Genomic DNA, 72089 nt, shown 5'->3' on the forward strand with positions numbered 1-72089 from the left:
CCACTCCAAGGGAAGGTTACTGCAAAATCCCCATTCCCTCCCCACTCCAAGGGAAGGTTACTGCAAAATCCCCATTCCCTCCCCACTCCAAGGGAAGGTTACTGCAAAATCCCCATTCCCTCTCCACTCCAGGGGAAGAATACTACAAAATCTCCATTCCCTCCGGATCAGCTGGGACTTGGGAGGCAAAGAATAGATGGGGGCGGGGCTAGTCAGAGGTGGTATTTAACCAGTTCTCTGAACTACTCAAAATTTCCGCTACCGGTACTCCAGAACTGGTCAGCTGGATACCACCTCTGCTCCAGATCAGTCAGCAGGACGGGAGGGAGGGAGGCAGGCAGGCAGGCAGGCACAGAAGTGGGTATAACGGTATGCTTTTCCATAGCTTTCTTGGCAATCCCAAAGATGCTTTTCCAAAAGATAACTGGAGTTCCTTTCCCCCCCCCTTAAAAACATTTCGCTTCTCCAAGAAGCTTCTTCAGTTCAGAAGCGAAATATTTCCAAGGAAAAACAAGCCAAAAAAGTCCAGTTGCTTTTTGGAAAAATTCTTTTGGGATGGCCATGACCTGGATGGTGGAGAATCTCCAAAGACAGTTTCCCGAGAAATGTTCACGAGCAGTGCCAAATGTTTTCTCAATGAAACCTTGATTTCTTCCTTGAATGAAAACCACAGGGATGTATTGACCTTACTGATATCTAAAAGTAAAGGTTCCCCTCGCACACATGTGCTAGTCGTTCCTGACTCTAGGGGACGGTGCTCATCTCTGTTTCAAAGCCGAAGAGCTGGCGCTGTCCGAAGACGTCTCTGTGGTCATATGGCCGGCATGACTAAATGCCGAAGGCACACAGAATGCTGTTACCTTTCCATCAAAGGTGGTCCCTATTTTTCTACTTGCATTTTTTACGTGCTTTCGAACTGCTAGGTTGGCAGAAGCTGAGTCAAGTAACAGGAGCTCACTCGGTTACGCAGCACTCAGAATTTGAACCGCCAAACTGCCTTTCTGATCGACGAGCTCAGCATCTGAGCCACTGATGTCCCTTTGCTGATATCTAGGCCTGAGCAAAAAAAAAAAAAAACAGTCAGCAAAGGTACTTTGAAAAGCATCTCATCAGAAACAAAGCGTCTCTCCCTGTCCCTGGGCTGAGGCCCCATATGTGTGCTCAGGCTGCCCCGCTTGCTTCACGAGGGAAGGGCATGTAGATGTGCAAACAGCTGGGGACACCTGGGGACAGCTTGCAAGGCAGGCGTGCAACCCTGGCCAAGAATGTATCTGCTTTAACATGTAGAAAAATAGGAACCACCTTTGGTGGGAAGGTAACAGCGTTCCATGCGCCTTTGGCGTTTAGTCATGCCAGCCACATGATCATGGAGACGTCTTTGGACAGCGCTGGCTCTTTGCGATGAGCATTGCCTTCTAGAGTCGGGAATGAGTAGCACATATGTGCGAGGGAAACCTTTACTGTAGCCTAATATCTAATACATAAAAACAAAGTATTGTGTTTATGAAATGGAGAAATTGGTTCTACAATAATACAAGGCTAAAACAAAAACAAAAAAGAATTAAATGATCATGAGCATCTTTCTGGGGGGAAAATGGGTCTTTTTTTGAAGTCAAAGGGCAGAGGCCTTTCTGAACGGTAGCCAGGAAGAGAAAATCAATAGAAATGTTCTCTTAGAAAGAGATTGAGAGAATAATTCAATGAAACGAATTGCTGGTCAATTTGGAACTGAAACCAGGGATCCCCTTCTGTGCATAAGGTGGAATTCGCTGATGGGATTCACAGCTACAAGATAATTAGTTTAGATGGTGTTAAAAGGGAATTAGGTGAAGCTATGAAAGAGCTGTGAGGTGTGGACGGCTAATAGCTAAATGAAAGTCAAGGTTCAGTAAAGGTAAAAGGTTCCCCTTGCACATATGTACTAGTCGTTCCCAACTCTAGGGGGCAGTGCTCATCTCTGTTTCAAAACTGAAGAGCCAGCGCTGTCCAAAGATATCTGTGTGGTCATGTGGCCAGCATGACTAAACGCTGAAGGTGCACAGAATGCTGTTACCTTCCCACCAAAGGTAGTCCCTATTTTGAATCACTTCCTTCCGTCCAGGCAGAGATATTCATCATTCGGTTCCTTTATCCAAGGCTTGTTGTGTAATCTTGATTTACCCAACACCCCCCCCTTCCACTTCATTCATTCTTTCATCTGTCAGTTTGTTCATTCTGTGCTGGCAGTCGGCAGAGCCTACAATACTGCATTCTAACCACGAGGGAGGGAGGGAGGGAGGGAGGGAGGGAGGGAGGGAGGGAGGAAGGAAGGAAGGAAGGAAGGAAGGAAGGAAGGAAGGGCAATAGCACTTAGACTTATATATTGCTTCCCAGTGCTTTACAGCCCTCTCTAAGCAGTTTACAAAGTCAGCATCTTGCCCTCAATGATCTGGGTGCTCATGTTACCCACCTCGGAAAGATGGAAGGCCGAGTCAACCTTAAACCGGTGAGATGTTAAGAAGATGTTGGATAGCCATTTGTCTGAATTGGTACAGGGTTTCTTGCCTAGGCAGGGGGTTGGACTAGAAGACCTCCAAGGTCCCTTCCAACTCTGCTATTGTATTGTATTGTATTTTTGCACAGATTTGAACTGCCGAATTGCAGAGTGAAATGCCATTTTAACTCTGATCCAGTTACAGTTCATTGGGATAAATCTCATCAAAGCCGTGAAACTTAGCTTTACTCGCAAGAAAATTGTTTGGTTGAAGTGGAATATGCCTTCAAAACAAACCTTTGATAGAGTGGGTTTGATATAAAAGAGCTTTCTCTTCCCTCCCGCACAAGAAACATTTCTGTATTTTTCTTGGTTGACGCCAGATTCTTGTTTTTCAAACTTTGCAGTCGTTCAGTTTCACTTTGATGTGCTGCTGTGCAAGCAAGGTCGTTTTGACATACAGGTCAAGGGTACGCCTTGTTTCACAAACCTGACGGCTCTTTCAAAGTCTTTCTATAGGTTTTTAGTAGACTAACCTGTTGCTCTGATTGCCAGAGAGTCAGAAGAAAGGTTAAAAAGTTCCAGAGATACTGTGAGATGGTTTTGTTTTTCTCCAAAATTCCTTTGGACTCTGTTTCATGTCACCAGTTGTAAAGACTGCTGAAGGTCTTCTTGAGATGTTTGCATGAACAGGCTGAAACTTCCAAGTTAGGGGCTGACAGACAGTAGATTTTGGAATGGGAAGGGTATACAGGTAGCCCTCAACTTACAACAATTCATTTAGTGACAGTTCAAAGTTACAATGGCTTGGAAAAATGTGATTTACTGTTTTTCAGTTACAAACAGGGATGGGTTCCTGCAGGCATTACTATCGGTTTGGAGCCCAAAATTTTTTTCTCCACACACGTGCGCATTTGCACTTAAAAAGGTTTGCACATGTTCACAACATTAAAAAAGGGGGAGGATTGCATTTTTTCAATGAAGATTGTTCTGCGCATGTGCGGAACAGAAAATCAAGATGGCACCGCTGAGGATAGAACTGGTCATGTGTCCGGCTGAGTTACTACCTATTTGGCCGAAGCAGTTCGAACCGGTAGAAGCCCACCTCTTGTTACGACCTTTGCCGCATCCCCCTGATCATGTGATCAAAATTCAGATGCTTGGCAACTGGTTCATATTTATGACTGTTGCTGTATCTGAAGATCACACAATCACCTTTTGTGATCTTCTGGCAAGCAAAGACAATGGGGAAGCCAGATTCACTTAAGAATTGGGTTACTAAATCATCAATTGCAGTGATTCGATTAACAACTGTGACAAGAAATGTCATAAAATGTGGCAAAACTCACCTAACGAATGCCTCACTTAACAACAGAAATTTTGGACTGAGGTGCGATCAAAGTCAAGGACTATCTCTATAAGTGCACTCATATTTAATATTTTTCAAGTAAGAGCTACTCAAACTACCAAAACAAACCTGGCACTTTCTGCCACTAAAGATACCTTATTGCTGTGATGGCGAACCTACGGCACACGTGCCACATGTGGCATGTGGAGCCATTTCTTAGGGCATTCAAGGCGTTGCCCTGTGAGCTCCAGCGCGCCATCTGATTTCTGCCTTCATTTCCGGCTGTTTTTCACCCTCCGGAGGCTGAAAAACAATCCAACACACAAACTGGAAGTTCGGGAACGGACTTCTGGTTTGCATGTTGGGCCATTTTTCTCCCTCTGAAAGCTTCAGGAAGCCTCCTGTAGCTTCCCGAGGGCAAAAAACTGTCCAATACGCAAACTAAAGTTTGGGAATGGATTTCCAGTTTGTGCGTTGGGCTGTTTTTCACCCTCCGGAGGCTTCAGGAGGCTTCCCCGAAGCCTCCAAAGGGCAAAAAATGCTCCAACACACAAACCGGGAGTCAGAAAACAGGCCATTTCTGGCCTCCAGATGGCCTCCGGGGAGGCAGGGAAGGCCATTCTTGCCCTCCCCAGGTTCCTAGAAAGCCATGCACGCATGTGCGGGGCAGAGGGGGGTGTCACATGCTCATGCGTAGAGGGCATGGTGGGGAGCATTGTTATGGGAGTGGGCATGCGAGCACATGAAATAATGCGCATGCTCGTGCTTTTGGCACCCGAAGCAAAAAAGTTTTGCCATCACTGCCTTATTCCTTCCACCCAGGTGTCCATGGAGAGAATAAAAAGTGGAATTGTGATTACAGCCTCCTAATGTAAGAAAACCAACCTCTTTTTTTACAGAGGGGGCTTCCCTTCTGCAGTCACAGCTCCCATTCTTTCATGCCAAGGGTGCAGCAAAATAAGCAGAATCCTAACAAAGAAATAGATGGAGCCGAGGACAAAAATTAACTGACATTTCACATGCATTTCATGAGGAAGGAAAATAAAATTGCAATCGATTTTTTCCAAAATGGCAGGGAAATCTGTAGCCAACCGGCACCGCTATGTGTCTGTTAGGCAAGCATTCAATCCAACAGGTGGAGGAGTCAACAAGTCATTGTTAGGAAGGGTTCATTGATTTAAAAATGTTATGGGACAGGGGAACAAAACCCAGAATGATGTACAAAGAATGTCACCGTATTATAAGTGATAGGAAATGGTTTCCTACAACTTTTTATTTGGTTGCCTCAGTTGTGGTACCTTTGAGACTTGTTGAACATAAAAGTCTAGGCAACACTTCTTGTCTTTCCAAATTTGATTTATTCTGTTGAGGACGTCGTAACGTTTTTTTTGTAATATACGTGCGGATCCAAGCAGTGCGGCTTTTTGCATTTAAAATCACCATCAGCAAATGCAAAAAGCCGCACTGCTTGGAGCCGCACGTATATTACGAAAATACGTTATGACGTCCTAGGCCACTGGGTGGGGCCCGACTAGTAATCAATGCCAAATCCGGCGAAACAACTGGCCGCTGTGATACAATTCTGTTGTTGCGATTTATAATAATAATTGTACATCATATATTTTAAGAAAGTACTTGGTTGATACCTAGGATGCTGGCAGCAACCCATATCAACCATCAGCACCAGTAATGGTGTTTCTGATGCATTTGTGAATGTTGCATTGACTGAGTTTCATGTTTAAGGAATAAAGTATATAATATAATAGTTGTAGTAGTAGTAACATTAGTAACATTAGTAGTAGTAGTAGTAGTAGTAGTAGTAGTAGTAGTAGTAGTAGTAGTAGTAGTAGTACTGGAGCCAAAATCTGAATTCCTGAACACCAGGTTGATCATATCACTCCCACTGTTAGAGAAGAGTGGATAATTCACACATATCTCAATCAAGAACAATACAAGCAATTGTTTTGTTCGCAATTACACAATGGAATTGCCCATAATGAAGGAATTGCATATAGGTAATTCAGTACCCATTTTTCCATCATAATTTTTTTTAAATTAAATGTAATTATTGTGGGTTCAGTCCAGGTACAATAAGAAATCAATGATACCTGGACTTGCATTCTTCCAACTGGCTGTAAGGAATCTACCTGAAGTATAAAATATTTGGAATCTAATGATTTGATTGCTGTAATCATTATTCATCTTCTAGTCTACATTTTTGCTAAAAATTGGGTGGAAAGTAAATCTTGATAATAAATGATTAACAAGAGTAAATAAATGTTGTCCCTGACAACAGAATTTCAAGCTGCAGTTACTGTAAATATTGGATGATGCATAGTTCCCCTTGTTCCTTCAGTGTACTAAAAATATTTTTCTTTTCACTACAACATTTTACTGCTGTAATAGTTTACTTAAAAGAACACTTTTTTAAAAGTTTGCTATGAAATTAGTTGAAACTCTGATAACTCAAAGAACCGCATCTGTGTTAAGTCAAAGTTTCCCTTCTCATAAACCTAGGGTATAAACCTTTAAAAAAACCTTATAAAAGGTAGCTTATACATTTTTGTGCAAAATATGTAACTTCCGAATAAGCAAGGAGCAAATCAGGAAGATGCTTGAGAAAGGGTAAATCTAGTCTTGGGACGTGGGCAAATTTGCATGTATTTCCAAAAATGAGAAATAAAAAGTACATAGAATTCCACCTTTGCGTGCTGCTGATAAATTTACATTTACCAGGAAAGATGTGTTTTGGATTATTGCTTTAAGCTGAATTTCCAAAGTGTAATTTATAGCGTAGTTCTAAAACTTATTTTAAAATGGATAAAGAATAAAAATCAGGAGGAGAAATCCATTTTGGTGGGAAGATAGATCCTAGCTTTGGCGTTCCTTCACATTTTGCATTAGTTGACTGTCCTTCCCCTCAGCCTTCAAAACTAAGCCATTGGATATCAAAGAGTTACTCTCAGCTAAAATATAAGAGTGGTGCAGAAACAACGTAGACATTCAGTTTAAAAAGTCAAGCAAACAGAACTCGGATATCTATTCATCAAATAATTGAAGGAAGTTCATAGAACATACTGTCCTGCTTGGGACAAGGTGGGGTTGGGCATATAAAAAGGGATCTGCCTGAATGAGTTCCAGTTTGTGCCAGGTGGAAGGGATTCCATGAATGATATGCCATAGTTGAAAAAAACAAAACCCTTTCTGATCATAACCCATTTAATTTTACATGGTAAAGGCAATCTCATGAACACCTCGAATGATGCAGGTGGCTTCTACATCCTCAGGTGACAGAATGCAGTTCCTTAGCTTTTGAGAATATGACAGCTTCATCCAACTCATCAATGCCAGGGAGGAAACTCATGGCCTGCCTTTATGCCTTTCCCCTAATCCCAGTTTGAAAAGTGAAGAGGTCAAAGTGGAGATTATCAATCATCCAGGTCATGGCTGTCCCAAAAGACTTTCTTGAAAATGTTTTGTGTCCCATGGCAGATCCGGCACAGGCTTTAGGTACCAAACTTGGCAACCGTTCAATCTTTTCTGTGGAAACTCATTGTTTGTTTGGCAGATGTTTAGTGCTTTCTCCACTTCCTTCAGATTAAATATTCTTTGGAAAGATAATCAGTCGTATCTTCTGGTGGAAATTTACACCAAGACTGTCCACATTCTAGTACAACAAGCTTCTTTTCCTGGGGGTTCTCAGGGGTTCGGGAGAACCTCTAGCTAAGATTCTGTGCAGTTTGGAGAACCCTCAAATCCCACTCCTGGATGGCCCTGCCCACCCCTCCCCTCCCAGGAGTCCCCACGTAGCCTGTTTTGGATGCAGGTAAGTGCAGAGTGTGTGTGGAGGCACGGGGAGAGCAAAAAACAGGCCTACCGGAAGTTCAGGAAGGCTGGAAATGGGCCCGTTTGTGGTCTCCGGAGCCTGGGGAGACCATTTTCACTCTCCTGGAAACTCCAGGAAAGCTTCAGAGCCTGGGGAGGACAAAAATGCCCCCCACCTGCTGTGGTGCAGGAGGTCGACCAGGCCACACCCATCATGGCCATGCCCACCCAGCAACTGGGCAGAGAACCCCTTGCTAAAATTTTTGAAGCCCACCCCTGATACAAACTTACAGCCAGTATAACCAACCATGTTAAGGCCCCATCATTACCCAGTTGAGTATGGAAAAAGCCTGAGCTATTGATATGATCGTGACTAAATAGCCTGAATACCTACAGTCTGTTTTAACCTCTTATCCCAAAGATGTTTTCTCAAAAGGCAACTGAACTTTTCTTGATTGTTCCCTGAAAATGTTTTGCTTCTCATCCAAAAAGCTGCTTCAATTCGGAACAGAGTTGAACAGACTGTAAGTTATTCAGACTATTTAGTCATGATCGTATCAACACTCAAGATTTTTCCATACTCAACTGGGTAATGATGGGGCCTTAACACAGTTATCCGGTGGGTTATACTGGCTGTAAAGTTTGTATGGAGGAAAGCAGAGGTGGTATTCAGCAGGTTTTGAACAGTTCTGGAGAACCGATAGCGGAAATTTTGAGTAGTTTGGAGAACTGGTAAATACCTCCTCTGAATGGCCCCACTCCCATCTATTCCCTGCCTCCTGAGTTCCAGCTGATCGGGAGGGAATGGGAATTTTGCAGTAAGCTTCCCCTGCCACGCCCACCAAGGGCGTCTACAGAACCGATAGTAAAAAAGGTCCATTCCCACGACTGGAGGAGAGGCTTGTTGTACTACAATGTATATAGTCTTGGTGTAAATTTTCATTAGAAGATAGGATTGATTGTCTTTCCAAAGAATATTTAATCTGAAGGAGGTAGAGAAAGGGCTAAACATTGCCAAACAAACAATGAACTTCCACAGAAAAAACTGAACAGTTGGCAGGTTTGGTAGCTAAAGCCTATGCCAGATCTGCCACACTCAGCCCATTAGACATTCACGTTGACTCACAAAATTGGACTGCAGGGGTCTGTTCTAATGCAGGAAACATTTCTTAACAGATGGGCTGCTCACAAATCTTTCAATACCAATCCGATCAAAAACTTCAATGCTGCCAATAGCCAGTACTGCAAATCTCTCAGCATTTTAAATTAGCAACTGTATGGGGTCTTTGGTGCTCTATGAGCTTGGCTGTTTCCTTGTAGACCTTTCATGACCCAGCTAGGTAATATCATCAGTGCTAGAAAGGAATAGGGTTCCAGCACCGATGGTGTTGCCCAGTTGAGTAAAGAAACACCTGCAAGAAAACCACCAAGCTCAGAGAGCACCAAGGTTTCCACAGTTCAACCCCGAGCTATACATATTCCCTTCTATTGGTGTTAGCAACTCTTTTCTGACTTCTAAGCGAAATGTTTGAATGAACAGCTTCAATTGCTCAGCTTTGCTGAAACCAAGTCAGTCCCCTCCATAATTGCAACAGCCCAATCAATAGCCTTGGCTACTGAGTCTATACAATGCTATTTTCTTCTTTCAGTTTGTACAATGTCTATATTCTTCTTCTTATGGTACTGTAGTTCCTAATCCTTGATACGATAGATCAGTGATGGCGAACCTTTTTGGCACAAAGGTTTGCCACAAAGATTGCACGGAAATGTCATACACATACACTCATCAGGGCCGCGCTCCAGAAAAGCTGAACTTCCAGGCTCTAGCACGCAATCTGACAATCAGCTGGCCGGCACGCACGTCAAGCCGGCCTCCTTCAGCAACCAGGAAAGAAACTCACTGGTTGTGAGCCGCCCTGAGTCCCTTTCGGGGAAAAGGGCGGCATACAAATATAATAAATTCAATTCAATTCAAATTCAACTCCATTTCGCAGAATTAAGAGTACTTTTATTGGTTATGAAAAGATAACAGCTAAGCACAGCAAGGTCTGAGGCAAACGCGCGCAAAATCATTCATATAAATATTTGTCCAACCCCCTCCCTCCGGTAACCCCCATCCCATTGTCCAATCTGCAAATCCCTCAGGTGTCATGTGGGTTGCATCTCCAAGAAGCATCATCAGGTTGGTATGCAGGACGGTTGGCCTTGACCAACTCTAAACACCACCCATCACCACGTGCAGTAGATGGCGAGAACAAAACTCTCTCTTAACAAGCTCTCCTGTACAAAATATTCCCCTCTCAAATACCAGGCCCCCTTCCTCATTTCAATGGCAGCCGAAAGTGAATAGCGAAACAGAGGCTGACACGTACACTGCCATCTGGCAATAGATGGTGGAATTAAGGAGAAACTTCCTAACAGTGAGAAAAATTAACTAGTGAAACTGCTTGCCTTCCAAAGTTGTGGGTGCTTCATCACTGGAGCTTTTAAAAAAGAAATTGTATATGGTCTCCTGCTTGAGCAGGGGGTTGGACTAGAATATCTCCCAGGTCCCTCTGAGCTCTATTCCGATTGAGAATTGAATTGATTGAGAATTCTGTTGTCAGCTGGCTATCCAGAGCCCCCCCCCTTTGTTAGTTACCCTTCCACTGTACACCCTGTCCTAGTACACATTTCACCAAAGCCAATATACATGCATACAGAGAAACTGTGCGGGGCTGTTTATCCTAGTAGCATGTGCACGAGAACTGAATGCCCATCCCCCTCTACACCAGCTTACAAAACAAACTTCCTGCTGGCCACACGGGCGAGAGTACACGGGGGCTGGCTGTGGGCCAAGGGAGCATGTTCATTTATGCAACGCAGAATGGAGAGTGATGACTCAGAGAGCCTTTAAGGAACAACTGTTTATCTGAGCCACTCCCGAAGTTACTATATGTAAGTGAGCTCTGCCCAGGACTACAAGGGGTAGTCACAGCATCATCGTAAGACTTTGAAATGTGTAAACAGCTTCAGAGCATCTGGTGGATTGTCTCTCTGAACATTTGGCACATGACGGACTTTCAATGCACGGGCATTCTGTGTCCTTCTTCCACAGGCAAACAGCGTATGGTGCTCTTCGGGAAATGGCCCACAATAAACAGAGTTTGTGTTGACAGTGAGAGACACCGGGATTATGATTTCGCCCAGTTCTTTCGTTTTAATTGTTCTAAATTAGCAACTTTATCTTTGGTTCATTGATCTAGGAAGCTAATCCTGCGGTTTACATTTCAGGTGAACTTTAACGTATCCACGAAGTTTCTGTCATGCTTATCTGACACCTACAATCCCATTACAAAGGGCTGCTATCAAATATAAGGAAGGAAGGGAGTGAAGCAAATATAACCAGCATAACAGGGAGAAAGCTGAGTGAGAACCTTTGCGCCTTAGATTCCCACTTCAGGGGAAAGGAGATTTTTTTTTTTTTTTTTACTGTTCCTCATAGACTCTTTTTTATTACAGTGCCATTGAGGTTGGTCTTCTAGTTTTGCATTACAAGTTTTTTTTTCTATTTGTCTTATTTCAGATTTTGGTTGCATCCTTAATGCCTTAATGCCTTTCCATGCTTGTTCCATAGGACACTGGCACAAAGTTGGGACATTCCCATGATTTCTCAGGTTTTCCTAAATAGATCTCTTGTTCTTTCTAGTCTGTTGTTTTCTATTTGTCTTCACTCTACGTTCCGATGTAACTCTTTATCTCTTTTCACCTGTTGCTGGATTATGTTCTTTAATTTTCCCTGGATCATTCTGGCTTTTGCCAGTTTTTCTCCCCTCCAAGGCCTTTTTATGGCCTTGTTTGATATCCTGTATATTGTTGCCACTGGCACTGTTATATATTTCCTGACTTTCAGTTTTATGCTTTTGATATGGCCAAAAGACTAAATCAGTAAAAATTCTATTCTGTTCCTATTTTAGTCTATTGTAGTCCACCCCCTTTTACAGTCATTTAACTTCTTGCCACAATTCCTTGTGGTCCTGTCCACTAAGTGCAAGAATTCTACATACTTCTAGAATGGATTCTAGGTTGCACCTAATTGGGATCGCGTCTTTTCTAGCCCTTTTCAGTCGGATGTCTATTTCTGTGATTAAGAACTGAAGGACTGAATCAGTCATCACACTGACTGATTGTGCAATTCAGCTGAGAGCTTTTCCATTGTTGCTACACAAGGTGAAATTTATTTGATTTAGAGAGGTCCAGGTGTAGAGCCATTTTTTGTGCTGTTGAAAGGTGTGTCGCATAGCTTACTTTCTATACCGAGGTCTATTTGTCTAATAAGGCTCCTAGTTCAAATTTTCTAATGTTTCGATACAGGGCTCTCTTCAACTTTTGCATTAAAGTTGCCAATTATGAGAACACCTGCCTTAGGTGTTTAATCCATTGTTGGTGAATACACCTTTGTACTCATGAAACTGAATGGCTACTCTTGGATCTTAATGGGAATTATTATGTCACTGACTGGATATATTTTATTACGAATCATGTAGTGGCCTAATGGTGAAGATGCTTGCCTCTCATTCAGAAGATTGTTCAATTCTAAGTAAAGCAGATGTTTCACTTCTAAAGCTCAAAGAAAAAAATATCTGCTGTGAACTCTGTGTGGCCTCAGGAAGGGCACCCAGCTGGTAAATGCTCAGATCCATCTAGTTGCTCCGACTCTACCCTGAATTGAGGGATTACAGGATCGTAAAAAAGGGAGCTTTGGTATATCTTATTACAGTGCAGTGATATGCTTGAGGATGGTAATTGTTCATTTTTTTTTCTGTTTCATTTTTGAAATACAAGTTTGAATTCATTTGAGTGCCATTCTTGTTTGCTTACTTCTAGACTGATGTCCTAATTGGTGTCATATACAAACACTACAGTACAGGTACTCGTTTAACAATCACAATCAGGACCAACTTAGTCATTAAGTGAACCAGTGGCTAAGTGAAACTGTAACTGCTTATCATCTGACTTCAGCTTCCCTATGTTTTACAGAACTGTGAAGGTCACAAATGTGAAGATTGGTTGCGATTACTTTTTCATTGCTGTCCTCATTACAGTTAATAAACCAGGGCTACCTGTAAATGTGTGAATAGAGACCATCTTGTTTTTGTTTCTTCTAATTAGTATACAAGGAGCAAGACCAGATAGATTCTTTTACATCTCTTGCTATTGTCTATGATTTCCACAATGTGGCTTTATGTACTCACATTGGTATATCGTTATTGGAGGTGGCTTCACTTTCAATGGAAATTATTCCATGAACCAAAAAAATACAATTTTAAATTAGATCACCACTTTTTTCCCCCCAAGAGATGGAGAAATTTGGAATGTGCACGAAGCTGTTCTTTCCACACGTCCTAAAGTTAAACCCTCTTCATTTGGGAAAAGGGCTAAACACCTTTTCCAAAATACCTTGCCTAATTAAATAAAATGTATTACTAGGAAATGGATGGATTTTGTACAAGTCAATTGGTTGAATCCTACTTAATATTCTGAATTATAGAAAAGTTCAGTGAATTTACAGACTGTGTAATCCCTGGGTCTGTAAACAGGAAATGCTAATCAAGCAGTTATTTTCCTATAGGTAAAAAAAATTGTCATGGCAATTGTCAAAACAAGTCAATGGACTAAGAAGAAGGAGCAAGTAAACAAATGTTTTCTGGGAATGTTTTTTTCCACATTGCCTTTAACAAAATATTCTGAGTTCAAGAACCTGAATACAGTAAGCCCTAACAACCTTGTGGTAGCAAGAGGAGATTTTAAAAAAGCAACATTATACTTAAAAACGTTTTTTTCATAAACTATCAGGATGTTGTGCTAATTTAATAGTACATTTTCAGAGTATTACTAATATTGGATAGTTTGCTAATATTGAATAGTTTGGAGCCCATCCATTCCATTTTGCCAGTGCAACTACATTACGACTGAAGCAGGGGTGGGTTACTGCCAGTTTTACTACCAGTTTGCAACCCACGCGCTAGCTTTGCTCGTGCGCGCTGTTCAATGTAAATTGTTATTTGCGCATGCGCAGAACAATTAACAGTGAACTGCGCATGTGCAGTCACTAAAAACCAAAATGGCAGCGGCACAGCAACAGCAAGGGAACCAATTTGGGGGTGCGGCAGGCCTGGGTCGCTGCCGATTCTGCAACCCAGGCCTGAATTCCACTATCTGTTCAGCCGAATTGGGCCGAAACAGAAGCAACGCACCTCTGGACTGCAACTGTTTTCACTACAATGTCGTAAGACCTTTGCATGATCTGTTTCTAAATTTGTTTGTAATATAACAAATATATTAAATGTATCCACAGAAAAAAATACACCCACATTTGGGGTGTTTTAAATAATACATTGAAATAAGAAAATTGCAAATCATTACAATTAAATTATGGGAAATTATGACAATTGGGAGAAGTTGTTTGAATGATTTTGCAATGCCTAAACAATTCAGGAATGTACATCCTCCATATCTGGCCAAAGAAAGTACGCTGATTGGGAAATGTGAAATAGAAAGGGTATGCGAGTGGCAAAACAGCATTCCACTGCTCTAATAGTACATCACATCCTTGATGTTTGGTAGACAGATGACTGTTGGCCTTTAAAAAACTTTGATTGCAATCTTACACATTTTTTAATAGGGCAAATCTCCCTGAATTGAATAAAGCTTCATTTCACCTAACTATGCTTAAAATACTGATACAACAGAGTTATACTACATATAGACAATAGTAAGTATGGACTAGAATTGGAATTTAAGTAATGTCTGTCATCTCTTGAGTGTCAAAAGAGTGATTGTCTGGATAAGACTAAACTCCGTAAGAAGCAGTGTTTATGTTCCTGCATGGAGTTCTTCAATGACATTGTGAGAAAGCTAGTAGAAGCAAACTGTACTTCTGCAAAGAATGACTGATTTACATGAGTCCTCAGCTGAATCTCCTGTATCAAAGGATGCCACAATTAACAGCATAACTAGGCTTGCTAGTTCAAACTTTTTAAAAAGGGCTGGAAAGGTACCATGACTGAAAATCCCATAGGAGCCCGAGAAATATCTTGAGATAAGTTCCTTTGGTATAACGTTTTGCTGCCATCTGCAGAGATGCATCTGCTTTCTGGAACTTCATTTTCACTTGTATGGAAGTAGAGGACTAAGGAGAGCATCACCCATATCTGCTCTTTCACTCTCTAAAGCACAAGATCCGTGTTGATGACTGGACTATGAGGAAGGATCTGTCATGTGGATATCACAGAGCCATGTGTAATAGTGTATACTTAAAGAGCTAAACCAGATCAAAGTTGCATTAACTCCACTAAATCATTAAGCAAATCCTGTAATTTGTTGAATGTAAGCTGGAAAGTCAAAAATGGTGCATCCTAAATGACGTTTTCCTTTCTGTGAATGAGGATTAACACACAGTGACCCAAACACTTCAATGCCACACAGAGATAGGACAGCATAGCCAAGAGATGGGGGACAGAGCTTACTATTGTTCTTGGTTTTATTGATATTGTGTCTAACCTGAAGGGAAGTTGTAATTTATAACCGATCCTGAATTTGGACGTTATCATCCACTACAAAGTGGTACATTTTCCTATAGATCTTGAATTTCTCCTCTTTTAAATTTATGGTAAAAAACAATCTCAGGTTAAAAAGGTAAAGCACATATATACTAGTCATTTCCGACTCTAGGGGGCGGTGCTCCTCTCCGTTTCAAAGCTGAAGAGCCAGCGCAGATGGAGAATTATTTGCAACAGGTATGTATATTTCTCTGTGATAATGTGTTAGAAAATAAAAAAAGAGGATTTAGTATTTGTTAATGTTTCTCAAATCTGGAATATGGGATCATCTAATAAAAGCAGAAATTCAAAATGGATTGAAAAGATTGCCTTCTTTGCTTCCTTAACTACCCTAACTGGGAAGGCCTCCCATGTAGCTGGTTTTCAAGGGGACATTTAATGGACACTGGTCACACTGGTGAAATGCATCATATGACTGGCTCCATGTCTTGGTTACAGTTAATTACCCAGTGGGAAACTGGAGATGGGACAGAAGGGTCTTGGATTAAATCTAGATAAAATCTTGATTTCTCACTGATATAATTTTGTAAAATAGTTGTATTTTCCCATCAACTCAAATGCAATGAAAATGACTGTCAGAAGGTGAACACAGAACAGTTGCACAATCTCTAAAGAGGAAGCGTTCTCTTTGGCACAATTCAATGCCTTCCTTACAATGGTCTCAGAACTACAATGGCATTTCTTTCTTTCGGGGGTGGGGGGGGGTGGGGGAGCAGTTGAAACTGTAAATTATGTTTCATTCCATTGCCCATTTTATGCTACTATACTACACTTTTAGAATTGTTAACCTTACATAATTCACTGGTTATCCTGCTAATGTTTTCAATTTTTTTCCCTTATGTACATGTGACCCAATTCTTTTAAACACAGCCAGATTTTACTATCTGTAAAATGATAGTTGATTCCTTGATATGGCTAATTTGTTTTACAATTATTGTTTATCTATATGTAAGTTGTTTATATTATTAAGCTTCACTGTGTACTGGAAAGAAAGAAAGAGCAGGAAAGAAGGAAGGAAGGGAAGCAAAGAAAGCCAGAAAAAAGTGGGAGGGAGGGAAGAGAGGGGGGGAGAAAGAAAGAAAGAAAGAAAGAAAGAAAGAAAGAAAGAAAGAAAGAAAGAAAGAAAGAAAGAAAAGCCAGCCATTTCTGGAATGTGGAATGAGAGGGAAAATACTTCTTGTCATATTTACTCACCAAAGTATAAACTACAGCAGAGAAAATGAACAATGAAAATATAGTGAGTAAAATCATCCAAGAAAATGTTCCAAAAGGTAGCTATAAATTTTCCACATGCAGATAAATATAACAACTAGATACATATAAACAATGTAAAACAAACGTAAACAAACAGAAAATAGGCAGTTAATAGAATAAATCTCTATTTCACTAATGGATCATTGGGTGTATATTCCTGGTGAAACAAAGTATCATCTCCTGTAAACAAAATTAATCTCAGGTCAGGCATATAGTGAGGAGTATCTCAAATATTACAAAAATGTGATTAATCTTTGCTTTTCCGATAATACATAGCCTTGAGTTCCTTTCAATTAGATGCCCAAGTTCTAACAACTTTACTGTCTTTCATCAAAAGAGAATTAATTGGATACTTGCATTCCTCTGATGCTTTACATATCTATCAAAATTATTATTCAACAAGTTGGTTTTTGCAACGTTCTGTCCTTAACTGCTAGTATACAGGTAGATTTTAACCAATTGCATTTTCATTATTTGCTACTCTTTGCTGTGTCACCCAGTTTATGCTCATATTTAAGGGAATACTCATCTTTGTAGTAGTTTTTTTTTTCCAGATACCATCTTATAAAAGTAGTCTGGTGAACAATTTCTATCCTGGCTTTTATCATCCATATTGTTCTTTTTTAAAGAGAACCTTTTAAAATAAATCCTCAAAATCAGAAACACAAGCTCTGCAACTTTCTCAAGTATAATGACCTCAGTTTTACTAGAGTTCAGTGCAATGATTCAACTTTCCATTGTACTTAAATCTCCAGTTTAACATTATGCAAATGTACTGAAGGCAATGGATAATTTAATGACAATCAGGAATAATACTCCTTTCCTAAATAGTCTATTAAATTAGGGTTTGACTGTACAATATTATCCAGAATAAATTATTTTATTTCCTCCATATTTTTCTACTCAGCAAAAGCATTCAAGGCAGCTACCAAAGTATTAAAATGAAGAGAGACTATAAAGTTGAAAAACAAGGATTAAAATTAAAAAAGAGGTACTAAAATCACACAGTAGTGAAAAAAAAAACTATGTAGGAGAGAATGGAGACCTAACACATGCAAGTAGGCCCCCAAAGAGCGAAGTGTATTATATTTATGATGATCAAATTTTCTTGGAAACATTAAAGGAGAAATCTGAAAAAAGGCAAATCTGAAAGAAGTTCATAAGGATCAGTTTTTATTTTTATAATCTTTCTTTACAAAGAAAAATTCAAGAGCAAAAACTATAAAACTTCATAATGTAAATTCTAATAAAATATCTAAAATCCTATAAAATGTGAATTTATTTAAAAAGGACCATCCAGTTTTCATATTTTTCACATGAATGTGACTGTGCCTCACTGGTGAGTACAATTTAAATGACCAAAATAAAGGATAAAGGCGACTTTTTGAAAAATAAAACTAAAGGACAGTTTTCTGAAATAAAGGTCTGTCTCTTATAATAAAGGACGGACAGTCCAGGTGTTTAATACTACAAATATTGTCTTGTTGAAGCCATCAAATGTACCATTTATTCTCCCATGGTTATATCCTGTAATGGGACAAGGAAAAGGAGGTTGGAAGGAGGCCAGGAGAAAAACAGATTGAAAAACATTTATTACATTTATATGCCTCCTGTCTCACAATTAAGCAACTCTGGGTGGCTTACAGTAACCAGAAATAACAATATAATTAGAAAGTTAAAATATAACATTGGGCATTAAAAATTAAAACATCAACATTGCCAGTTAAACTAGCTAAAAAGCATCAATGGAGACTTCATCTGGGAGGGCTTAACAGCAAAAGAAGTTGAGCAGAAGGCTGCTGACTACGGCCACCCAAGATCCTCCTTGTAATTTGCTTTGTATCAACTTGGCCATGGAAGGCTCCTGGGCCATTTCTTCAACTTCCAGCCCTGGAATCTCCAAAAGTTCACTCATCCAAGGTCTAACCCGGGATAACCCAGCTTAGCTTCCAAGGCTAGGACAGCCATCGCCTTTGAGTTGGCCATGTTTGACCTGAAGGCTGGCTCCACTCCTCAGTCCTCTGCAATCAGTGTGTCTGTGTGGGTGGTGTGTGTGTGTTCAGTCCATTCCTTTGCAAACAGTATGTGTGTTTGTTATGAGCCCCACTCCATTTCTCTGCAGTGTTTGTGCCCCGATGTGCCAAGTCCAACTTTACATTCCTCTACAAACTCTCTATGTCCCATACTATACTGTTAGTAAAAGTAAAGGTTCCCCTCACACATCTGTGCTAGCTGTTCCCAACTCTAGGGGGTAGTGCTCATCTGTTTCAGAGCCGAAGAGCCAGCGCTGTCGAAGACGACTCCATGGTCATGTGGCCGGCAGGACTCAACACCAAAGGTGCACGGAACGTTATTATCTTTCCCCCCAAAGGTGGTCCCTATTTTTCTACTTGCATGTTTTATGTACTTTCGAACTGCTAGGTTGGCAGAAGCTGGGACAAGGAACAGGAGCTCACTCTGTTAGGCGGTGCTGGGGATTTGAACCGCCGAACTGCTGACCTTTCTGATCGACAAGCTCAGTGTCTTAGCCACTGAGCCGCCACGTCCATAGGGATTTACTCCTAGGTAAACTTACAAAAGGACAGATCCATTTTATTACAGCCTAGTCTAAACTGGATAGAAATTGCAGTGCAAAGGCATACAGTAGGGATTCGAACCACCAATCTTTCTGATCAGCAAGCTCAGTGTCTTAGCCACTACATCCCTTTCATTAGTGGTAAGCACACCCCAAAATAAGTGTTTTCCATGTGTCCATTTTAATTCAGATGTTCCTTTGAAGAAGTTTCCTTCAGGCTTCTGGTTCAACCAATGTAATACTAGATCCAGACCCAAGGTCTTCTGTAGGGGTGAGGACAGTAGAGGAGTCAAGGCGCTGGCCGCCATTTTGACTTTTTTGACCTGTCTTCCTCAACAGGGCACCTCTGAGGCGCAGCTCTTCGTCAAAGGCCCAGAGAGTCGTCCTCTGCCCAAGAACAGCATCCTCAGGACCACCATCTGCCTCAATTTCAAGGATTTATGACCACTTCCAGGAGCAAGGCAACCCCCAGTCGTCGTCGCCCAAATTTCCTTTTACTTAAGGGTTATCAGGGGAGTAACTGAGAAGCGCGTTTTTATCGCCCTCTCAGAGCGCCGGCGCGTTGGCCCATTCCACACGTTCCCGCTTCCCCGCTACCCTTAGTGCCGCGGGGGGCGTGGCTTGGGCGCGACCGCACGGCACGTGGTCGACAGCCCCGCCCTCCGCGCTTCCCAGCAGGGGCGACGGTTGGTTTTTGTGCCCCTCCCGTCGCTGCCAGCGCCGCCGCCGCCTCCTCCAACGGTCGCCCGCGCGCCGACGGGTTGTTTACTTCGCCGACGGCTCCACCCACTCCTCCTCCCCCCGGCCCTCGCGCCCGGCGATTGGCCCTCGCCGCGGCCAATCCCGACCCTCGAGGCGGGCGCGGGGAGAAGGCGGGGGTGCGTGTGTGAGGCGCCGTTGCTTGAAGGAAAAAAAAGAGTTGTAAAAGGGGGGGGGAGAAGAGAAAAACATTCCACCCTTCTCCGCCAAAATGCCTTCCTGCTCTGCTGATTGGCCAGCCGCGAGGGAATTGTGCCCACCGATTGGTTGCCCGAGCTGCAACTCAATGCGCAGCGGCCGGCCTCTCTGTGTATGTGTATTTTTTTTCTCAGTCACTCATCTTACACGCACGCACAGATCGGCTCCGGCCTCCGCCTGGCGTCTGTTCCACTGTGTGAGATGATGATTGGACGGCGCCCAAGCCCCTCCTTCCGTGCCTCTTGTCTCTCAAAAAAACACACATATACACACACTTCGACGAGGTTCCACTCCCCAGCCCCCCCCAACTATTAATCCCTCTTGCCGCTCATTGGGCCTAACGGCTGCCCGTCATTCTCAAAAAGGTATAAGAACCCACCCGCCAGCCAAGGGCGGGGTCGACTGACGATTGGATTCCCTGAGAAAACTCCGCGCGCTCCCATTGGCTGCCACCCTGCCCTTCTCCTCCAGGCTCGGCCGCGGGAGTCTCCCCGCGCCGCCCCGCCCCGCCTCTGGGCGGGCCCAAGCGCGGCGTCGCCTCGCCTTCCCCCCTTTTTTTCTCCCCGCCCGCGCGGGAGGGGGGTGTGAGTCACGTGATGTTTTCGCCGTGGTGCCGCCGAGCCTGCTCGCTGGTGTGAGGAGAGAAGCGGGAGAGTCGGAGGAGCCCGGTGCGTCCGACCGGCGGCGAAAGGGGTGGAAGCAGCCGCCGCCGCCACCGGCTTGTTCGTTGCCTCGCAGGCCGGGAGCCGCCGGCTGGGCCGACGCCGAGAGCTCGCCGGGCACACATGTCCGGCCGGGCCTGGGAGACCCTTCCCTTGTGAGGGCGGCTGCTTCCCTCGCCCCGCGGAGCGATTTGGACCCTGCCTTGGCCCCTTAAGATGGCGAGCGAAGGGCTGATGCTCGGCCTTGGCGGGGAAGGCGGCTGCCCCGCGCTGGAAAGCAGAGGCGAGGCAGTGGGCACCGCGGCGGCAGCAGCAGCAGCAACGGGAGACGGCGGCGGTTCCAGCGTTGCGTCCAGGTTGGCAGCGCCTGAGGAGGACCAGGAGCCGGCCGAGAGCGCTCCCTGCCCGCCCCCGGCTCAGCCCCCGCATCACCTCATGCTCCTGCTGAGGAAATCCCCCAGCAGCACCCTCTGCCTGGTCCAGGAAGAAGATGTTGCCTTGTTGCCCGGGGACTCCGCAGCGCTGGGACGGGCAGGAGTCCCTGGCACCCCCCTGAGCCGGAGTGGACCTCCAGCAACCTCTGCCCGGGGGTCTGCCCTGACACCCCCAGCCACCATCACCTGGGGGGACGATGTGAGGAAATGTGGCTACCTGAGGAAGCAGAAGCATGGGCACAAGCGGTACTTTGTGTTGCGGGCGGAGAGTCACCTTGGCCCGGCCCGGCTGGAATACTATGACAGTGAGAAGAAGTTCAAGAGTAGCTTGAGAGCAGCGGCAGCAGCAGTGGCTGGAGGGAATGTCGCCCTTTGCTGCCCGTCTCCCAAAAGGGTGATTCCTCTCTACCAGTGCTTCACTGTCAGTCGGAGAGCAGATGCCAAGCACAAACACATCATCGCCCTGTATACCAAGGATGAGTATTTTGCCATGGTGGCTGAGAACGAGCTTGAGCAAGAAGGATGGTACCAGGCCATCAGTGAGCTCATGAGCCAGAGCAAGAGAGGGTTCTTGGAGCAGGAGGACCAGGCCGATCAGCAGCTGGACGACGACGACGAACATTACGGAGCTGCCCTTCGCCCAGGAACTGTGTTCAAAGAAGTTTGGCAAGTCAACGTGAAGCCTAAAGGTTTGGGGCAGACCAAGAATTTGACAGGGGTGTACAGGTTATGCCTTTCCAGCAAGGCCATTCACCTGGTCAAGCTCAATACTGAAGTACCTTCTGTCCACTTACAACTAATGAACATTCGGCGATGTGGACACTCGGAAAACTTTTTCTTCATCGAAGTGGGCAGGTCAGCCTCCATTGGACCAGGTGAGCTATGGATGCAAGTAGATGATTCAGTGGTTGCCCAGAACATGCATGAGACTTTTCTAGAGACCATGAAAGCTCTGAAAGCCTTCTCTGAGTTCAGACCTCGCAGCAAGAGCCAGTCTTCTGGTGGTGGCAGCAGTACTAATCCTATTTCTTTCATAACTACCAGGAGGCATCTTGGTAATCTACCACCTAGCCAGACTGGCCTACAAAGACGGTCCCGAACTGAAAGTGTTACAGGGGGGACTCCTCCCACTACCAAAAGCAGCAGTGCTTATCGCTTCAGAACTTCTAGTGAAGGGGAGGGGACAATGACCAGACCATTTAGATCAGTTACTGGAAGTCTGATTCATTTGAATACTGCAAGGATGAATTTGGGCCGCCAAGAAGGGAGTGGACGATACGTTAGAGCAGCATTTAGCTCTTCTTATCATACCAGGTCTGCCTCTCTACCAGTTTCTCATTTCCCTTCTGCTACTAGTCCTATCAGTGTTTCTTCAGGAAGTGGGCATGGATCAATTACTGATAACTTTGTAAGACCTTCCAGTTCGTCTGTCTGTGGGTCCCCAAGCGATGGAGGTTTCATTTCCTCAGATGAATATGGTTCTAGCCCTGGAGACTTTAGGTACTTTCGTGTGAGAAGTAACACGCCGGATTCCTTGGGCAATACTCCACCAATCAGAGAAGAAAATTGTTTAAATGAATACATGTCCATGAACAAACAGCAAATGGATAATAGTTCAAGAGATGATTACCGGGAGGCTGACAAATGCTTTAGAAAAAGAACATACTCATTAACTAAGCCGGCTTCAGTACCGGGACAGCAGAAAACAACCCAAACTGCTTTAGATGAAGATTCCTCAGGAAGCCATGGACGCCTGTCTTGTTCTGAATCACCAAGGTTCAAAAATAACCATGAACCTGAGTACGAGGAATCAATTCTTGATTCTGTATGTAATCAAAGCAAGAATAAAACCAGAGATGATGGGTACATGCCAATGATGCCAGGAGTTGCATCTTCTCTGGCAAGCAACAGTGACTACTTGCCCATGACTCCTAAAAGCATGTCTGTTCCAAAACAAATTAACAGTTCCTGGTTGTCATCATCTCAGGCTGATTCTAAAGGATACATGATGATGTTTCCCCGAGCTGTCTCTTCGCCTGTACGTAATCCCTTAACTGAGTTTAATTCTAAATCTGGTCATGAAAAGTCAACCAACAATGAGTATATGGATATGTCTCCTGGAAATTCTGCTGCTCCGAAGCAACCCTGTGATCCAGATTATATGCATGCCAACATCGATTCCAAAAATTTTGGCTCATATTTCTCTCTCCCACGAAGCTTTAAGCCTCTAACCGGGGAGCATGATGAATATGTTCCAATGTCATCACCTGGAAAATTATTGTATGTTGGCTCTGAAAATGGGAAAAGCATCAGCAATGAAGTTCTGGCTAATGGCCTTTCCAGATCACCCCATCTGAAAAGTTCAGAAGAAGGCCTTGTGCAGAATAGGGTTACTAGGCCTACAAGACTTCCACTCGGTACTAGAGGTAGTAACACCATACCAAGAATGTACGATCGCACAATTCCACTTGAGCCATCTAGCCCTGGTGAATATATAAATATAGATTTTGGTGAAAAAGCAAGTAACACGCCATATTCTTTATCTGCCGAAGGATCTCCATCATCTCTTGGTTCCAGTAGTGACCATAGGCAGTCGCCACTTTCTGACTATATGAGTGTTGATCTGGATGTCCAGTCCCCCAAAGCTGCTAAAGAACTATCTAACTCTTTGACAGACATTTCAATTTATGCAAATTCGAGTATCCCTAGAAACCTGCCTGATGCTGATTATGCTAGACTTTCATTTGGTACGGCTTGTGTTAGCACAGCATGTGGTAGGATTGATGACTACACCGAGATGACCTTCAACATGGCAGCCACACCACCTGGACCCTTTGCCACTGAAAGCAAAAACGGATTAAAGATTGATAGTCCTCCTTCTATAGTTAACCGACTGTGCATTGTTGACCAATATGCTAGTCACAGGGACTTCCCTGTCTCAAACCCTGATCCTCCTGTAGTACCTAAAGTCATTCGAGCTGACCCACAAGGAAGGAGGAGGCACAGTTCTGAGACCTTTTCTTCTGCAGCCACTGTTACCACTTCTTCCTCTTTCTTTACTGACAGTAGTAAAAGGCACAGCTCGGCCTCTTTCGACAACGTGTGGTTGAAACCTGAGGATCATATTTCAGATGGCCATGAAAGCAAGATGTCCAGAGATACTTCAACTGGATTTCAGAATGGCTTAAATTATATAGCTCTGAATTTACGGGAGAATTCACTAAACTCTGAGGAGAGCCCTAACACACCAAATTGCCACCTCCCAAATGGTACTCTAAACCTGGAAAGTGGAGTATATGTAAGCATAGATTTCAGCAGATCAGACAGTTTGAAATGCAACTCCGCAAGGAAAGGTTTGTAATTTTGGCAAACACCTGCTATAATACTTAATGCATGTAAAGTTTCAGTATATTATTTTGAATTGCAACTTTATAAAATATTATGTCTGTACCTTAATTAACTCCTTTTCATTTCCCGAACCTTTTCCTTGGGATGGCATCACTATATAAGGCACTATCCCCTAAACAGCCCTTCTCTGCTAGACTGCAACACCCACAACCCTCAACCAAGTGCTGTGGGTGTTCAGTTGCAGTCAAGGACAAACTGAAAAGTTGTGAGCAAAAACAACAACATAGACCAAAATGTTAAATCATTACCACTAAATGTAACTCTTTGACATGATATTCTTTTTGTTGAATTATCCTTATTACGCTTGGTAATACAGTAGTCAGTTTTGAAGAATTTGGGTAGGCATAAATCATGCTTGCACTTGTCATTCCCAAGTTTGGGTCAAAAGTTTTACATATTTCAGTATAGTAGCAAAAAAAACAACAATGGTTGTACACGTTCCCAGAACTCTTTGAACCATCTGTTTTAAATCCTAATGTTTCAGGTGCCTGGAATTTATTTTCTGATTCATAGTTTTACAGATTCCTTGCAAAACAATCACAGTTCCTCAGGTCTTGTAGAAGAAATGCTCCAATTTCAGTACAGTTTCCCTTCATTTTGTTTTCATTGTTTTAACTTCAAACTATAGTTTTGTAAAAGTAATTATTATAGTAAATTAAGTTGGATTCTCTTCCCCCAAAGATTTCTGGGAATAGTAGTTTTTGGAAGAGAAAGAAAAATAAAACACACCTCTGTGCTCTATTACATGATTACATGATTCTAATTACTGTTTAAATTAAGGTCACTTAGCAACTAATGATTATTTGCATGTATTTTCTGTACATAGTATTTAAAAATACCAGAATGACTACTGAGTAATACTTTACTATTATTTTTAACAAGAACTCTGACTGTCACTCCATATACAGACATTATAAAAGTGTCCCAGAGTCCAAAATTTTGAATCATGGGTTCTGTGTACACCTTACATTTTGGGGGCAGTTTCTAAAATTGAGTCCTGTGTTTGAACTCCCCTCCTCTGTCTGTGGTAATTAGTTATACCAGCTGAGAGTTGGGGAGAGGGATGAGGTTGTAGTTCAGTGCTTCCTGAAGTCACCAGGTTGGGAAAGTGCTTTATAGCCTATGGAAAAGATTACATAAAAGATGAGTCAATCTGTAAGCAGCGCATTGGGATTTAGAAAAATATGCAGCTTGCCTTGGTGTTCTTTTCTCTTGTTTTGACTTTGGCTAGATTCAAAGCGTTTAAGTGTTCTCCCATAGCTATTGAATTTCAGTCATGCCTGGAATGTCATCTTTTTGTAAATTAAGTGCATTCAGTTTCATTAGAATAAAAACTAGTGAGACCTTGTACTGCTTGGGAGCTGCTTTTAAGAAAAACTCAGTTTATAAGTGCAAAGTGTAATTGTACCTACCAGTATATACATATATGAAGTGAGAAATTGGCTTTCTGTATCTGACTGTAGCAATTTAAAACTACAGATTACATTTTTAGCATGTTACTTACTGTCTTATTGCCTATTGATACCTCAGATGAAAACTTAAGAGAATGATTGCATTTGCCTGTGCTTAATTTATATATCACTGGTACTGAGGTTTACCATGGTAACTGTTAAATATGAAAGAGATGAAAAGTTTGGGAGTGATAACAGTTGCTGAGTTTGGTAGATTTTAAGATTCTGACTGTTGTTTTCTTATTCAAAAGCCATTTGTGTACATGCAGTTTATCCAACCCAGAATTATGAGCACTTAAGCTTATTGACCTAGTGCTCCTTATTTACCATTTCTCCTATGATTAATCGCCATATTTGAATAAAACCTATTCCCAGTAGTAAAAATGTGCTTTCCTACTTGGAAATAGTTCAGGCCCTACAAAAAGTAAAGTTTTCAAGTATCTCTCCTTAATAATTGTACCAAGTGGAACAATGAAATATAATAATGTCAGAGTAGGTGGCTTACGTCTGTCTTGTTGCTATATTCTAGCCAACAACACTTGATTCTAGCATATTGTAGGATCCCAACTTTTGTGGCTACTTGTACTTCATTTTGTTGTGTGAACTTTGAAACAAGAATAAAGTGAATAAACAATGACTAAATTAACCATGGCTCAGTACATGCTGTGAATACAGCCTTTTCCATTTCATCTGTGAGCAAAGAAAGCATGAACATTATTATACACCTATTCAAACTTGCGTAGGCTACTTCAAGGCTGTGTCTGGGACATGTTTGGCTCTAGATTTTGTAGTCTTATTAACAATCTAACATCAGAGGTGTTTTCAGTATTCTGTGATTAAGAGCTAATCATAAGGGTGCAGCTTATGTTTATGATACAAGGTGAATTGCTCATTTACTTTAAGCATATCCACTCAAATTTTGTAACATTGCTTACATGTAAAATGCAACAAATTTCCCAGAAGTATGAATCGGGAACCCTATTCTTTTATTCCAAGGCATCATACTTTATTACTTAGATGGGAAGTCTGAATACAAACATTTCCCTTTAAAACCGTAAAGCAAAACATGAGTTTCAGGCAACTTGTAGAATAACCTATTTTTCTCAGCATGTTTAACATCTGGCTTGATAATGTATACATCTTTTGCTTAAAAAGATTATTGCTTTAACATAATACTGCATATTGTTTCTGCAAATAGAACTTGAAAGGGTCTTCAGGATTATGTACTAATTAACACAAAAAGTTAATGAACTCTGAAAAGTTTTGTTGTGAGAAGTAAGACTCGTCTACCAGAAATTGTGCTGCACTGAAGTTCCCTTTTTTCTTAGGCTCTAAACAAAATATTGCTAGCAGTTATTCTATTACTATGCCCCTCCTCCATGCTTTTTATGAATAGAAAGAGTTGATTCCTCTTGCCAAACAACTGGAAACTAGGGAAGCAGAACATTATATTGTGATAAATTGAAGGTGACATCTTGTGAGCAGGAGTAAACATTAGACTGAAATGAATTGTAACAAAACACCAGTCATTTCTTCTCACAGAAAAGTTAATTCAAGCTGTGGCAGTTTGTAGCAAAGGAGTGGAAACAGGAGTATCCAATTCAACTCTACTGTTTATTCTCCCAAGCTTGTATTTGAAGCTTCTTATGCCAAGTGGTTTTAGGAAGAAATGACAAGTAAAAAGTCAAGAACCTTTCCCCAATTTCTTCTTCCAGAATGCTTTCCCCACTCTAAAGCTGGTTTGCTTTAATACCAGCAAGTTCTGGAGTTTACTACATTAACTCCGAGCTAAAATGACCTGGTTTTATTTTCACATAGTGTAAGGTTTTTTTTTTTTTTTTAAAAAAGCAACTCCTCAATTGTAATGTTTCAGCTTAAGCAATTGGGAGAGGGAGGTTTACACCATCCTCTGCCTAAAAATAATTAAAATATATTATCTGACTTAAAATGGAAGTAATTTGTACAAAAGAAAAAATTAATACAGATTTTGTTACATTTCAAAATAGATATCAAAGCATTGAAAATTTTCGGGAGAAAGAATACTGGCTAATAGTTCTCATAATACACTTTTCAGATGTTTTATAACATTGGAGTTCCAAATTCTGGCACAATTGTTTACTTATGATACACATCTGAGTTTGGTAAATGGTGTATAATCTTCTAAAGTGCAGAGAAAGCCCTTTCGCATACATAAGTCCTCGACTTATGATCACAATTGAACCCAAAATTTCTGTTGCTAAGTGAGATATTTGTTAAGTGAGTTTTGCCCCATTTTACAACTTTTCTTGCTATGGTTATTGAGTGAATGAGTGCAGTTGTTAAGTTGGTAACATAGTTGTTAAATGGATCTGGCTACCCTATTGAGTGCTTGTCAGAAGGTTGCCAAGGGTGAACACATGACCCCAGGACAACCATCATAAATGCAAACCGGTTCTCAACTGTCTGAATTTTGGGGATGCTGCAGTGGTCTAAAATGTGAAAAATGGTCATAAGTCACTTTTTTCAGTGCTGTTGAGTTATTATTAAACAAACTTGTAAGCTGAGGACTACTTGTAGAAGAAACTCACTATTGGAGGGCAATTTAGATTGTAATAAGAATGAAAGAACAAAACAAGTATTGTTGCTTGTAAAAATTACATTGATTGTGATCATGAAAAGAACTTTCTTCTACTCTTGACATTGTCCTGTTTATTTGACCTGAGAAAATTCCATTCCGAAGCACCATCTGTAATAGAAATATTAGCATAATATTTCACAGCCTGTACTCATAGCATGCTAAATCTCTAGTTGGTTACAGGGCTGCACCTGCCATCTACTCCCTTCAGATACTTACCTGGGGCTATGTGTGTCATGCAGACCTACCCAGCCAATTATATTACCAAAATAATCCAGTTTTTCTAATCATGACTTGTTTAGCAAATCATGGTTTAATATGGTCTGAAATGTGTATGTACAGCCTGCTCTTACATGCTCAATTTAATAATACAATTTCTGCATTGTCAGTTCCTATCAGTTCCATAGTCAAAGCATTTTTAAAAAGGCTTTTAACATCAGAAGTGCAAATCATGGTTTAATTTTGTTTGCAGTTCTGATTTGGGGGGGGGTGTGTCAAATCATACAGCTTAAATACGGAACAAATGACAGACAGGAAAATACTTTGTTAAACTGAATTTATAAAAATAATATTGCTTGCTTCCATGCATGTTGTTCATTCCCAGTCTTCTAAACTTGAAAAGATGACATATAGATATTTGACATCATGTGCCTAAAAGATGCAAAGAATTATTTTACCTGCAACCTGAAAACCATTTTAATTGGGGCGGGGGGGGGAAGCACAATAAATGTTAAACTAAAATTTTGATTGAAAATTGCATGTATGGTACATTGAAAGGAAAAGTGTAACTGTTGAAAGCTTGGCTTATATTTCTGTTAAAATTACTAAAACGGCATTTCTTGATTAACATTCTGTTTGGTAAACATTCATTGTATCTTACAATAGTTTAATGAAAGTATTTCAGTTTTAGCATTCTTTAAGCATGTTGTACTCATCCTAATTTATTGATTGTTCAGTGTGCAAGACTGTCTTATCACACATACCAGAATCTGATCAATGTTAGAAGATGTAATAGCTTATACCATTTGCTTGGAATTTATATGATTAGAGATTTTCCTATATAAGAATAGCAAACAAAAACCTCTCTAAATTGTTAACAAATTAAATGTCCTGCTTCACAGTTGAAACGGCATTTTTGTACACTTCTTAAAGTAACTGGAACTTCAGTGCAGTCATAAATGAGCATGAATTTGGAATTTAAGATTCTACCTAAAGGTGACAAAAAGCACTTTACAGATTTCTTCCTAAAACATTTCAGGAAGAGAGATCTGAATAATCGCAGGAGTTTGAGAAAAGAAAATTGCATGAGAAAAAGTGAACAAAAAAGTGACACGTGGCTGCAGTAGTATTGGAATGATGTGTTCTCTTTCAAATATTGTGTAGACAGAAGTGTCTTACTCTGAAGTATTGTTAACATATCTCCCTGAATTTTGGAAAGCAAATGGGAAGAAAAAGTATAAGGTTTAGCAGCTGGTGGATTATCCAATATTGGAATCCTAGCATGCATTACTTATTTATTAAGATTTAGTATCCAGGATTTGGTTTGTTCCCAAATGCATAGTTTGCTCATATTTGGGACACAAGCCAGGTCTGGTTTTGAAGCTGAAAGTTTCTATGAGGTCTAGGGAGAAATGTGAGATTAAAACATGGAGATTTTTGTTTACAGTACATAATACAAAAAGGTTTTGGTTAAAAGTGAGGAAATATCTTTTAAAAACTGCACAATTTACTATGTGCAAAGGGTTGGGGGAGGAAGAAGAGCAGGAGGAGAAATCCTCACCACTGTTTGTCCTAAAGTTATGACTCATCCATACACTGTTTGTATGACCCAGAGAGCTGCCTGCTCGGCCCACCCTGCAAATTGCTGTTTGTTTGTTTTTTAAACTTGGGTCACAGGTAATTGTATTAGGCATCTGAAAGGCAGCCTAATGATTACCTTGGTACTGTACATGTCGAAACAGAAACCTATGGCTTTCTCAGGTGAATTGGCTAAATTGAAGAAGGCAAAACATCAATCATACAACAACTATTGGAATGGCCATCTTTCCCTCTGTGGGCAGCTCCCACTGTTTTGTGATAAGGATTTTTCAGCAACTGAAACTGTAACTAAATGCTGAAAGAAACTTCACTCAGTTTTCTGCCTATTAGACCATTGTTGAACATACAGGAACTGTTTCAGAATGGAATCAGTCCTTCAAATAGATCAAATAGCTGTTTGCATGGCCTCTCATCCTTAGATCAGACAGATATTGGTAGTGACACAATAAAACTTCTAAACTAAAAGAAGTTTTATGAATATATTTATCAGATATATGTGATCTTACATTAATAAAATACTACAATTGTTGGTAGCCAATATATGCATCTGTAAATGTGGGAGACAACCCATTTGAAATGATGAAACATTTTAAAAGGACATGTTTTTGGAACAAATTAAGTCTCCTTTTAGGGTGTCAGTGATAGAGGAATCCCACTGTTGCTTCTATTGTTGTCTACCCATGTGGTTTCCAGTTTGATATTTTTCCCTTTGCAAATCAGATAAACTGCCTCATATTGTCCCTCCTCCCAGGTTACAACCCTGCCCCTGACGTGCTTGTTTTTGTTTTGTTTTTTACATGTAGGAAGTGTTTGATCTTTGGTGTAACATTCAGATATGATCCTAATTTGCTAATAGAATTATTCAACAGGATATTTGTTAACATGTGGTTCAGTCCTTTGAGGCAGGAAAGAATGTGGGTACATAGAGAGCCTGTCGTTAGGGGAGGACCAAATCCAGAGAGAGGAATGTTGTAATCACACTGAACTTACACAGTGGGATAGATGATTGGTTGAAATGCATTCAGTAAGTGGCTTTAGCATAAGTGAAGGGGAGAGCTACTGGTATTTTGCAATGGCTGGAAAAGGGATAATGGCTGGCGTAATTCAAAAAACCTCAAAATTCTCATTTCTGTTCTGCTTTTGGAAGTGGAGTCATTCATTGGGTTTCATTTTTCTCTTCTTTCCAGTAAATTTTGGATGGGTGTGTCACTTATCGCAGATCCCCAATTCTGGAACGATGACAAATCCCATAAATAACAAAGTTTAGGGTAGAGGGCTATATACCTTCATTCGTACAAGCCTCTTCTCTTTTGGATTGTCTGAAGTATAAAAATATGTTAGTTGCTGTGCTTTCATAAAGAATCTTTATGCTGTTATGTTTTTGTCCAGTAGTTCCAAAGAAACATTTGAGGGGAATTTGAATAAGCAGCTGGATGATAAAACTCTTGCTCATCCTTTTTGAAGAAAGTAGGCAGAACTTTGGCATTAGTATCAAAAAGTAAGATTAAAGTAAAATTATGGATTCTTTTTGTGTCTGATTCCTTCAGTTGCAATTTTGCTTCACTATTTTAATTCAAGTAGGTATCAAGAAAATCAGAGTATGTTGTATTAAGTATTCACCTGAATTTTAAGTTACTTCCACACTTCCACAATGTTAATGTGGAAATTTGAAGACCCAGGGCACTTTGGCTTTTTCATTTGCTATTACTTTGTCTATTTTGTGCTTCCACAAATTCTTACTTGAAAGGAAATGGTATTTCTTGCAGATATTCCAATGCATCATTGTTGCCACTTTGTTGTTTGGTCACTATTTCTTCAGATTCTTTACAGAGATGGCATTGCCGTCTTTTGCTATCAATTCTGGCTTTGCATGCATTTGTTCTTATTACTATTACTGTATTTTTCATAGTATAAGACACACCTTTTTCCCTCAAAAAAAGGCTGAAAATACAGCATTTTTGCCTCCCAAAGCTCCGCCCCTTCACCAAAATGGCCACGCATATCCTTATGAAGGCATTCAGAGAGCTTCTGGGGGCTGGGCTGTTTTTTGCTTGTTTTTGCCCCCCTCCAACCCTCCAGGAGCACTCTGCAAGCCCCCCCCAGACTATTAATGCCTCTCCCTCCCTCCCTCCCTCCCTTTAATCTACCTACCTACTCTTTCTACCTGCCTACTGTATTTCTCTTTCTTTCTCTCCCTCCCTCTCTATCCCTCTATCTATCTACCTACTTTTTTTTAATTTGCTTCTTCAAAACCTTGGTGCATCTTATACTCTGAAAAATGCGGTACTTTGCTTTTTACAGTTAAAAGGACAAAGTAATAGATTGTCCATTTTTATCTATTTTGTGAGATTATTTCAAGATGAAGTGTTAATTCTGCAGGAAAATCTTGGGTATCGAAAGAATCTTGATTTATAACCTTGCTTGCTTGCTTTGCTACAAGGGATAGTTGGGACAAGCCCCTCTACCACCAGCAGAGAGCCTAATCCTATTCCTGGGTATAAGTTGTGTAGCAAATAACAGCATTTGGAAACCTTAGGCTTGTGAACAGAGTTGCTTGCTTGAGGGATGCCACATTCCACCCAGGTGGTAGCTTACTTTGCACGCTAAGTTGTTGTACAACAATTCGCTAGGAAAAAATGGGCAAGTTTTTTTCCTCTCTGTTGGTGTTTCTTATCTTTTGTAATATTGTGAAAAAACCATCCAACTTTTAGAAAAGCTGCTGTATGCAAACAGCTTACAGTGACCTGCATGTTCTTTAGTTTATTTTAAAAGTTTCAATTTATTAAACTAATGGATCACTTGGTTTATCTCAGTGTGAAATACTTTGAGCCATCTGAATTTCTTCTGTGTTAAGTGGTGAAATGAAATCTAAAAGAGAAAAAAAACTTTAGGGAACTCCTTTTCATGACATCATTCCTAGTTAATACCAAATTACAATAAGTGTATTTGTAGTTCCTTTATAACAGTGTCAAAAATATTGTTACATCTTTAATATATTACCAAGGAAGGAATCATAGAATGTCTTTTGTGGAGCAGGACCTTATATGTCTACAAAACCTATGACCTGTTGCTTCATGTTTTATAAATATTTACTTATCTAAAAAGAGAGAAACAGATTGACCACGGGCAAGTAAAAAGGCAGTGGGAGCAGGAGTGACTTTCAATTTCCTGCTGGCTTTCCCATTGACTTTGCTTGTGCAAGCATCGAGAATCATAATCACATGAACATAGTTGACTGTGGTGGTGCTGCAGCAACCATAAGTTTACAAAAAGAACTCGCCCATATTCTTGAAATTTCACTTCCATTGGCGTAAGGAGTCGTGGATTTGGGGCACATTCTTTAATTTAGCACATTTGCAGTAGTTCAATTTAAAAAATGTTGCTCTATGGTGCACCCTTTTGGGTAAACGAAGGTTACAAATCGACAACATTGAGAATGTTAATAGGATATTGAGCCACAGTGGTGCAGTGGTTAGAGTGCAGTATTGCAAACTGCTTCTGTTGCCTGCTGGCTGCCTGCAATTTGGCCGTTCAAATCTCAGCAGGCTCAAGGTTGACTCAACCTTCCATTCTTCTGAAGTGGGTAAAATGAGGACCCAAATTGTTGGGGGCAAGAAACTGACTCTGTAAATTCCTTAGAGAGGGCTATAAAGCACTGTAAAGCGGTATATAGGTGTAAGTGCTATTGCTCTATATATTCTAAAGTATATGACAAGATCCCAGTTGATTGGACATAATTCTAGTAAAATAAATGTCATGCCACAGAAGTATCCATATACTCTTATTATCATCATTTACATACATATAGGCTGCCTTAAAGGAAACAAATGCAGGACATCTGTTAAAATACAATCCTCTAGACAACTGAGATTGTACAGATTACATGTAGAAATTCAGAAAAAGAAATTTGGCCAACTTGCATGATAGTTTTGAAGAACATGGTATGGACTGGCTTCAGTGGAATTTTAATGGAGTTTCATAGTCATAAAATGTCTTTTATATGAATGTGCCAACCAGAATTTTAGTTTGCATTCCTGTGGAAACAATGCGAAAGAAGTGTCTCTTTCCCCTTCCATTTCAGTTGCACTAAAATATTTTTGTTCTTTTCCTAGACTGATGGCATTACCATGGAAACCATTGTGAGAAGAGCAGGCTTTCCAGCTGGTATCTCCATAATTGTGTGGTGCTTTTGGAAGCAGAGCCCATCTCCAGCCAACTCTGTTCACTTCCACCAGCACAGACGCGGACATGCATCATTGGAATGAGATTTCATTGAGGGGTGGTTGAGTCTACAGTCGCGCTAATCCAAATGAACTTTTGTCATGGATGAGTTTGGATGAAACAGGTTTCCTCCCCCCCTCTCCCCCACCCCTGCTCCCTGGCTCTCCTAGCACCATCTGTGAGACGATACGAATGCTCAAGTAGAAAAAAACCGATAACTTCCTGCACTACTTCTACATCTCCTGCAGACGTTTTTTTGTTTTTGTTTTTGTTTTGAGAAGTCGCAGTATCAGAGAAGCTTCCTATCATGGGTTTGCTTTTCTTGTACTTGAAGTGATAGCTGAAACAATTTATCATTGGCTTAGAATTATTATTATTATTGTTATTATTTTTGGCAATTATAACCCTATTTTGAGAGGATGGGAAACATACGTCAAGGCGATAATCCTAAGCAAACTTATTTGTAACTCTCATTGAAATCAGTAGATCATAGTTTCAGAGCTAGAGGCCTGCCGCTAGTCTTTTGGATAGTAAAATCCCAACACACCCATGCACACAACACTCCCAGTTCCCCTTAACTAAAAGAGTAGAGTCTGGGAGAACGCTGTTTCCATTGCCTGCCTGTTCTTGCATGCGCCATAGAGATGCTCTTGTTTACCTTATTCCCTGCCTCTAGAGAAGCTACCACCTCTCTTCTCTCATCCCACCTGGACAAAATAGTCCTTTCTTGATTGTTCCCCCAGTGGCCCCTTGGGAAGTGACCTCTGATGGCAGCTGCTGGAAAGCAGGTAAACTAACTGCCAGTTAGTGGGTGGGAGCACCTAGCAAGGTTCCTCTTTTCTTCTGCAAGAGAATGAGGCAAGCAGAGATCACAGTCTGGTACTCGGTTACAAGGGAGGAAGTGAATTTATTGGTACTTAAAGGCCAGCATGCATAGAATGGGGCTGTGAATGAACAGTCCTCTCTCTCATGCTGATTGATCCCCACTAGGTGACGGTGAGATTTCACAGCCACAAAGAGCAATTTGCTATAAACAAGAGAAGTGGTACTCTCTCTTTTTTGTTTGTTTGTTTAATTTCACTTTACGGTACAATAAATTTATGAGTCCTATATACTTTTTTATTATTAAATAAATCTATGTCCTCTTAAATTTAAGAGTGTTCTGATAATATCTGGAATGTAAAAAAATAGAACTGAAGAATTGGTTGTATCTTGATTATAGTTAAAGCATTTTCTTATGTCCCTGTATAGTTACTTCTATGACTTTTAAATTTTGGATAAATGGGGAGTTGATTTTTTTATAAGCTGAAATGGGGGAAAAAATTGCAGACTTTGCAATTGTATATTACCCTTGCGTTACAATGTTAATGTGCTGTAGAGCTTTTATAGAGAGAATCCCTTAATCTTACACTTTGATAAAAGATCCCTTTTATTTGGAGACATTCTTTTATTTTCCCCTAAAGTTAGCAAAAATGTAACTAATACTTTATTATTATTATTATTATTATTAATAACATTATTATGCCTAATGTGGGGAAAAAGAAGACATTTCTTACTAGGGGTGTTATTTAAAATTGGAAATTCGAAATTGTAGTGAAAGCTAGGTACATCAATCCTAGACTTCTGTCCTTAGAGAACGTGACGCTAGGGTCAGTACATTGAGTGTGCATTAATAATTAGAAGCATTGATATTCGAAGGAGTTGAAAGCAGGACACGGATCCTCAGGTGCCACATGGCTGAAATTCCTTTATCTTGAATATTGTACAAATATGAAGTGCTGCCTCATGTTTTGACATCTGATCTTTTTGTAAAGCAAATTAGATCCTTTTCATTTTTGATGTCCATCACCATGTACTGGAATCTTTTTTTGGTTCGATTTAACGTGCTTGTCACCTAACGGTCTAGGGAACTTTTGCCAAATACAGCCGATACCGATGAATTTATGTGGAGTGTGCTGTAATCAGAAAGGAAAAAAAATGTTGCAGAGTTTAAAAGCACAGATGAGTTTTTGAATCTATTAAAGCAGGATTTTCAGGAGTAAAGGTAACCAGTTGCTGCTGACTTTAAAAGTATGAGCACTTTTCTAGACCGCAGTACTATCTTGCCATCTTTTGGTTAGGATTTTGTAAATTGGCAATGCAATAGGCTAGCTCTCACCAAAGGAGCATCCCGACCAATTTGTTTAGTTTGCCTATTCCAGAATCCCCAGCGATACTAGCAGGAATTCTGGGAGTCTGAACATCTCTGGAAGGGTACAAATTTGGAAGAGGCTTCAGAAGGTACTTTTTACCTCTTTTAGTTGAATAAACAAAATTGGGAGTGACAGTTCAGAGAGATGAATTGTGAAAAAGGGTTGATGAAAGCTACATTCTCTACATATGAATTCCCGAGGCGGCCATAGAGCACTGATTTTACAAAATGTTGAATCAATGGGTAACCTCACAACTACTGGTACAAAGATTAACAGGTACAGCATAATAAAATATGCAATCTTTCTTGTCTTAGTTTACAGCAACTAACTTATTCAGTATTGTGCTGGAGGACTATCTCCCACACATATCACTCTGTGTGGGCCACCTTCCAGCCACCCATTTGATGCTGCTGTAGAGTACAGAGAAACCAACAATGGAACAATGTTTGTCCTGTAAATTTTAATTTGATATTGGACAGTTGTCTGTACAAACTAAAAACATATATGGTTGAAATTGTTCATTATATTTGCTATTTCTGCTTCACTGATCTGTTTAAAGGTTTGAGCTGAATGATCTGGCTGTGTCTTCCATTGTAAATATTGTTACATTGTTTTTCATGGTAAAATGCAGCACATTTGCAATTTTGGGAGACTAGCTTGAAGCTCTGTATAGTGTTTATATTTATCAGAATTGGCTTTCCATAGAGCTACTTGCAGTAAATGTGTTCATGTAGCGAGTGGTTGAGTGATTCTTTAGACTCCTGACTTAAAGAGCGACATGCGCCCATGTTTAGTTCATGTTAAGAGTGGATTTAAATCTTCAAAATGCTTCACGTGTACCTCTTCAGCTAAACACAACTGTGGATTGTTTTGAATGCCCCAACGATACTATTTTTTTTATTATTCATTTAAAATGGTAACAAGCACAAGCCCAAGTGTGATTTAAATGAAAGTATGATTTAAGACACTTTTAAAACAAGGGTGTCCACCCTTGGCCAGGTAAAGACTTAGGGACTTCAAATCCCAGAATTCCCTAGGCAGTATGGCTGACTGGGAATTCTGGAGATCAAAGTCCAGAAGTCTTAAAAGCTTCCAACGTTAGACACCCCTGTTTTAAAGGGAGCATGGAGAAAGCTTTTTTAAAGCAAGGGGCCTCATTGTAAATCATTCATAGTCATTCACTTCATTCACAGAAAATGCCGTTCCAGGTGCCTAAAATAATATATGAGCCAGAGGTAATGAGTGGCTTGTGATCAATTCTGAATTTTAGGAAATGCCACCGTTTTCCCGAAATTCTCTCTCCTCAAGTTTCATTGCTCCAACAAGTTCATCCCAGGCCTAAAGAAAACTGGTTCAAAGAAACATCTGAATTAAAATAGATACAAAGGAAAAGCTTACTTCGGGGTGTACTACCACTAATGAAATAATAGCCTATAATCAATCAAATCTTAATCAATAGGGGATACTTGAATATGATGTAGGAATGTTTCACCATTTTATTTGTATTGTATTTGTATTGTATTTATTTGTCTTGTATGCCGCCCACTCCCGAAGGACTCCGGGCGGCTCACAATAGACAAGGAAAGGGGGAAAACTAGACAAAGACAACACTTTAAAAACAAAACCGCAACATTCACAATTTCCGCGGGGCTGGATGTTTCACAGGCCCCCCCAGCCTGCTGGAGCAGCCAGGACTTGGTGGCTTGCGGAAAGCTGGGAGGGTCGTAAGGGTCCGGATCTCGACAGGGAGATCATTCCAGAGGGCTGGAGCTGCAACAGAGAAAGCTCTCCCCCGGGGGGTCCCCAGCCGACATTGGCTGGCGGATGGAATCCGGAGGAGACCTAACCTGTGAGATCTGATCTGTCTATGGGAGGTAATCGGCAGGAGGCGGTCTCTCAGGTACCCAGGTCCGATGCCATGTAGGGCTTTATAGGTAGCGACCAGCACCTTGAAGCGGATCCGGAGACTAATGGGTAGCCAGTGCAGCTCACGGAGGATAGGTGTGACGTGGGTGTACCTGGGTGCACCCACAATCGCTCGCGCGGCTGCCTTCTGGACTAACTGAAGTCTTCGAACACTCTTCAAGGGCAGCCCCATGTAGAGCGCATTACAATAATCCAGTCTTGAGGTCACAAGGGCGTGAGTGACTGAAGGGCCTCCCGATCCAGGTAGGGTCGCAATTGGTGCACCAGGCGAACCTGGGCAAAGGTCCCCCTGGTCACAGCCGACAAATGGTGTTCTAAAGTCAGCTGGGGATCCAGGAGGACTCCCAAGTTGCGAACCCTCTCTGAGGGGTGTATAATTTCACCCCCCAGCCTGAGAGATGGAATAGTTGGCCAATCTTTGGGAGGGAACATCAGAAGCTGGATGATTCAAGCTTTTCATATAGTTTTCATTACTAGGACTGTACATTTGATAGAGGCCACAAGTATCACATTCCCAGAAAACTAAAATGATTAGACTCTCCTAATCGTTAATGTTCTTCAACTGTCTTCTCCAAAGTAGTTCTGGCTATGGTCAAATAGGAACCCTGATTTAACTAATTCAGGAGGTGCTGCCATGTATGTTCCTTTACCTCACGAGTTAGGATTGGAACTGGAGAAAAAAGCTATATGGAAAGAAGAATTGAAATCTGAAGACAATGTTTTAACTATGTGCAATTTGGAAAAACTTTCAGCACCTTTTTGAATAATAGAACTCAACCTTTGAGTTCCTCTGTGTTTCTGAAAATGTCTGCAGCTATTTGGACTCTTGACTTTAGCTCTGATCCTTGGGTTTATGTGTTGGGGTTGGGGAGAGAGAGATACTGTAAATGTTAATGTTACACTCTTCCTCAAGTCCCACAATATTTCCTGGAGCTGTTACAGAACTTTCCTCCCCTTTGAGACATTGGCGTAATCACCGGGACGAACACGATTTCCCCTTTCCCTCTTCCTTTAGCTCTGCTGGACTAAACTTAGCAGGTCTTTAAGCAGAGATCTTTAAGAATCTCTAAGACCTCTGATGCCGGAAGATTGATCCGGACATATTAAGGGCTCATCATGATACCTTGCCTTAATCTCACCACCACGCTAAAGTCAGCCGTGCAGATTGAAAGCTGCAAACCAAACCAAAATGCACCTTACCTGGTTTGGCACATGGCTGAACCCAGATGAAGGCAAAAAGTTGATTCTTTTCTTCCTGGAATAAATTTAATTGATCAAGCAGAATATTCGTAGCTCAGGGTTGAAACGAGGGGTACTTGGTTCTTTCTGAGTTTGATTTGTTTTCTTGAAGGCATTTCATTACCCAAACTAGGTAACATCATCAGCAAGAAGGCGGCTAAGCTGCGAGAGCATCAAGAACTTTTATGTATTTAATGAAATACACCCTCTGCATTTTAACCCAGTTTTTTTTTAGAGCCACTAGAAGTTATTGTCCACCCTCCAAATCTTGAATTTGAGACATTTTCATTCCTGACCTATGTTGAAAAGATAGAACCAATCTACACTTGCTACACTGGCTGGGGAATCCTGGGAGTTGAGGTCCACAAGTCTTAAAGTTTTCCCAAATTTGGACACCTCTGACCTAGGATATTAATCAAACACAGTGATTCGTATTACACTGTATGTATTTGCATGTCATTCTATACAGTTAGCTTTTGAAGTGCTCCTGGAATTAAAATAAGGATATATTTACAGGGCTTTTTTCTTTCTAATTGGACTTTGTTTTCTCTGGAGGAAGCAGGCAAACATTTCTCTTTCTCCCAGAGATTAAAATCGTAACCCACAGCAAAATCACTCCGTGTACTGCATGCTTTCCAGATGAAACGGCCCATGTAGCCAACTCCCCTTTCTCCCGGCCTCATGTTATAGCAGACAGCATATGCTAGGAAGAGGGGGGGCGGGGGAAGAGAGGCACTCCTGCTACATAGCAGAAAGTCATGAGAGCAGTAAATAAACAAGAGTTGGATAATGGTTGCAAACTTTTTTTCTTTTTTTGAGCAAAATTACTGCTGAAGGGCCTCTGCTTTTGATTCCCTGAACTTGAAAACGATGGTCAACACTTCTGTTTCAGTGGCCTTGGTGAGTTTCTGGTCACTTACGAGGCCCCTCTTCAGAGCAGAGGGACAACTTCTCTAAGAGAACCAGCTGTTTGAAAGACCGCTTTAGAGTTTTCTTTTGCACACACCTCCTCCCCCTAAATACTAACAGGACTAAGAATTGGGTGCTTGGAAAAGAGAATGAAAAAAAAATAGAATTGGACTTTAAAAAAAAAACCCTGCTCTAACCTAGAACCTTGCCTTTCCAATTTCTTAGGAAATTTCCCTTGTCGGATTTTCATTAAGATTATGTACAAGTCCGTCTTTCCAATTTCTTTGGAATTTTTTCCCCATGGGATGACTGCCATGAATGGACAGATAAATTAAAAGAGACAGGAAGTCATAGTTTCGTAAAGAGAATAGGGCTGATGGTGTGTTTTCCTTTTAAAAATGCATTTCTTGTTCCATAGCTTTGGCTGCCCACACACCTCCAAATCGGAAAATGCTCCAAAGGAAGAATTCTTTCTAGATGTACTTGATGCTTCTCTTAGAAGCCTAGTTGTTTCTTCCTCAGAATCATCTGCACTTCATCCTCAGACTAATAATTAGCTGGTTTTTTTTTGGGGGGGGGGGATAAAGTACTAATAAATTTCTAAGTCAGGGTAACAATTGGAAGGGACCTTGGAGGTCTTCTAGTCCAACCCCCTGTAGGAAGCCCTCTACCGTTTAAGCAAAATCTCTTCTTGAAAGCCTCCACTGATGGAGCACCCACAACTTCTGAAGGCAACCTGATTTACTGGTTAATTGCTCTCACTGTTAGGAAATTTCTCCTTAGTTCTAGATTGCTTCCCTGGATTAATTTCCATCTCTTGCTTTTTGTCTTGCCTTCTGGTGTTTTGGAAAATAGGCTGAACCCCTCTTCTTTGTGGCAGCCCCTCAAATATTGGAACACAGATGATATCACCCACTAGTTTTTTAACAGATTAACAGAATTGGAAAGGATCTTGTAGGCCATCTAGTCCAACCCCCCCTGCCCAAGCAGGAGACCCCACACCATTTCTAACAGATGGCAGCCAAGTCTCTTCTTGAAAGCTTCCAGGGATGAAGCCCCCACAACTTCTGAAGACAAGCTGTTCCATTGGTTGATTGCTCTCACTGTCAGAAAATTTCTCCTTATTTCCAGGTCGAATCTCTTTCTTCAGTTTTCATCCATTGTTCTTTGGCCTTCAGGTGCTTTGGAAAATAGGTTGTCCCCCTTCCTCTCTGTGGCAGCCCCTCAAATATTGGAACACTGCTATCATAGTCCTTCTTTTCATTAGACTAGCCATGCTCAGTTCCTGCAACCAACCGTTCGTCGTATGTTTTAGCCTCCAGTCCCCATATCATCTTGGTTGCTCCTCTCTGCGCTCTTTCTAGAGTGTCAACGTCTTTTTTATAGTGTAGGGACCAAATTTGGATGCAACATTCTAGGTGTGGTCTAGTTCTTTTCACTAGACTAGACAAACCCAATTACTGCAACTATTTTTCGTATGTTTAGGCTCCAGCCCTCTAATCATCTTCGTTGCTTTTTTCTGCACTTTTTCCAGAGTCTCTACATCTACCATTAATTGCCTTTCTGGTCCAGCAGAGAAGAGTGAACTTATACAAGAGACTTCACAATGAAACAGCTTTAGGAATCAAATTAAGCTGTGGTCATCCAGTGAGAAATGGAAAGCAAACATGGAATTCAACACCCTTCAGAATGTTAAAAAATAAAAAACCTCTACTATACTGCAGGGCAATCTTGATGGCAAAGGTGTATCCCATAGAAAGCTGTTTTGAGATGCTTTGAAGAAATGCTGGCATGCCATAAAAATGAGGGTTCAGGAGCAATGCTGAACATGCTCATCATTTCCCCCATCAGAGACAACAATACTGATACCACAGAACCCAATTCGGGTTCTAGACAGCCCAATCAAAGGACAAAAACAATTATTAGTTTTGGTTCAGCAGACATCAGCAAAGGATGGAGGAAGACTTTAAGACTTCTATGAATAGTGATTGATAACCACAGATTGCCAGATCCCAAGAACATATGTCAAGATCACATCCATGTTCTTTAAATGCTCTCCTTATGCCTCCACCCATTCCCATCTCTTCACCCTACAGGCTAAAATAGAGATGAACCACCGAGGGAGCAAAGCAGTGGTGGGATTCAAATTTTTTTACTACCATTTCTATGGGTGTGGCAGGGGAAGGATACTGCAAAATCCCCATTCCCTCCCCACTCCACTAACCTGCTTTCCAGCTCCGTTCTCCTGTTCCGGGCAACAAAAGATCAGATGGGAAGCAGCAGGGGCATGGCCAGCCTATTTGCCGGTTCTCCGAACTACTCAAAAGTTCCGCTACCCATTCTCCAAAACCTGTCAGAACTGGCTGAATAGCCACCTCTGGAGCAACATAATTTTTCATCCAACAGAGCAGAATGACAGATTGTACATTCACCATCTTGGAAGTGAGATGGTAATTCTAGACCAATGATCAAATTAGGCCAATGGGGGCTCAGAGGGCTGTGGTTTCCCTGTTCAAAAGTTGGGCCATTTCTCTCCTGAGACTTTAACTTGTCTAATATTTACAGACTTTATTTTTTCCAGATGAGTAAGTCTATTTTTTTTCATCCCCCTTGTGAGGCCATTTTGGATGGGCTTGCTGATCTGTAGCTGCTTAAAATGCCAGCTCTTTCTCCTTTCCTGTCATGTCTGCATTGATGGGCGAACCACTTGCACTCTTGAACAGTGACAGATTTATGAATTTTAACTACGGAACTCACTTTCTTATTATCTGCAGCCACAGCTTATTTTTCAACTGAGTTGGCAGAACAGCCTCTCTTACGTTTTATTTTTCTCGGGGAAAAAGCAGTATTATGTTTATAAGCCTGCTTTCTTTTTCAATTTAATGATGACATTGTATTACCAACCTTCCCTTGCACACATGTGTGGGGATCTACTCAATTTTTCAACTTGGTTAGACTTCACTTAGAATATTTAATCAATACAATAGCAGAGTTGAAAAGGACCTTGGAGGTTTTCTAGTCCAACCCGTGCCTAGGCAGGAAATCCTACATCACTTCAGACAAATGGTTATCCAACATCTTCTTAAATACGTCCAATGTTGGAGTATTCACAACTTCTGGAGGCAAGTTGTTCCACTGATTAATTGTTCTAACTCTCAGGAAATTTCTCCTTAGTTCTAAGTGGCTTCTCTCCTTAATTAGTTTCCACCCATTGCTTCTTGTTCTACACTTGGGTGCCCTGGAGAATAGTTTGACTCCCTCTTCTTTGTGGCAACCCCTGAGATATTGGAACACTGCTATCATGTCTCCCCTAGTCCTTCTTTTCATCAGCCAGGACTCATTTATTTCATAAGTCACAATGTTGACAAATTTTGTTGACATTTTTCAAAGAGTTTGGTCATATGTGGATGTTGGATTAAGAGAAATTATTCTCTTTGGCACGACAGAAGGGGTAGAAGCACTGAAGGATAATGGAGAAAAATGGGAGAACATTGGAATATCTAGAAGAACTATAAATAATCATTGGGTGCAAGTCAAGATATGCTTCATCCCTAATTCATCCACTGATGAGCTATATTGTCCTCTCTTTTTTTTAAAAAGGTTTTTATTCATAAACATTTTTGAGAAACAGTGCGTTGACAGAGTATGTCCTTTGAAAGTAGAAGAAAAAAAGAAAACCCCAAAAAGAAATTGATAGTAAACATGAACATACTTAAAAATAATAATATGAAAGAAGGACGAGGGAAGACATGATAGCAGTATTCCAGTATTGGAGGGGCTGCCACAAAGAGGAGGTGATCAACTCATTTCCCAAAGCACCAGACAAGAAACAATGGATGGAAACTAATCAAGGAGATAAGCAATCTGGAGTTAAGGCGAAACTTCCTAACAGTGAGCAGTATTAAACAGAGGAACAACTTGCCTTCAGATGTTGTGGTGGCTCCATCACTGAATGTTTTAAAGGAGAGATTGGACAGTCACTTGTCTGAAATCGTTTAGTGTCTCCTGCTTGAGCAGGGCGCTGGACTAGAAGACCTCCAAAGTCCCTTCCAGCTCTATTCTGATTCTGGTTCTGACTTCAACTCTCAGAATACCTGAGGTATTCTGGGAATTGAAGTCCAATGGCCAAGGTTGGAGACCAGTGGTAGATTCCTACTGATTGGGACTGGTTCGGCCGAACTGGTAGTAGTTTGGCATTGTGGGTCGCTGGAACTGACAGCGACTCAGGCCTGCCACGCCCCCGAACTGGCTGTAGGTGCTGCCATCTTGGTTTTTGCTTCTGCACATGAGCAGAGCATTTTTATTGCATTGTGCATGCGTGCGCAAAGCACATCAAGCATGGGGGCCTCACAGACATGAGTGAACCGGCAGTAATGACTGCTGGAACCCACCCCTGTTGGAGACCCCTAGCTTAAAGAAAGCAACTTTCTTGCAGACTTAGTTGTGAAGATAAGAATCTGCAGAGTTCTCAGTACAGTCTGCAGAGTTTGCTCCTGCCAGAACAGGAGAGCAAATGCCTTAAATATGCCTGTGAAAACGACTACAATTCATTGAACAGACACAAAAGGCTATGCCTGAGGGCCAAGTTATAAGTGCAATGTCTCCTTTCCAAGTAAGTCTAGTGGAACAACTCCTTGTTTATAAGCTGTTGTACGTCACTCTTTGGATCCTACTTTAAATCAGTGTCCAGTTCCATTTAAGCATCTTAACTTTGCAAGATTTATTAAGTATAGAAAGTGGAAAGAGGGGGACATAACTAAGGCAGAATATCAGCAAATAGCCCAAGCCTGTAAAGATGAAGTAAGGAAAGCTACGGCTCACAATGAAGACAGACTTGCCACAAAAGTAAAAATAATAAAAAAAGCTTTTTCCAATACGTTAAAAACAAGAAAAAGATTAAGGAAACAATTGATCCATTGCTGGGAGAAAGTGGCAAGAAGGTGATAAGCAACAGGGAGAAAGCAGAGCTATTTAACTCATTTTTTGCATCTGTCTTTACATAAAGGGATAAAACAGTCCAACCTATCAAAAACAGCACCACAAAAATGAGATTAGGAACACAAATTGAAATAGGGAAGAAAATGGTAAGTGAGCACCTGTTTACCCTAGACGAGTTCAAATCACCAGGACCGGATAGATTACACCCCAGGGTTCTGAAGGAACTGGCAGATGAGATCTCAGAACCACTGACCTATATCTTTCAGAGATCCTGGAGCACCGGGGAACTGCCAGAAGACTGGAAAAGAGCTGATGTGGTTCCCATCTTCAAAAAAGGAAAAAATAAAATAGATCCAGGAAACTGTAGACCTATTAGCCTGACCTCAATACCAGGAAAGATTCTGGAACAGATAATCAAGCAACGAATTAGCGAACACCTAGAAGTAAACAAAGTAATAGCCATTTTGTCACTTTGTCAAAGAATGCAATAAGATTAGTCTGACACGATCTGTTTTTGACAAACAGATCATGCCAGACTAAACTTATTGCATTCTTTGACAAAGTGACAAAATTAGTGGACCAGAGGAATGCCATCGATATAGTTTACTTGGACTTCTTCATCAATGATTTGGATGAGGGAATAAATGGGGAACTCATCAAATTTGCAGATGACACCAAGCTGGCAGGAATAGCCAACACTCCAGAAGACAGGCTTAAGATACAGAAGGATCTTGACAAACTTGAACATTGGGCACTATCTAATAAAATGAAATTCAATGGTGAAAAGAGTAAGGTTCTACATTTAGGCAAGAAAAACGAAATGCACAGGTACAGTATAGGTCAGTGATGGGCAACCTTTTTGGCGTGGTGTGTCAAAAATCGGCAAAAAATCGAGCATAACTCACGTTGTGTGTCACTTCGACAAAAACATAATTTTGTGCAATTTATAGTTTAAACTACAAAAATGTATAATTGCAATATATAATTGTATTTAATAAACCAAAATCATATTATTTAACATACCTGCTTAGTAACTTCTTTGTTCATCAGTCAATTTCATATGTTGCCCTTGATATTATTGAACTTGTTTGGGGTGCCGTGAACCAGGGCTGTGGAGTCGGCTGCTTCCAGCTCCACGTCCTCATCAACATGCCGCTCCAGCCCGCCCCTGCTATGAATATTCCTAGTAACGCGAGGACGAAGAATATGAATGTTCATAGCGGGGGCGGGCCGGAGCAGCATGTTGATGAGGACGTGGAGCTGGAAGCAGCAGACTCCGCAGCCCTGCCGTGAACTGAGATAAGTGAGGGGGAGGGCGAATTCTTTAACTAACCAGGAGTAGACTCTCTGTGCCGGCCTGACTGGAGAGAGGCGCGCACTGTTCCCGTGCTCCTCTCCTGTGGGTCCTCCCTCGCCGCGCTGATGACGTGTGTGCGCACGGCACGCATGCCTTACCAGCAGCCCCTGCGCTCAGAAAGGGGCGGTGGCGATATAGTAAGTGAGTGTGGGCGGGGGAGATCACACGTCCCGCCCCCCCCCCGTTCCTCCAGCACAGATTCTTTCATCCTCGGCGGCCGTGCAGGAGCCGAGGATGAATCGCATGAAATCCTGTGCGTGTCACCCCAAATGGCTACGCGTGTCAGCACTGACACGCGTGTCATAGGTTCGCCATCACTGGTATAGGTAGTACCTTGCTCATTAGTAGTAACTGTGAGACGGATCTTGGAGTCCTAGTGGACAACCATTTAAATATGAGCCAGCCATGTGCAGCAGCTGCCAAAAAAGCCAACACAGTTCGAGGCTACATAAACAGAGGGATAGAATCAAGATCACGTGAAGTGTTAATACCACTTTATAATGCCTTGGTAAGGCCACACTTGGAATACTGCATTCAGTTTTGGTTGCCACGATGTAAAAAAGATGTGGAGACTCTAGAAAGAGTGCAGAGAAGAACAACAAAGATGATTAGGGGATTGGAGACTAAAACATATGAAGAACGGTTGCAGGAACTGGGTATGAAAAGTTTAAGGAAAAGAAGGACTAGGGGAGACATGATAGCAGTGTTCCAATATCTCAGGGGTTGCCACAAAGAAGAGGGAGTCAAACTATTCTCCAAGGAACCTGAGGGTAGAACAAGAAGCAATGGATGGAAATTAATCAAGGAGAGAAGCAACTTAGAACTGAGGAGAAATTTTCTGACAGTGAGAACAATTAATCAGTGGAACAGTTTGCCTCCAGAAGTTGTGAATGCCCCAACACTGGAAGTATTTAAGAAGATGTTGGATTAATAAAGGAGAATATTTGCAGTTCAGGGTTGACATGAGGGCTCCTTGGGGCTCTCTGAGGTGGTTTGTTTTCTTGCAGATGTTTCATTACCCAAACTAGGTAACATTAGTAAGGAGTGCTGATTGCTGTTCATATTCTAGTGCAGTGGTTACCAACTCGTGGTCTCTGGACCACTGGTGGTCTGTGAGAAAATTTTGGTGGTCCGCAGAAAAAAATATTTGCATTTTTTATATTGCAGTAAATCCGGGGTCCTTAAACTACGGCCCCTGGGCTGGATACGTGCAATGACTGTTTGTGTTTCTGCAGAGAGTCTCCCCCTTCGGGGTCTTTTTGTGCAGGTCGGAGGGGGGCAGAAATTCCGACTTGGGGTCTGCTTCAGCCTCCTGGTGTGGGGCTTTGGGCGAAGGCTGGAGGGAAGCACCACTGGTGGTGAAGAGCCAGAGTCGTTCCAGTGGGACTGCATCATGGCCTGGAACTGGCTGACCATCTCAGCCCACTGAGCCTCCAGATGCCAGTACCTGGCCTTGCACTCCCGCAGGTCTTCCCTCTGCTTGGAAAGCCTATGCTGGTAGTCCTCAGTGAGGTGCTTCTGCTGAGCCTCCTCCTCAGTCAGATCCAATTTGAACTGAGCTGTTTTGCCAACTCTTTTTCATGGTGGCTGCTTAGTTCCAGCAACTGCTTCCTGTTAGGGCCCTAAGGAGCCTGGCCAGGCAGGTGAGGAGTGGCTGGTAGGGGAGGGGCGAGTAGAGGCTGGCAAGGCGCCCCTCGACTTGAGTGACATAGAGTTGGCCACGTCTACCCAGTCACATGACCACCTAGCCACACCTACCCAACCAGTCATTAGGCAAATCATATTAGTGGTCCACAGAGTTTAAAATTATGAATTTAGTGGTCTCTGAGGTCCGAAAGGTTGGGACCCCTTGAATTAGAGAGATTATCATCCAGCGCCAAAAAAGGAGCAAAAAACCCCAATCACCTTTCCACCAGCACCTAGATCCACATAGATTAACTCCAAGGTTAACACCTAGCCAACAATCGAGTAAACAATACCCAAATCAAGAACCAACAGCAAACAGCCCAGCCAAAGAATCTCCAAGACTCCCCTCCCACACACACACAGAGACAGGCAAGCCACCAGAATATAAACTGGCAGCAAACAGCACTCCTTACCAGGGCCTTCTCTGTGGCTGCCCCGGCCCTTTGGAACGAACTCCCCGTGGAGATTCGAACCCTCACCACCCTCCAGGCCTTCCGCAAAGCCCTTAAAACCTGGCTGTTCTGACAGGCCTGGGGCTAATGAGCTTTTGGTATGGTATGGTTGTTGTGTGTTTTAAATTGTGGTATTGTTTTGTTCGTGTTCTTTTTTTTCCTTATTTGTACCCCCCCCCCCTTGACTTGGATTGTGAGCCGCCCTGAGTCCCCTTCGGGGAAAAGGGCGGCATAGAAATATAATAAATTCAATTCACTGATGATGTTACCTAGTTTTGGTAATGAAACATCTGCAAGAAAACAAGCAAGCTCAGAGAGCACCAAGGAGATCTCATATTATTGGTACTGCTTGTGTTAATTTATATATTCACACACATCAGTGGTGGGTTGCAGGTGATATGGGTGTACCGGAGCCTACCCAGAGCACCAGATACCGTTCTAGTACGGTGCTCTGGAGGGCCCACCCGTCCGCCCCAGCTCCTTACCGGTCTTTTTAAGTCTTTGGCGCTTTTGCGCATGACACGTACAGCGCTTGTGTGACGCTCCGCTGAGCAGCCGGAGGCTTGCGGAGATGCTAAGACACATGCACGCATGCTGTGTGCGACGATGTGGACACCGCCAGGCCCATTCCAGCCGTACTGGTTGGAACGGGATCCAGAACCCACCACAGACTCATATATATGCCTATAGGGCAATCTGAGTGTCATTTGTATTACATTTGTTCCCATGTCATAGCACACCTTTTTCCTTTGTAATGCAAAGAGAAAGAAATGATAAGTGGGACTGATTTAAAGCCACTAAATTCAGTTTTTAATATAATCAGATGCCAAGATTCTTGCAGGTCAAATGGATGGATCATAAAATCCTCTTGAACATCATGGTCCTAAAATATAAACATTTCACTTCTATTAAAAACATATCACATTATCTCCGTGTCAGTTATACCTTGATTGCTTCATCAATATTTTGATAGTCCCCCTCTTTTTTTTCTTTTAAAAAGGGTACACTATTCGGAATATAATTAAAACATAACTAGAATTCCATTACGGTATCCAGTATGTTAATATACAGGATCTTTCATTCCAGTATCTAATCTCTTTTATAAACAGATGCATGAGCCAAATTAATTAAGTCATAACTGTATTTTGTAAAAGGAACAACCTGACCTTGCTGTAAATTATTACACAAGACAGAATTTTATTTTTTCCAGTTTAAAACATGATTTTCATTTTGGAGAGAGAAGTGGGAGAGGGAAAGCTTAAAATGGACCAAGAATGCTAATTATTAAACATTATATAGTGTCTTTCAAGCGCACCTACTGCACTTGCTTGCAGAAGAATTTACAACCACAACGGCGTTAAGCAAGGTGCCTGTTAAGTGAATTTTGCCCCATTCTACAACCTTTTTTGCCACGGTTGTTAAGCGAATCACTGCAGTTGTTAGGTGAATCATGTGGTCGTTAAGTGAACCTGGCTTCCCTTATTGACTTTGCTTGTTGGAAGCCAGATGGGAAGGTCACAAAGGGTGATCAATGACTTCAGGATAGTACATGCCAGTTGCCAAGTGCCCAAATTTTGATTACATGACCACAGGGATATTGCAGCGATCGTAAGTCACTTTTTTTTAGTGCCATTGCAGTGCTCAAATGGTCACTAAACGATAGTTGTAAGTCAAGTGTTGTTGGACATATAGTGTCCAAGGCTACTTGTCAAAGACCATCAAATAAATCTCTACTAGAAGTAAGAGTCAAATATGAGCCAGCTGTGTGCTACAGCTGCCAAAAAAGCCAATGCATTCCTAGGCTGCATTACCAGAGGGATAAAACCAAGATCACACAAAGTGCTGCCTTACGTTGCCTTGGTAAAACCACATTTGGAATATTTTATCCAGTTTTGGTTGCCATGAAATAAAAAAAAAGACGTTGAGACTCTATAAAGAATATAGAAAAGAGCAAAAAGATGCTATGGGGACTGGAGGCTAGAACATATGAAGAACGGTTGCTGGAATTGGCTATGTCTAGTTTAATGACACAGTGACGCAGTGGATATGGTGGCTCAGTGGTTAGATGTTGAGCTTGTCGATCAGAAAGTTGGCAGTTCAGCGGTTCGAATCCCTAGCTCTGTGTAACGGAGTGAGCTCCTGTTACTTATCCCAGCTACTGCCAACCTAGCAGTTTGAAAGCACGTAAAAAATGCAAGTAGAATAATAGAGACCACCTTTGGTGGGAAGGGAACAGCGTTCCATGTGCCTTTGGCGTGTAGTCAAGCTGGCCACATGACCACAGAGACGTCTTTGGACAGTGCTGGCTCTTTGGCTTTCAAACGGAGATGAGCACCGCCCCCTAGAGCTGACTAGCACGCATGTGCAGGGGAACCTTTCCCTTTAGTTTAATGATAAGACGGACTAAGGGTGACATGATAACATTTTTCTAATATCTAAGAGGTTGCCATAAAGAAGAGGGAGTCAACCTATTCTCCAAAGCACCTGAAGACAGGACAAGAAGCAATGGGTGGAAACTAATCAAGGAGAGAAGCAACTTTAAGGAGAAATGTCCTGACAATTAGCACAATTAATCTGTGGAATGATTTACCTCCAGAAGTTGTGGGTGCTCCAACACTGGAAGTTTTTAACAAGAGATTGGCCCAACCATTTGTCTGAAATGGTGTAGGGTTTCCTGCCTGAGCAAGGGGTTGGACTAGAAGACTTCCAAAATCCCTTCCAACTCGGGTTATTCTGCTAAATGGAAGGTGATGAACTCCCCCCATTTTGCAATAACAGAATGAAATGAAAGAAGCCCTCCTTAAAATACTTGATGTTTTTTCCTTTTTTTAAAAAAAAAACTGTTTTGATTTGGTGTACACATTTGTACACGTTTTGTTTGTGATTTTTTAAAATGTCGGAATTCCACAGCCTGAACTTTTGCAGTGCAATAATGGGTCGGGGAGGGAAGAGAGAGATCTTCCACCCAACAGCAGGAAAAAAATATCCTGAATTTTAGAACCCATTTTTTTTCCAAGGAGGAGCTCCTCTCAAAAGCAAGATCCCTTATAGCTCATGTGGTTTGGTGACTCATGCAAGGAGAATGCCTACTAGGAAATTCCATACACTTTAAATAACAAAGTGGATCTGTGCATGCAAGCATCAGTGTGCGATGCAGCACTAGGAAGGGGAGTGGGGGGGATGTGAGAGGAGAGAGAGAATCACCCTTTAAATCTGAACCTGGTTCTACCTTGGGTATTTCATACTAGTAGCTCAGCTCACCCAGAAGTGGGGCAAGGTGAAAAAGTTGGAGATTTGGCCATGTGTTCAAAGTGGGGATTTCTCTACCATCCCCCTGCCATCTCCAAGCCCACTTAAGAAATGGGAGTGTCCTCCCCCCCTTCAGATCTGGAAAGGTAAAAACAGTTTTTGTTTTTGGGGGAGAAATCTTTGATTTTTAAAGAATCTTCCCCTCCCCTTTTGTAAAAGAATGAGAGAGTTACTCCAGTGGTGAAATTCTATTTTTTTTTTACTACCAGTTCTGTGGGTGTGGCTTGGTGGGCATGGCAGGGAAAGGATATTGCAAAATCTTCATTCCCTCCCAATCAACTGGGATTTGGGAGGCAGAGAATAGATGGAGGCGGGGCCAGCCAGAGGTGGTATTTGCTGGTTCTCCAAGCTACTCAAAATTTCCACTACCAGTTCTCCAGAACTTGTCCAGAACCTGCAAGTGGTCATGTGACTGGGTGGGCATGGCCTTGCCAGCCTCTATTCGCCCCTCCCCTCCCAGCCACTCCTTGCCTCCCCGCCCGGGTTCCTTAGGGCCCCAATAGGAAGCAGTTTTTGGAGCTAAACACCAACCATGAGAAAATGTTGGCAAAACACTTCAGTTCAAATTGGATCTGACCGAGAAGGAGGCACAGCAGAAGCACCTCACTGAGGACTACGAACATAGGCTTTCCAAGCAAAGGGAAGACCTGCGGGAGTGTAAGGCCAGGTACCGGCGCCTGGAGGCTCAGCGGGCTGAGATGGTCAGCCAGTTCCAGGCCATGATGCAGTCCCACTGGAACGAGGCCCTCCGGCTCTTTGCCACTGGTGGCGCTTTCCAAATTTCTTTCAGAATTTCTGCCCCACTCCGACCCGCACAAAAAGGCCCTGAAGGGGGAGACTCTCTGCAGCAACACAAATGTTCATTGCACACATCCAGCCCACAGGCCGTAGTTTGAGGACCCCTGATTTACTGCAATATAAAAAATACAAATAATTTTTCTGCGGACCACCAGTTGGTGACCATTGTTCTAGTCTAACTTCCTGCTCAATCAGGAGACCATATATGCAATGGCTGTCCAGTTTCCCCTCAAAAGCCCTCAGTAATGGAGCAACCCACAACTTCGGGTGGCAAACCATTTCATCCCTTTCCTGGGTTTGCATAATTCATCGAGCCATCAACCAATGAAAGGTGGATCCCATACTGAGCCATCCAAAAACCAAACAACCCCCCAACTGACCAAGTTTAATACTAACCGAGCTAAGTACATTTTGTAAAGGCAGCCAGCTGGGTCCCCTATGGCTTAATATTGTGCCATTTTGTTTATTTTCTGAAATTTGGTTGGTTATTTTGTTACGAGAAAGAAACATTGAGGTGAATGCTAGGAAAACAGTTTCTAACACTAAGAGTGTTATAGGACTGGATAGTACAACCAACAAAGAAAAGGAATGAGAGCTTCTCCCCTCCCCAATTTTAAGGCCCCCAGAGTCATTGATAGAGATGGGCAGCTCTAGAAATGGATGGATGGATGGATGGATGGATGGAAGGATGGAAGGAGTGTTCAAACCCAGGCTAACAGTTATGGGTTCCACCACAAAACCATGTTCGACTAAAGCGTGCTCGACAAAACCCCGTCGCTGACATCATCAACAGGGCGACAACAGCGCGGAGACAGAAGCACGCTGTAAACGCTAAACCTAAAATTAACCCCTAAACCTAAACCTAACCCTCCTAAACCTAATCCTAACCCTAACCCTAACCCTTAACCTAACCCTAACCCTAAACCTAACCCTAACCCTAACCCTAAACCTAACCCTAAACCTAACCCTTACCTTAAGTTGAATCGGCTTGCTTTCAAAGCGCTATTTAAAGTGCCTTTCTTTCTCCGTGCTCGCTGTTCTCGCCCTGTTGATGACGTCAGTGACGCAGTTTAATCGGGCGCGGCTTAGTCGAGCGCGGTTTTGTCGTGCAGTTATGAGCCTAGGTGGCTTTAAGAAGGATTCATGGTTGAACTAAGAGGTCAGATTTATTTTATTTATTTAGTTTGTTGAACATGCGCAAGATAACAGGTATAAGTTTAAAGATGGACATGAGCAAGGAAATGAGTACAAATAAATGGGGGCAGTAGGACAGGGGTGTTAGGCACCCTGGTGGGCTTATGCACGCCCCCTCTTAGGAATGGGATGAGATTTATGACCTCTATGGTTCCCCTCCAGTTCTAGGGTTCCATGAATGCCAACAGTTCCTAGGTGAAAAGGAAGCAAATAATATCTGTTATAAATAAAACCAAATATTAATACCAACAGTTACTTTTGGAATTCCACTTCACCAAGTTTAAGTCTGATGGGTAGAAATGACAACAACAACAACAATAATAGGATTAGTGTCGCTTTAAGAGATCCAACCAATTTTGAAGCTGCTCCTTTTTGGTGGGGGGGAAAGGAAATCTAAATCCATTCAATGGCTCAGCAATCCTGCCATTCCCTGAAGTCAAAACAAACGATGAAGCAACAGAAACTAAAGTCGGTAACCACCATTGTCTTTGCATTCTACGATAGGGCTGGGCAGATTTCCAGATCCCGAGAGAGAATGTGATTATTACAGAACTTGCAATCTGTGTTAGAACCTTCTACACAAGAGATGCACTAGGGCAGTGATGGCAAATCTTTTTTCCCTTGGGTGCCAAAAGCCCTTGTGTGCATGTGCGTGCCCACATCTGTAATTAAATGCCCCCTGCATTGTGCCCAACTGTGCATGCACATGTGATCCCCCCACTGCCCTCCGGGCATCTGCGCATAGCTTTCTTGGAGCCTAGGGAGGGTGAAAATGGCCTCCCCCACCCCCGCAGGCCCTCAGGAGGCAGGAAACAGCACGTTTCCTTACTTCTGGTGGGCCCGGTTTTCACCCTCCCCCAGGCTCCAGGGGCTTTCTTGCCCTCTGGGGAAGGCAAAAACGCCCCCCCCCCGGAGGCCTTCTGGAGGCCAGAAAAGGCCCATCTCCCAACTTCCTGTTGGCCTGTTGGGGCCATTTTTTTGCCTTCCTGAGCCTCCGGAGGCTTTCCTGAAGCATGGGGAGGGCGAAAAATAAGCTGGCCGGTGTACACATGCGCATCGGAACTGACAGCTAGCTTGCCACCAAATATGGCTCCGCATGCCAGCTGTGGCACATGTGCCATAGGTTTGTCATCACAGCACTAGGGTTTAAAGGGTGACTGCAGGCAGCTCGCTGGTAAGCATTGGGGTGTTGCGTACATCTACACCTCCAGAAATCAATGCTTATTTTTTACATCTTCCTTCGTTTCAGCAGGATACTTCAGGAATCCCCAAGCAATCTTTAAACCAGTGATGGCGAACCTTTTAGGTACCGAGTGCCCAAAAGTGCACGTGCATGCCCAAACTGCAAGCCACATGTGTGTACGCCCCACACATGTGCGTACACCCTGCCCAAACTGCAAGATGTGGGCACATGCATGTGCGCTCCCCACGTATGTGCAGCAGAGACCTGAAACAGAGCTGGGGCAACGGCACACATGCCCACCAAGAGGGCTCTGCATGCCACCTCTGGCACATGAGCCACAAGTTCACCACCTCTGGTTTCAACCCTCTAGTGAAAAAAGAAACAGGTGGACATGATCACAGTCTTTCAATACTCGAAGTGCTGCCACAAGGAAGAGGAAGCCAACTGGTTTACCAAAGCTCCTGTAGGCAGGAGAAGAAAGAAGGGGTGGAAACTAACCAAGGCAACTAACCAACCTAGAACTGAGGAGAAAATTCCTGACAGGGAGAACAATTAATCCGTGCAACAAATTGCCTTCGGAATTTAAGGCTGCCCCCTCACTGAAGGCTTTTAGGAAGAGACTGAATAAGCCATTTGTCAGAAATAGTAGAGGTCTCCTGTGAGAGCAGGAGGTTGGACTAGACCTCCAAAGTCCCTTCCATCTCTGTGACTGTTACCGAAGTCACTTCCACTGATTGACAAAACCCCTCCGGCTCATTTTTTCCATCTTTGCTCCAACAAGGCAGAACTATGCTCGTGGACATGCTGCCATCTTGTGGAGAAATAAAGTCATCTTAGTTTGATACTTTGCTCCTTCTGGTCTGTTTCTTTTTCCTGATATTTTATTTTATTTTATTATTATTTTATTATTTTATTTTATTTTATTTTATTTTATTTTATTTTATTTTATTTTATTTTATTTTATTTTATTTTATTTTATTTTATTTTATTTTATTTTATTATTTTATTTTATTTTATTTTATTATTTTATTTTATTTTATTTTATTTTATTTTATTATTTTATTATTTTATTATTTTATTATTTTATTATTTTATTATTTTATTTTATTTTATTATTATTTTATTTTCTTTTATTTTATTAATTTATTTTATTTTATTAATTTATTTTATTAATTTATTTTATTTTATTTTATTAATTTATTTTATTAATTTATTTTATTAATTTATTTTATTAATTTATTTTATTAATTTATTTTATTTTATTATTTTATTTTATTATTTTATTATTTTATTATTTTATTATTTTATTTTATTATTTTATTATTTTATTATTTTATTATTTTATTATTTTATTATTTTATTTTATTTTATTTTATTATTTTATTTTATTTTATTTTATTATTTTATTTTATTATTTTATTTTATTTTATTTTATTTTATTATTTTATTTTATTATTTTACTTTATTTTATTTATATTATTATTTTACTATTATATTATATTATTATATTAATTATATTATATTAATTATATTATATTAATTATATTATATTAATTATATTATATTAATTATATTATATTAATTATATTATATTAATTATATTATATTAATTATATTATAATAATTATATTATTATATTATATTTATTATATTTTATTATTTTATTTTATTTTATTTGTTAATTATTTTATTTTATTCATTTGTACTCTGCCTTTATTATTTTTCAAACAACCCAAGGTGGCAAACATATCCAATACATCTTTCTCCTCCTATTTTCCCCACATTGAGAATTGTGTGAAATGATTTGGGCTAAGAGAGAGGGACTGGCCCAAGGTCACCCAGTTGGTTTTCATGGCTAAGGTGGGACCAGAACTCACCATCTCCTGATGATTGGCCCAAAATCACCCAACTGGCTTTCATGGCTAAAGCATGACTACAACTCATCATCTTCCGCATTCTAGCTGCCTTAACCACTAAACCAAATTGGCTTTTTGCAGTACTTTTGGTGTTTGCATAATTTTTATGGGTCTGAAATTCCATCTGTTCTTTCCAACTAGCCCTTTAGTCTTGTGTGTACAGAGGTAGTATTATAGCAGGTGACAGCAGTTAGCAAGCTTGCAATGGTAGGTGAGAATGGAGGTTCAGAAAAGACCCACCCTAATTTCTTGAGCTGTAAAGGGGAGAGAAGTACTTGCACTTTAGAAAGACTGATGTTAACCTTACAAAAGGGATGCGGTGGCTCAGTGGCTAAGATGCTGAGCTTGTTGATCAGAAAGGTCTGCAGTTCTATGGTTTGAATCCCTAGCACCACATAATGGAGTAAGTTTCTGCCAACCTATCCCAGCTTCTGCCACCCTAGCAGTTCTAAAGCATGTAAAAAATGCAAGTAGACAAATAGGAGCCATCTTTGGTGGGAAGATAACAACGTTCCGTGTGCCTTCGGTGTTGAGTCATGCCGGCCACATGACCATGGAGATCTTTGGATAGTGCTGGCTCTTTGGCTTTGAAATGGAGATGAGCACCGCCCCCTAGTGTCGGGAATGACTAGCACATAAGTGCAAGGAGAATCTTTACCTTTACCTTAACCTTACAAGATAAATCAGACAGCAAACAGGACCAGATGAGTTAATTCTACTTTATTGTAAAGCTAATTTAAAAAAAAATCAAGTTTGAAAGTACTCCCTCCACCCCTTCAAAACACAAGAACCTAGGGAGGGTCTCCTCTGAAGCTCCTCCCCCATCCACATTCCTGCGGTGGGCTAAGTTGCCTTTTTGTAGATGACCAGGTTGAACCGTAGGGAGAGGTCAAATGCATCATCAGCCTCTAGTCCCTTTGCACCCACGAGAGATCTAAGTCCAACCCACTTTGAATTCTTTTGGTCTTTATTTATCACCAATTTTCTTCAACCATTAGTAGCTCAGATTCTTGTAGAGAGCTCAAACTTGCAACAAACCTTTGTATTCATTTGACCTGCCTGGAATTCCTGTGATAGGAGTCAGGATAATTTCCCTGCTCCAGGTTCATTTCTTCAAATAAAACAAGCAATGTTTCTTACCATACTTCACAATTGCTTCCTTAACTCATATTGCTGGCTACAATCTGTCTAAAAAAAGGAAAGCTTATAGCCTCACCCAGTTTTATAAAGCACTAGACAGCCTGTACCCTGCTCTGCCCTTAACCAAACAGTGAAGCAATATGACTGCAGGTGGGCAAAAAATCAGTGGGAGCAAGAAGAAAGTTCTGATTTCCTGCTGGCTTCCCCATTGACACTTTATGGGAAGCTGGCAGGGATCATTGGAAATGATCACATTACCAGGGTTGATTGTGGCGGCATGGCAGCCCAGCAGGCTAAGCGCTTAAGTGCCACAATTTTGTCAAATTTCAATCCCATGAGTCATGGATTCCAGATTTGGATGCATTCTGTCAGTTAGACCATTTGAGGTACATTGATTCAAAAATGATTACCCTAAGATGCAGTGTCTCGCCCGACTGAAGGTGACAGTCAAACAGATATGAGAGTTTTAGTAGCATAGGTAGTCCTCAACTTATGACCACAATTGAGCCCTAAATTTAGCGTCAGACCTGCAAGCCATCTTTTCTTGTTGGACTGCCACACTTTTTATCGTGGGGAAACTGGGAGGGGGGATTATATGGAGTTGGGCGATGTGTAGCCATAACAACATTCTTCTCTGAAAGTCAAGGTTGACTTTGTCTCTGCACCTGGCCAGATCTGGATGGGAGGAATCTGTCTTCATGGCAGTGGAAGATTGGACCATGTGATGAACTTGTGGGTATTGGGGCAGGATCCTGAACTTTCAACTGGGTGGGGAAAACCGGGAAGCTTTCAGATTTGGGTTTTCCCAGATGTGCCAACATGGCTCTCTTAATAAATCAGAACTTTGAGGAATATCTTGCCTTGGTTTCTTATTTTATTTTGGATGCTATTTGGAACCCTGACATTTAGATTGCTAAGTGAAATCTTTTGTCAAGTGAGTTTTGCCTCCTTTTATGACTTTTCTTGCCACTGTTGTTAGGTTGTTTTTGCAACTGTTAAGTTAGTAACTGTTAAGTTAGTAACATGGTTGTTTCATGAATTTGGCTTTCCCATTGACTTCGCTTGTCTGAAGGACACAAAATCAGATCATGTGACTCCAAGACACTGCCACCATTATAAATACGAAGCATCTGAAATTTGCTCATGTGACCATGTCAGTCTTTTTTTCAGCGCCCGTGCAACTTTGAAGGGTCACTAAGTGAACGGTTATAAGTTGAGGACTACGTCAACTTATAGGTGATGTTGATGAATCTCTCTCCCCTAAAATGTTACACACAAAACCCTCCAGTCTCTATAAAGTAAAGGAAAACAAAATGCTGGCTTTACTTAACCAAGATTGGAGAAACCTGGTTTGATTCCTGTTTGGTACCAATCTGTGGTGGGATATGACCGATACACCCTGGTACCAGTGTACCAGTGCCTGCTGGGAGCACCAGGTGCAATTCTGGTACCTGCCCTCCTTACCTGTATTTGAGCCGATTGGGGCTTTCGTGAATTGCACTGAGTTTACAGCGCCTGCGGGATGCTCCGCCGAGCAGTTGGAGATTCACAGGTGGTAAGCATGCATGCACATGCTGCATATGTCCATGTGGTAGACGCCCAGCCCCATTACGCCATACTCGTTGCAGCGGGATACAAAACCCACCACTGATACCAATGTACAAGCATGTATAAAATGTTCTTCGTAGTTGCCATGCAAGGTGTTCCTAACTAGTTTGACTCGGGGGCGGTTTCACTGGAAGGAACCACAATACACATGCCAAAAATGTGCCTAACAACTGACAGGCAGCAATCTATGAACAAAAAATAGTCTTCACTAGTTTTTCACTTTATTTCAGTCAAAAGGATTTTCAAAGTGTACAGTTATTTGGATAAAATACTAGACGTTATGTCTGGGGAAAAGTGGATTTGGATGTGCATTGTGTGTACATGAATAATAGTTATAAACTTTTGTGCTATCTGTATGCTTTGAAGGTATGGTCAGCTGAAACAACATAAATTAATGTCATTCCAATGAATGACTTTTTAGTTGTTGTTTCTTCACAAAAGACTATAAAACCGTCTTCCTGCATAAGATGCCCTTTGATCATTCGGATCTTAACTCCTACAATTCTTAATCAGCATGGCAGTTAGGGGTGTTTCCTAGCTAGAGATTACAGGATCTAAAAGAAAAGGGATCAGTTTGGCAAGGAGGCTGATCTAATATTTCACAGAATATGAGAATAAAAACCCTTTAAAATGATCTGTTTCTGCTTTTTGTTGCTCTTATGGACAAATAAAATTATCAAGAGAGTGGCATACAATATAGACATTAATTAACAGCTCTGTTTTTCTTTTAAAAGGCTACAACATTATTATACACTTTTTTTCAAATAAAATGTGAGCCAAACCCAGGGAAGAAAATAAAACTTTTAAAAATTCAGTAGTAGATCGCTGGGACCGAGTGTGAGTGAGCGACCGAGAGTGGGGGAAAAGAAAACAGATCTGTAGAAACTGTTTCCTGACTTAGAACAGTGTCTCTTTTCAGTTGACCTTTCTCAGCTTTTTTTTAATATATATATTTATTTATATATTTTTATATATATATTTATATATATATATAGGTTGGCTTGATTTCTTCTGGTGAAGTCAGTGAGCTTAGGCTGGCTTGTGTCTAAATGATGGAGAAGTTGGAAAGTAAAAAAAAATGTGTTTACACAATATACACATTTCATTACTTACAAAGGAAAAAAATAATAAGTTTAAACATTTCATATCAAAATCTGGGAATACAGTAGGATCAATAGCACCACAATGTGGGGTTTCTTGGCACAGCACGGTCTCCTCCTGCAGGAATTGTTTTTATTTTTTTTGGGGGGGGGTTGGCATCTTTATTTTTTGGGGGTCAATTTGGCAAAGAGCATATTTTCAGTCGTTTCAGGTTGACTTCTTCCAAATCTTCCCAATCTTCCCATGCCTTGACTACCTTTTCCATTGTTCCTTCAACTGATTCCTTTAATTAATAAATTTGTGTAGTGGCCAAATTTCTAACCCGCCCCATTCCCCAAAATGCAACACATTGGTTTTGGGGTTCTCCTTCAGGGAGAGGCACTGAGATCTGCATCAACAGGAGTGTCTCTTTTTCAAACTTCTTCTTCTCCTTTTCCACAATAGCACCATTGTTATAGCTGAAGGACAGTGCATTAAAAGATTTCTCAGTTGCTGTGGTGTTTCTCTTTTAATAAAAAGTCTGATGCATTACGTCCTCTTCATGCAAACTTGGCATCGGCTGATACGGGCCCGAAGGTCGCCAGCCTTAAGAGTCTCCGACTGAGGTTTACTGGTCAACAGAAATGCAAAGAGGACACATCATGAGTTGGGTGGAAAATAAGGGTGGAAAACATCTAAGCGAAGGGATGTCCAACCTTGGCAAATTTTGGACTTGTAGACTTCACCTCCCAGCACCAAGGACCCCTCATTTTAACCCTGAGTAAAACAATATTTTCTTCTATTGGTATCCTAATGGATTTTGGGTTGGGATTTGGTTCTGCAAATTGTGAGCCATATTGGTGCAGTGGTTAGAGTGCAGTACTGCAGGCTACTTCTGCTGTCTGCCAGCTGCCTGCAATTTGGCAGTTCAATTCTCACCAGGCTCAAGGTTGACTCAGCCTTCCCATCCTTCTGAGGTGGGTAAACTGAGGACCCAGATTGTTGGGGACAATAGGCTGCTGACTCTGTAAACTGCTTAGAGAGGGCTGTAAAGCACTACGTAAGTCTAAGTGCTATTGCTCTTATATGAATCTAATCTACATGATGCCAATCTTCTGAGTGACCTGAAGCTACAGCTAAAGAAACCACAATCTAGAACAGTGATCACAAACTGGTCATCCATGGACCACTGGTGGTCTGCGAGAAAGTTTTGGTGGTCTGCAGAAAAATCTTTGCATTTTTGCGTTATTTATATTGCACTAAATCAGGGATCCTCAAACTATGACCCCAGGGCTGGATATGGCCCACTGAAGCAATTACTCCCCTCGCTGATGGGATGGGGTCCTTCAGGCACTTAGCTTGGCTGCCACTTTAGTAGCTCCAGCCCTTCCCTCCATCCCTCCCTGGGAGTCCAGGCACTTCAGTGTGCGGTGCGCGAAAGTTTGGCCAGGCTCCTTGAAAGAGTTTATCCCGTCATTAATTCATATTAGTGGTCCACAGGATTTTAAATTATGAATTTAGTGGTCCCTGAGGTCCGAAAGGTTGGTGACCCCTGATTTAGAATGTTGTGTGTATCCAATGTGTGCATTAAAAAAGGGAAAGAGGCAGACTTACTTAAACATTTCTGCTATTTCCACAGTTGCCAGCCAAAAACTGTATGAATTGGCATAATAGTTGCAGGTCCCTCGGCCGTGGCACTCAATGAAGGGAGCTGAGCGGAATTCCTCAAGACAAGAGCCAGGAGAAGCCAAGGCCTGTCCGGATCCTTCTGCCCCAGCACTGGTGTGCTAGAATAAACCAAATCAGTGTAGGTCAATCAACAATCAACTTAAGCCAGGGTTTCTCAAGCAACCTGAAGAGGTGTGGACTTCAACTCCCAGATTTCCCCAGTGAGCATGAAGTAAACCATCCAGAACATAGATAGATACCCTGTTTCCCTGAAAATAAGACCTCCCCAGATAATAAGCCCAATTGGGCTTTTGAGTGCATGCGCTAAAATAAGCCCTCCCCTGAAAATAAGACCTCCCCAAAATATTGCAACATATCAGCAGCCATGAGGTGACCTCACTCCCCTCCTCCTGCACCTCAAAAATAATAAGATCTCCTCAAAAATAAGGCCAACTCAAAAAAAAAAGATCCTGTCTTATTTTCGGGGAAACACGATAGGTGCCAATAATATCTGTTGCCAAGCACCTGAATTTTGTACACATGTCTATGGGGAGGCACAATAATAATTATTGTGTGAAAAATGTCATACGTCACTTTTTTCAGTGCTGTTGCAACTTTAAATGGTCATTAAATGAATGGCTGTAAGTAGAGGATACCTGTAACAACAGAATCTTAAAAGTCTGGTCATGTTTTCCCTTAAAAGTTCCTTTTAATGATCTCCCACCACTCTGGATTTTTTAAAATCTTGCACCGATGTGTTTCCACAGGCCTCCAATTCCTTTTTCTAAGGTCATTTCCAAAACTCCCCATATTTTTTAAGGACAAGAATTTCCTTCAGAGGTGGTATTCTACCAGCTTGCACAAGTTTGGGTGAACCGGTGGCGGTGGGAGGCTCCGCCCATCCATCCAGACATCATCATGGACCTTCTGCGCATGCCCAGGCAGGCGTACTCCCGAAACAGAACCAGTAGTGAAGATAATAGGATACTATTACTGGTTTCCTTTCTTCCTCATCCTTTTTTCCACTTCTCCTGGTTCTCTATGCCTGAAAGGGACTCCTAAAATGGATGGACTTACAGCAGAGGTGGTATTCAGCACGTTCTGACCAATTCTGGAGAATTGGTAGCGGAAATTTTGAGTAGTTCTGAGAACCGGTAAATACCACCTCTGACTGGCCCAGGCCCCATATATTCTCTGCCTCCCGAGTTCCAGTTGATCAGGAGGAAATGGGGATTTTGCAGTAACCTTTCCCTGGAGTCGGGAAAGAATGGAGATTTTGGAGTATCCTTCCACTAGAGGGAATGGAGATTTTACAGTATCCTTCCCCTGGAGTGTGGAAAGAATGGGGATTTTACAGTATCCTTCCCCTGGAGTGGGGAGGGAACGGAGATTTTAAACTATCCTTTCCCTGGAGTGGGGAGGGAATGGAGATTTTAAACTATCCTTCCCCTGGAGTGGGGAAAGAATAGAGATTTTACAGTATCCTTCCCCTGGAGTGGGGAGGGAATGGAGATTTTGCAGTATCCTTCCCCTGGAGTAGGGAGGGAATGGAGATTTTACAGTATCCTTCCCCTGGAGTGGGGAGGGAATGGAGATTTTAAACTATCCTTCCCCTGGAGTGGGGAAAGAATAGAGATTTTAGAGTATCCTTCCCCTGGAGTGGGGAGGGAATGGAGATTTTGCAGTATCCTTCCCCTGCCACGCCCACCAAGCCACACCTACCAAGCCACACCATGCCCACCAAGCCATGCTCACAGAACTCTTAGTAATTTTTTTTTAATCCCACCACTGACTTACAGGCACCTGAGTTGTTGTTGCACAAATGTTTAGTTGAAGGCACCACATACCATCATGAATGAATATCCGATCCAGAGTGAGTACCAGCCTTGTGGGCACGAGGGGATTTGAATGGTCTGGCTGTGGACTGCTATGACCATCGCAGGAGCTTCACAGACTGTGCAACTAAAAAAAAAAAAAACAGGAATAGGGTGAAAGGAAGGGAGAAGAAACTGTATTAAAAGACTGAAAACAATAACAGTGGAGTAATCGCTTGGCAGCTTACTTCATCCATCCGTCAACCAGAAGTTCCAGGAAAGTCTATCAGTAAGACACAGATTCAGAAATGTCCTACAGTTTGCCTTAACCCCTGTCTCCAATCAGGAAGGCTCCATTGAACCATGAATGTGAATAGCAGCTCATATATTATTCTTTAAGAAATTGGTTGATAACCCCTCTTTTAAATGTGCCTAAGCTAAGGTCAGGAAACGGCATTCTACTGGAGATAATTAAAAGATCGGATAGCCATTTGTCTGAAAAGGCATAGGGGCTCCTGCTTGAGCAGGGGGTTGGACTAGAAGACCTCCAAGGTCCCTTCCAACGCTGTTATTCTGATGTTGCTGGTCTGTAGCCTTCCCAGTATTGTAGTGATCAAGAATTGGAGAGCCATCATTTCAACCCCTGTTTCTAAGCTACATCTGGTAAATGTGAGGTACAATCTGGTAAATAACAAGTTAATTTGGGGTTAGGGAAAGACAAACACAATGTTTTGAGGTGTTGAGTTTAATATCCATTGCAGAAAGACCAACCTTTAGTCCTCCTAGGCTGCATTAACAGAGCGATAAAATCAAGATCTCACGAAGTGTTAATATTGATTTGATTGATTGATTGATTTAATGAATTTATAGGCCGCCCAATCCCGAAGGACTCCGGGCGACTTACAGAAAATAAATTTTAAAAAGTGAAGAGTTAAAAGAACGGAGGAAAACAGATTAAAAACCACATCATGCACCCAGTCTAATCGGGACTGGACCTCGGTCATGAGGTCAACAGCCCCAGGCCTGCCGGAATAGCCAGGTTTTGATAGCCTTTCGGAAGGCCATGAGAGTGGGTAGGGTCCGGATCTCTGGGGGTAGTTCATTCCATAGGGTCGGAGCGGCTACAGAGAAGGGCCTCCCCTGGGGAGCCGCCAGCCGACATTGTCTGGCTGATGGCACCTGGAGAAGGCCCACCCTGTGCGATCTTATCGGCCGTTGGGAGGTATGCGGCAGAAGACGGTCTCGCAGATACCGTTTTATAATGCCTTGGTAAGGCCACACTTGAATATTTCATCCAGTTTTGGTCACCTCAATATAAAAAAGATATTGAGACTCTAGAAATAGTGCAGAGAAGAGTAACAAAGATGATTATAATATAACAACAGAGTTGGAAGGGACCTTGAAGATCTTCTAGTCCAACTCCCTGCTTAGGCAGGAAACCCTATACCACTTCAGACAAATGGATATCCAACATCTTCTTAAAAATGTCCAGTGTTAGAGCATTCACAACTCCTGGAGGCAAGTTGCTCCACTGATTAATTGTTCTAACTGTCAGGAAATTTCTCCTCAGTTCTAAGTTGCTTCTCTCCTTGATTAGTTTCCACACATTGCTTCTTGTTCTACCCTCAGGTGCCTTGGAGAATAGCTTGACTCCCTCTTTGTGGCAGCCCCTGAGATATTGGAACACTGCTATCATGTCTCCCCTAGTCCTTCTTTTCATTAAACTAGACATACCCAGTTCCTGCAACCGTTCTTCATTTGTTTTATTTGGGAGGAGAAGGCTAAAATATATGATGATTGATTTCAAAAACTGGGTATATTTAGTGAAAAGAAAGACTAGGGTTGACTTGACAGCAGTCTTTCAATATCTATCTCTCATTCTGCAAAGTATCTGAAGGCAGGACAAGGTGCAATGGATGGAAACTAATCAAAGAGAAAACCAACCTAGAATTAAGTAGAAATTTCTTGACAGATCAATTAACCAGTGGTACAACTTGCCACAAGAAGTTGTGGGTTCACCATCCCTGGAGGTTTTCAAGAAGAGATTGGACTGCCATTTATCCGAGATTAGTATAAAGTCTCTTGCTTGAGCAGCAAGTTAGACAAGAAGACCTCCAAGGCTCCTTCCAACTCTGTTCTGTTAATTATTCTGTTAATTAATGTTATTTTGTCATTCTGTTACTCTGTTAGTTATTCTGTCACTCTGTCATTCTGTTAACTGCTCTTTTACTATTGAATCTTGAGTTCTATATGGAAATGTAGCCGCTTTTCATACTGAAACAAGATCTGCCTTCAACGTTTTAAAGAATTCACCCTACCTGGAATTGGAAACTTCTCCATTTGAAAGAAAAAAAAATGCTTTGTTTTATATATAAAGATGCATCCTACATAAAACATATCTCGTAGTTTTGTAGAACTACTGCTCCACCAGTTTCCCATGTTCAACATCAGCATCCCCATATAGAGGGACGAGAAAAACCTGTGTAGGACATGCCTAACTTTTTTTCTCCTCCTTGAAACCCAAGAATTTCTTGCTCACCGGCTAATAAAAGGTTGGATATTCCTTCCAGTTAGTGGCTCCATGCTCATTGGCATCGGCTCAGGAGTGGAAAGCCAATAAGAGTAGTCATTCCTAGATGCAAAGTTACACACGTTGTTGATGTTGCAAAACATGAAGGGCATGGTGCTGAAACGGCGGAGACAGCTGCCAGCAGTGCCTAGCAAACAAAAGATGCCATATGAATGAGATGTGAAACAGGTTTTCTCCTTCCTTCCTTCCTTCCTTCCTTCCTTCCTTCCTTCCTTCCTTCCTTCCTTCCTTCCTTCCTTCCTTCCTTCCTTCCTTCCTCAACCTCCCCTTGCACGTATGTGCTATTTGTTCCGGACTCTACGGGCCGGTGCTCATCTCTGTTTCAAAGCTGAAGAGCCAGCACTGTCCGAAGATGTCTCCATGGTCATGTGGCTGGTATGACTCAACAGCAAAGGTGCATGGAACGCTGTTACCTTCCCACCAAAGGTGGTTCCTATTTTTCTACTTGCATTTTTTATGTGCTTTCGAACTGCTACGTTGGCTGAGGGTGGGACAAGTAATGGGAGCTCTCTCTTAAGCAGTGCTAGGGATTCGAACCTCCGAACTGCCGACCTTTTTTTATTGACAAGCTCAGCATCTTAGACACTGAGCCACTGCATCCCTCCAGCTATCTTACCAGAGGGTAACTCTGGGCAGTTCCTGATATTATAAAGATAAATATAAATAAAATACTACAAAAATACAAAATACTGTACAATACACAGCCCTAGCTAAAAAATGGGGAGGGAGTAGGATGAGCATGGGTGAAGGCGGGATCTGTTATTGATCCATCAACCACCCTTAATGTGAAGCTCCTCCTTTGCTTTCTGTATCAGGAGACTAGCTCTTCTCAATCTGGCATGCCATAACTATGTTAAGACTACAGCTCCCAGAATTCCTAGCCAAGGAGTGGCAGTGGATGTACAGAATGCCAGGTTGGTCAATGTTACGACCAAGGTTCTTAACGCCATCCTCACATATTTCATGGTTCTACTTCTGGGAGAGATGCAGGTGCCATCTCAATGGATGATCAAGTGGGCTCGGATGAGGAAGACGAGAGGCTTTAGGTACAGCCCCCACCCAGATGGAAGGGGTTTATTTTGCAAGACTCTCATGGATGCAGTGAGAGAAGGAATCTCCTGTCAGGCCTCCAGTCATATTCCTTTTAGGATTTTTGGCCTGCCACACTCTTTCCTATTTTACTATGCTGTTTCATTAGTGGGAGGGGGAATAGTAAGGAGTATAATTTTGTTGTCAAAATAAAACATTCCTTTCTAGACGCTCAAGCTCATTCTTTGTCTCTGCACCTGACCGGAAGTGGATGAGTTGAGATGCTAGCATGGCAGTGGAAGATTGGACCATGTGATGGACTTGTGGGTGTGGGGAAAAGATCATGAACTTTCAACTGGGTGGAAAACCCAGGAAGCTTTCAGATTCGGGTATTCCACAGATTGTACCAACATGTCTCTCTTATTAAATTGGAACTTTGATGAAAGCTCTGCCTTGGACTCTGATTTAATTCTGGATGATATTTGGAACACTGACATCTCCTAAGCTTCAGTCAAGCCACTGCTTCCCCAAACTCCCTGTCCAAAGTGCTTTGGAAAAGGAAGCAAAAAGCACAAAAAAGACTGAAATATGAATTATGATAATATTATATAATAGAAGTGGCTTTCGATGCCATCTTCATTTAAAAAACAAACCAACCACAGCAAATACGGAACCTTACCCAGATCCTGCCCATGAGCTCTCTCATTTCCTTGCACATAGAGAAGGGAAAATCCATCATAGATCTGGCTGGTTCCTGGTGGGCAGAAGGGGGCATCGGTGGTTTGGCTGTGACGAGTGATCAGGAATCCATGGGCGACTGAACCTGGTCCTGGGAGTCCTGGAGGACCTTGCAATCCATCAGGGCCAGGAGGCCCCTGTGAACCACGCAGACCTGTGTGTGTGGAATGAACAAAGTCAATCACACCTCTCGACAGATGGACAGGTGCAAATCTGAAACCTCAGAACAGGGATCAGCAACCTGCAGTTCTGGAGCCGCATGTGGCTCTTTCATCCCTCTGCTGCAGCTCCCTGCTGCTGGCGGGCATGACAATTTTGAGAGGAGCTTCTGGTTGGATGGGTGGGGGAAGCAGGGCATGCCAGGAGGAGACTCTATGGCAAGGGGTGGGTTTTCCGGTCAGCTCCACAATGGATAGGGCTTTCAGTTAGGACAAGTAAAGGATAAAGGAAGCCGCACTAGGAGGACACTATGGTGAGGCAACCGGACTTTCGGTCGGCTCCAGAATTGAATGGGGGGGGGCTTCCCTTTAAGACCTTTGTGGATCTTTGAGTGTTTAAGGCTGCCAACCCCTGTCTCAGAACATCCAGCCTTCCAAATAGGTTGGGCAAGCCCAAAGTTGACACAAATTGTCCAGGACCAATTTTGGAGAGACATCGCTTACGACCAGGATAGGAGACTTTGCTTCCTAACCTGACACAGCTGAAGTAAGACACTTTGTGACATTGGACTCTTTGCTTTGACACCATCCTGCCTTTTATCTGCTGGCAATGAAAGCTGAAGAAAAGCTTCCAAAGATTTTCATCTTCCTGGATATTCAGTTGAACGCCCCCCCCCCCGCCGCCCAAATGAGAATGTACCTCTGTCCCTTTTCATTGCTTGACACCCTCTTCTTCCCCCATTCCCATCAACAGAAATGATGCATTCACTTTACCTGGCTGTCCTGGGAGTCCTCTCTCCCCTTTACGTCCTGCTGGACCATCAGAACCAGAGGGACCATCACGTCCAGCATCACCAGGAAGACCAAATGAACCTATGGATATATTTTGCTTAATGAATTGGTTTAGATCGCTTGTAAAGACCCCCATCAAGATGACTTTAGTTGAATGTCAGAAGACATCTATCGAATGGCTTCCATCCATAATTGTGACCCGTCCAGAAAGAACTTACCTGGCAAACCTGGAGGCCCTGGGAGTCCAGGTAGACCCTTCATTCCAGGCTGCCCTGAAGGACCAGGTGGCCCTTGATCACCTTTAACCACAACTGTTTGTCCAGGTGTACCAGGTATACCTGGAGGACCTAGGATAAAGAGAACATTGAGAAACCTAAATCATTTAGTCAGGTGGTCCTTTGGATGGTTCGTGAAAAAGGATGGAATAAAACAGGGTCAATATCTAGCATTATGAGATGCCACCAGCAGAAGATGGATTGGTCTCATCCTGGTCTCAAAACTGTTTATTCAGGCCGAGTTAGAGAAGAGGTTGGCTTATCTCTCCTAGGCTTTACATCCTGCTTGGTACTGATAAGGAAAAAGGATATATGATCTGATATATAGCAAATATGCCCACAAAGAATTCCATCAATAATCAATTTCGCTTTATGGCATCCGAAAGGTTCCTAAGAGCAAAGAAGGCCAGCTGTTTACAGAAAAGACTTCTGAGTCAGAGCTAAAGTTGCTGCTATTGCTATTCTTATTGTACCAAACGATCTGCTTTCTATACACTTGACATCTGGAACAAAAGTTAGATATCAATGTTAGCTACCAATTATACTCGGCCAATACTAGGATTCGACTGATCTAGAGCAGGTCCAAGATTTGCATTTTCTCTGTTATATTAAGATTTTGTTGGTCCTGGAAGCGTTTATTTCTCCACTTTTTGAGTCCTACCCATCATAAACAAAGAATGACATCTAGCATAACACCTACCGTGTTTTTAGGATTATAAGATGCACCTAAATTTAGAAGAGGGAAACAACAACAAAAAAGAGGTTTTTGGCCTCTGCAACCTCATTTTTGGCCCTTTTTTGGGGGGCTTTTTCTGGCCCTTTTCCAGCCTTTTTTCTATCCATTTCTGAGGGTTTCTTGGCTCATTTGTGAGGTTTTTCTTGGCCTGTTTTGGAGGGGGGGGGTTGGCTCATTTTTAGGCATTTTTGGCACGTTTTAAAGGCTTTTTTTGTACATTTATTTTGGAAAAACAGGCTGAAAAAAGCCTCAAAACTGGCCCAAAAAAGCCACAAAAACGGGCTGAAAAAAGCCTCAAAAATGCTTTCCGAACTGCTAGGTTGGCAGAAGCTGTGACAAGTAACAGCAGCTCACTCCATTATGCAGCACTAGGGATTCGAACCACCAAACTCCCAACCTTTCAATCAACAAGCTCAGCATCCTAGCCCCTGAGCCACCGCATCCCACCATTTCCCAGATTCATTTAACCACCCTTTTACTAACTTAACTGTGATGATTCACTTAACAACTGTTAGAAGAAAAGTTGTAAAATGGGGCAAATTTCACTTAGAGGCTGCCTCACTTAGCAACATAAATTTGGGGCTCAATTGTGGTTGTAAGTCAAGGACTATTTTCCTAAACACATTTGGACTATGTTAGTATCCCCTAAATTAAAGTTGTATTGGAGCAGAACTCTTTTAATCGCCATAGCTTTTGTCAACCCAAGGTAGCCAGTCAAAAG

General features: G+C 41.9%; 2 protein-coding genes across 2 annotated transcripts in view; one reads left to right on the forward strand and one right to left on the reverse strand.

The window, feature by feature from the left end:
* Positions 1–20643: 20643 nt before the first annotated feature.
* On the forward strand, positions 20644–37566 carry IRS4 (insulin receptor substrate 4). Its single transcript, XM_014065894.2, has 2 exons — positions 20644–24482; positions 34533–37566. The coding sequence occupies exons 1-2, from the start codon at positions 20912–20914 to the stop codon at positions 34535–34537; spliced, it is 3576 nt and encodes a 1191-aa protein (XP_013921369.1). The 5' UTR covers positions 20644–20911; the 3' UTR covers positions 34538–37566.
* A 23121-nt stretch (positions 37567–60687) lies between these two features.
* The window catches only part of COL4A5 (collagen type IV alpha 5 chain), a 153734-nt gene continuing 142332 nt past the window's right edge, over positions 60688–72089 (reverse strand). The window contains exons 45-51 of the mRNA XM_087727340.1: positions 70576–70704; positions 70340–70438; positions 69349–69561; positions 67590–67767; positions 65084–65198; positions 63183–63355; positions 60688–62199 (exon numbers count right to left, since the gene is read on the reverse strand). Of these exons, the coding sequence (XP_087583466.1) occupies positions 62118–62199; positions 63183–63355; positions 65084–65198; positions 67590–67767; positions 69349–69561; positions 70340–70438; positions 70576–70704 (989 nt within the window). The 3' untranslated portion in view covers positions 60688–62117. The remainder of the gene's footprint in view (positions 62200–63182; positions 63356–65083; positions 65199–67589; positions 67768–69348; positions 69562–70339; positions 70439–70575; positions 70705–72089) is intronic.

Source organism: Thamnophis sirtalis, unplaced genomic scaffold (genome assembly GCF_051295495.1).
Source record: "Thamnophis sirtalis isolate CommonGarterSnake01/CBP01778 unplaced genomic scaffold, rThaSir2_p1.2 scaffold_13, whole genome shotgun sequence".
Taxonomy (NCBI): domain Eukaryota; kingdom Metazoa; phylum Chordata; class Lepidosauria; order Squamata; family Natricidae; genus Thamnophis; species Thamnophis sirtalis.

Bases quoted from the DNA above. Each gene is read 5' to 3' on its own strand.
- IRS4 (XM_014065894.2), top strand. From the start codon at position 20,912: ATGGCGAGCGAAGGGCTGATGCTCGGCCTTGGCGGGGAAGGCGGCTGC.